Genomic DNA, 70,783 nt, shown 5'->3' on the forward strand with positions numbered 1-70,783 from the left:
ATTTCTATATAGTTATAAGACAATCATGTTCACATCTCTCTCATATTGATCAGCACAATTGTAGTCTGCTTATTAAAGCATGATTTTGGTATAGTAAATCGTACCGTAACTGTTTGGGTTAATATTTGAACATTGGGCTGCAAGTGTGTGAAAGCCTAGAGGTGCCAATTAAGAGAAGACTTGCCCGAAGTCCAGCATCAAGCCCAGAGACAAATTGGCACCTTCCCATTAATGCATAGGCCATGTGCCTATGATTTAAATGTCAAGTGATCGGGACTACCTCACAATCAGCCAAAAAATATTTTTCAGTGGCAATACAAGTAAAAACCTAATGACTCACTACCCTCTAAGCGTTTTCGGGTAAGAGCAAAATTACTACAGTTGGGCTAATCTGGCTATAAAAGGAGGAAGAGGCCCCAGAGACAAGGACACTCAACCAATCAAACAAACATACAAACTCTGCCCTCAAGCCAAATTTGCATCTAAAAGCTGTAATCAGCCCAAATCTCAGTTATTTTCAGGTATCTCCCTTACAAAAGCTATCTTTTGTCTTGTTTAGAAGCTCTGCTATCACCCCTAGTGGCATAGTATCGATTCCCTCGATTAAACTAGTTTACCATCCATCCCTTTTTAACATAGAAACCTCTGTAAACTCAAAGAGATTTGATTGCAAGAAGTTCAACCTTGCCCGACAAAGTGAAATCTTGCTTAAAGTTCTTTGTGTGTTTTCTAAGATAATAGATCTACTGCTTAATGTATTCTCCAGCATGTATTCAAGTCATTTCCGCATGTTTTCCTACTTTAAAAGTCTTATTTGTATCTGGATCTGGTCAGCTTAACGGGCATGCTTTCATTTAAAACCAATCAAGAACCAAACAAATGACTTAAGGGATCTGGACTCCCCTCATTCGAATGTACAAGACTATGAATTGAAAGTCCTTGGTCACAAGGCAAGAAAAAGAACTTAATGTGGATTTAACCCATCCACGACAATCCTTTGATAACAAGAAGTCTGAGTAACTTGAGACACAAGTAATCGACTAAACACAATCGTGTTCTACATCTGCTATACTGAGATAGCAGTGGCACGCCTATCACTTAGTTAATTTTGATCGCGAGCCTCAAGGCCTACACCTAAGGCCCCACAAAGACACCTTTCAAAACTAGCTTTGTCCTCTTCTTGCAGCACATCAGCAGGCAAGAGCCCGACTACACATCCAAAGTGCCAATCCCTTGAGAAGCTGTGCTGAGAGCCGATGAGCCCTCTCCGAAGAAATCTTTGCCCGAACAGTAACCAATATCGTACATAGAAGTAGCCTACTTGCTTATTACATATCAATTATTGTGTGACAAGCTGGAAATTGATACATCTATCTATTGCATAATTTGATAATAATGTTCTAAAAATGTGAACCGTAGAGCATGGTTTCTGTTGTCCTATGATGTTTGACATCCTCACTTTACCGATCTATGCACTAAATTTCAAACTTAATATCAATCTTAACGCGTAAGCAACAAAGTTTCGTGCCAATCCGCAGGATATTCGGAAATATATATGCACCCTCACAACCCGTGAGATAATTGTGTCAAAGACCTTCACGCAAACTCCACCATTGGCTTCTCCTACTGCAATCTGGCGCTCATATCTCAACTTTGAGCCCAATTATTTCGATCGATTGCGGCAATCAATTAATTAGGAAAATATGAAATTAATATATAAGAAATATGAGAAACCTTTTATGTGTATTGGGAACATTGTCATGTCAAGATTTTAGAATCGGTTTATGATCATTCTTAATTACACTGATATTATCTCAACCTAAACACTTATATTTTAAAGAGTTATATATCTAACAATATTAGGTTTTATCATAAAGGCATGGGTACAATTAAAAGTGGAATCATTCGATATAATTTGTAATATATTCTATGAAGTTTTCAATGTGGAAATCTATTCTCCAACACTCGCCTATCGTCTAAGTCAGGATTTCATATTCGACCTAGTGACCAACTACTAATCATCTTGTTGGATTTTTTTTCACAAAATATCTTTGTGCAATTAGAAGTTGAATCATTCAATTAAGTTGTAATTTGTTTTGTGAATTTTGATATGTGAGACTCTGTATATTCTTAATACTTGACTATTTCAAGTATTATAATATGAGTTGACTTGATATATGTTTCACTTTTAAGATTACTAATATAAATAAATATACGTGTAATAATTTGTGTGAAACAGTGTTTCAAATAAACCCAAATATTACGAGGGAAATAAAGGACATAAATTAAGCATACGTCACTTTATATTAATAATGAGTATTATTCAAAGCCAAGCGCAGATAGATGTAGCTTTCCAGCCCACAATTACTTTACATCGCTGAGAACCACCAGAGTCCCCACGCATGGAACTGCCATTTAATAATTAATTAAGAGACAATTAACCAAAAAACATAATATAACAAGATCAGATCACATCTTGGCGTGATAAAGCGTCTGCTGCTGCTACACATCAAACGGCGCTCGATTGATCGTAGTTTTTTTCTTTCCGAGAAGTACGACATACGACTTTGCCAGCATCACACTGCAGATGAGGTTTCATTAGGTTGAAGCTCGACGGAAGCATTTTCCACATGACGATGATCATCCGTTTGTTCATGCTCCTTTGCGTCTCTAATGGCGGCGTTATTATTAACGTCGGTGTCATTGTTGCGATTGTTCGGTTGATCATCCACCGGATGAACCTCGGAAGTTGCTAATGTGGCTATGATCACAATGTTTTTCACGTTCTCATGTGTAGCAGCCGGTAGCTTTTTCTCATGATCGTCTATTATCACCTGTTCTCGGTTTCGGTATATCCCATACAGCAGAATCTGAAGCAGTCCCAACACAAAACCCAGAACGTTTGGAATCTACATGTGACAAATTAATTGTGGTTAATACTGTTATTATATAGGGATGATTGATTTGAAAAAGGATTTAATTTAGTGTAAGTATACTTACTACAACGCATATGTCCTTGATGAGCAATCCATATGCAAACCACATAACGGCACTCAATGTGAGGAAAAATGACAAGCCAAATGGCATAAATTCCACACTTCTTGTTCGGATAACCTGTGCCTGCAATACAAATAATAAATTGAATGAATACGTAGTTATAGATATGCGCTAGGGATGCAAGTAAAATTAATTAAAAACTGTTACGGTTCATATTGCACCTAAATTTAGTATTTTATTATCTTAATACACTTAAAAAATAATAAAAAATGAAAAACTGAGAATGTGAAGAAAAAGAACACTAACAAATAATAGGGTCATGTGTATGATTGATTCACTTACCACAATGCTTAAGGGCGCAACAAAAACACTGGTAGAAATGGCAACATTAATCCATCCAAGAATTGGGATCCGGTATGCACTCCCCACTAGAAAGTGAGAAACGACAAGGATCATGGTGAAAAGTCCCACGTTCATAATACCAAATAGTTTCACTGTCAACTTCTGCACTCAGTAAGTTTATGGAATTAGAACATAAATATATATATATATATATATATGTATGTATATAGAGAGAGAAAAATAAATATTAAACATGAAATATACTAACCCTAGCTTCCTTTGGTGCATAAACAACGAACATGACGATGTAGATGATCTCTACAAAACTTCCGAATGAGTTAATGGTGATGAGCATCATAGCATTCGTTTTTATCAACGCATAGTAGAACCAAAGCATGGAACTGAACAATGCTACCAGATATGGCACCGAGTGGAATCCTTCCGTTGATTTTTTCCTGTAAATTCGATAAAATGTCGGCCTGCATTTAATAATTAACAAGTTGGTTATATGTCTCTCTATACACACACACAACATATATATTCCTTTTATAAAAATTAAAAAATAAATATATGTATCACTTACACTGAGGATAAGTAAACCATGGCTGATATTAGATTTCCTGGCATCATCAAAAGAAATAATATTAGTAGTGGTCATTCAGATGGAATTTTCTTAACTATCAAAAACTTTTAATTAAAATAAATAACACTTTCATTCTCTATATATTTATTAGTGGGTAACATAATATATAGTGGTGAGGAAGGTTGATCATCAAAGATCACACTGATTTACAATGTTACTTAACATAAGAACTTACCTACAAATTAACAAGTAAAAATTGGACAACTAATCTTTGAATAGTGTACATACAAAGAAAATTTATTGTCGCATGGTTTGTAAATATATGTATTTAGCTAGGCTTTTCTGTAAAGAAAAAGTGGTCATTTCAGACAATTCACAAACGGATCCGAAAAAGAATATGGCCAAGATGATGACCCAGATTAGGTAACAAATGCGGGCCAACTAGGTTTCAAAGGTGTCATAACTGAGAGAAGAATATGACAATAACAAATAAGATCACGTATGTGGCACTCAAACAAATACATATGATCGAACACCAAAAATGACACTACACGTATGTGGCACTATATCGTGTTTGTTCTACTCTTTCATTTGGTACACCCAGCTAGCTAGTTCCCATCACAATAACTCACCTGCTTCAAATAAAAAATTTCATGGAAACAACTAGTATTTAACAAGCCACTCGCAGTTAATTTAGTGGTAAGGATGAATAGGGTGATCGGTAGATGTATGTTAAGTACAGAGTTTGAAACTCTCTAATGTAACAAAAATTAAAAAAAAAAAGAAAAAGAAAAATCTCAATGAGTAATGTACACCTACTTATGCATCTTTTGTTTACCTAGAATTCCAAATGTAAATGCCAAAGGATGGTGACTGTCTGCTACTGTAGCCATAATCTCTCTAGATCTGTAAACCCTAACTAAGAAAACTCAAACTGATAATCTCTCTTTCTCTCTCTCTCTCTCTCTCTCTCTCTCTCTCTCAACGGAAATTAAGAGGGTGATATTTATGTAGAAGAAGCTAAGGAGGAGGACTCAGTTGGTGATGAGAAACCCTAGAGCTCTCTCTATCTTTTCCTCTCAACTTATCATGCAGAGAAAATTAAAGGACTACTAGCCGAGGATGGTCGATGGGTTTACGCAGCGTGTTAATTTATATACACAAAGTGTGAGAAACAGAATTAGGGTGTGCGTATTGAACTCATTCATGTTGCATGACAGATGGAGGATTAGTAGGTGGTGTACCATAAACTCATTCACTGAACCACAAATTTTTAGTCCCACGTGCCCCACCATCGCGTGCCCGTTACCTCCATCCAACGGCAATAAAAAAAAAAGCTAGAGCATTCACCATACTTCTTGACACTACTTTGGATAAGAATTAGGATCCAAATCATCACCATAATTAATCAAATAATTAATCTCACCATAAAATGAATTAGAAAGAGTTATAGCTTAGTTATGGTTAATCGGCAGTAATTTACTAAATGTTTTAGGAGTTTTCTAATAAAACATGGATTCCACGCTCCTTAAAAAAACTAGTGGCTTCTTCCTACTAAAATATGAGTATGATTTTTTACGTTACTCTTTCTCGCAACGCAAAGCCGTCCTGATGATAGTAGAGCCCGATTCACGTGATTTCTCTATCTCTAATTCCAAGCACTAGTGCATGCTTTATGGCCATTGGCGCTTCGAGCCGTTTCTCTCCATCTTCAAAAGCCCTAAATGAAACACGCCTTGCCGCGTCAGCCCTAGTTGTAACTTGTAAATTCTCACAAGTCACACAGATCAGAAATTAATTTGCATATGTACGCTGAACACTTGCCACAAAGTGTAACATTTGACGTGTTACATAAGAGTATATGACAATATTGATATGATTAAATCTAAAAAATAAATACACATGTTACAATTTTAATAGAATAATAATATGACATGCGGTATTATACGTACAACGAATAAAATCTTCAAGCCTAACACACAAGTATTCACATTCACAAAGCTTATGTTCCATGCCGTTGAATATTTGTTTGGTAGTGCTTAACTGTTCATGCAATATTTACAGGCTCTCGTGTGCATCGGGGGATCATCTCACTGACTTTTTTCTTCTTCAAGTAATCAAATTCCACAATCCAAGCAGGCTGGCCAGCTTTTTTTCATATTTTTTGCGGTTATGAGATGGGAAGAGGGAGGGAGCTATTAAGTTCGGACAAAAGAATTTAATTAAATATGAGCCACAAGACAATCATGATGTTGTTGCTTGTTCTTGTCTCTATTATTGGTTGGGATTCAAGAATGCTAGGTGGATACAATGGGAGCCTTTGGACAGATTGCCATGTACATCGCCATTTCCAAGTTCCAACGACGTTCATTATATGTGATTTGATTGCCATCCTTTCTTTTTTGGAGTTCACATCCTTTATAAGCTATGTTATTTTAAAAATATTAATCATTCATCAGTGAAAACGCGTTGTACGTGCAATAAAATTGGAACAAGTTTTATAATTGCAACTCGTCATTGATGAATGAGAAAATAAAAAGAAATGCCTCCTTGAGACAATTTCTAATTTTAGAAAGAAAAATACAACTAAACTAAAAGCTAGTTAGTATGTGCGTTAAGTTTTCGAACTTTTAATTTGAGCCGTATATTCAAACAAAATTGTGTTTGATTAGTAATCTAGCTAGATATTGATATTTTGCCAAATTCGAGAAAGAAAAGTTTCTTTTGGAGTGTGTTATCCACACATCATTTTTTACTTCTCACACATATTTTGTTAATTTTTTTATTTTGATCTTCTTTAATTCAGTCGATTCAACGGTCGCAAATTAAGAGCATGTGTATGAAGGGGTGTGTGGATGACACACCCCTTTCTTTTTAAGGAAAACTAATGAAAATGGCTTAAAAACTTTGAGTTTTAATGATAAAGACAAAATAAAAGAAAAAATGAATAGTATCAAGATTGACTTTTTAATATAAAAATATGATTTTTCGTTAAAATAAATAGTATCAGAAACTTTTCGTTAAATTCTCTTCTTTTTATCACCCAAAAGCCAAGTATATAGGAGAATGTTTTGACTTTATGACGTAATAGTCCCTTGCTCTCCTGAAATGATTTGGGCTTTTTATTTCATGATCATTGAAAGGAAAGTAGGATTCTCTCCTATCTTTTGTTTCCTCTTCTTTCTTTCCTTCCTATTTGAACGGTGACGGTTAAGTCACGTCAATATTTTATATTAATTTTTTATAATAAGAGAAAGACAAAATAAAAGAATATGAAAGAAGGGAATGAAAACAAAAGAGGAGAGAATCCTAGTTCCATTGAGAGACCAATAATGCAGTGATATCTACTAGCTAGCTACCTCTCACTCCTTTTAGGATATATATAAAGGGATGTCAATTTAATCTTGAACTCGCATAAACATAATTGGCATTTATCTCATGTCCGGCGGCCAGCTAAGCGAACACCCAACCCTGAAGTTGCCCTGTCATTCATGTATCTCCAAAAGAACCACAAACAAAAAGAAGAAAACGAAGAAAATATTGAGGAATACCACACACTATATGAATGATTCATCATTCATTTATGATTGCTATTTGTTGTCGACGTCATCGAAACTAAAACTGCCATTGTTATCAACAGGAGTAGGCTTACATACGTATATTGACAAACATGAATATTGCCATGATTTTCATTCTCATGTACTGTGCTTGGAATGAAGTCACACACTACGTTCTATCGACAAAAAATTAAAAAGGTTTAAGTAACTAAAATCTTTAATTTTTTAATGTCATTTTAAATTGGTCTTAACCTTTTTAAATATTTTAAATAAGTAGCCAATTTATGGAAAATGTAACATACATTAAGCCTCAATTAATTTTTTTATTAGATTAACTCAAGCTTACTTTGTCTCTAAAATCAATAAAAGGTCATGGAAACATGACCTCCACCAACTAACGGTCACCACCACCCCCATCAGACCATCAGTCCAAACGCAACGCACAGCCACCAACTCCACCCTACAACTCAAGCTACCAACATTGACAAGAAGGTCATGAGGGTTGCTGAAATGGTATGAACTGCCATGATGCGGCCCATAAAAAAGAACTAGAAGCTTTACGAGCCAATGATTGACAAATGAGTGAAATCGTATCGGAATTCTTAACCCTCTTCTTTGTTAGAAGATTACCCTCCTGTTGTAATTTCAATTTGGGTCCATTTTCGATTCGATTCAATTCAATACTCGTTTGATCATGGGGTCTCATATTATATAATCTATGTTTTAAATTTTGATTTTGAGGCAACTAATTAATGTTGACCATGATACCTAGTTGGTGGGTTTTGAATATAAAGGTTGGGATGGGGTTTCGATGGTCATAGGTTGAGATTGGAAGTGGCTGGGACTTGATATTTCCCAATTTTCATTTTAGTTTTTCATTTTATTTGTGAATTTGTTACTTATTTTTATATCTCCATGTCTTTTTTAAAAGTTTCTTTTTTATTATTTTAGTGTCCACGTAAGCTAAAAAGTGAAACCTATTGTTGTCACACGTACATCCAACGGAAAAAATTAACTGAGCCTTAATGGATATGACATTTTCAATAGGTTGGATACTTGTTCAGTTGTTTGGAATGTTTAAAAATGTTTATACCAATTTAGAATGACATTAAAAAGTTAAGAGAGTTTTAGCTAGGTACAAGAATTAATGTAGAACTAAAAATATGATTACTTACCACCCCCCAAACCCTAGCTAAAAATCTATGCTTAAACAAGGATTTGACTTTTGTTGAAATTAAGGTGGCTAGCTTAGGTACGTACGTATACCCTTAAATGATTGGAATTGGAATAAGAGAGCTTGATATATACGTGGACGGATTTAAAAAGTTTCTTTAGCGAGGGTGACTTTAACCTTTAATTATACTTAAAAAAAAAAAAAAAAGGGAACTGTTCTCCAAAAATCCTAAATACTCGAAAGTATCTTAATATAAAATTGAACCAAATTGCTAAATTAACTATTGTCTAAAAAAGTCACCCATGATGGCAAAAACCATGAGCTTACCAAAAAGAAAACTAAACCTAATTGCCAATGCCAAGCAGAAAACTAATGCTAATTACCGATGCCATTTTCAACACAAACTTCCACCGATGATGCAAATGCAAAATTCATATGCCAATGCTGAATTTCTTAAAAAATAAAACAAATTGATGATTCCAATTTTAAAACAACAAACTAAATGTGCTAATTAAAGGTGACACGGATCGACATCCATTTTAGACGAAACATATTACATACTATACAGTATAACCTCTATGCAAGCATAATACTGGGACCAAATTAATTTTATAACTATAATAGAGGTGCAATTGAAAAAAATTATTTCTGACTTAGCTATCTTCAATGAGTACAAGAAACTATATTACTAATGGAGCATGCCAATTTTCAACATTAGAAAATGAAAGATATCTATTATCTCTTAAATGCTATATGGAGGTTATTCCGGTACAAAGCATCATTACAGATGTAATACTGCATAAAAGAAAGCTAGATACCTCCTATAATCGATAGGGGTGATACTATTGACACACCTATTTTTACTTCCTACACATCACTTGTAAATTTTTGTCTATGATCTTATTCAATTCATTTGATTCGAGGGCTGATAATTGAGAGGGGGGTGTGGATAGTAAAGCCCTAATCGATATATAGTTGGATACCCTTATATTCCATACAAGGAAAGCACATTTGGGTTGATTAGTTTCATTTAATGAGCGAATAAATCATTGATTATATGGTCACGATTACTAGTTAATATGGTGATGATAATGCACTATCATCATGGATGTTTACGACATTTCATTTCTGATGCTCAGTGAGAGATATCTCAAGATTATTGGTGATGGCTTTGGCGTTGGGCTACTTTGCCTTCTAGTATTGGTGGGAGTCAGATCACCATGTCAATTAACGAAGCCAAGAGATAAGGCAAAAGGTACAGGATGACGAACAACACTATCTTCAGCAACAGGAAGCTCTCCGATTTACAGCTTCATCTTTTGATCATGTTGGGGTCAAATTCAACGCAATAACAAAATTGGAATCAAATCACAAAATTTTGTCTTGCATCGTCATCATCTAATACGAAAAGACTTAATTCAACAAATCATTTGATTACGTGCGGTGCAGGCAGGAGCTTGTTAGTTGTGCCCTAATTCATGTTAAATTATGATTCCTTAATCCAGGGCATTACGTGCATGAGAACATATTACTCTCTTTGGAAATTTCATCCTAGCTGGAAACCCTAGCTGGAAAAGTAGCAACATTAATATATATATTATATTATATAATACGATACACAAAGCTAAACTGGGAAGGAAACCATTTGATTTAACATGAAGCACTTGTTCTATGTCCATTGGTCCCTTACCTCTTTAAAACAAGCAATTATGATCCTTTTGGTCAACTCCGTTAGAACTTTCGTCAAAATGAGTCACGTGCCACACACTTGAGGCTGAATCAAGGGGCAAATATGAAAAATGAAATGAAAAAAATTGTAGCAATGGTCCCTCAACTTTAACCCAATTGGAGCAATGATCCCTCAACTTTAACTCAATTGTAGCAGTGCTCATTCCAACATGACTCATTTTGACGGAATTTTGACTGAGTTGACGAAAAGGCTGCACGTTTTGATGAGTTAAATGACCAATGATCATGAATTTTTAGTTGAGGAATCATTGCTCTAACTGTGTTAAAGTTGATGGACTATTTCTACAATTTTCTCTCAATAATTAATACTACAATATTCGAACAACTCTTCTATGGAATTATATGGTTAAATAAAATAAAAAGACAAACATTTAACAAGAAGGTTCTATGGTGTAGTGGTTAGCACTCTGGACTTTGAATCCAGCGACCTGGGTTCGACTCCCGGTAGGACCTCTTTTTATTTGTTACATTTTTTGTTTTTTGGTTTTTTTTTAATCTTAATACGTTGTCGTTCTGAGGTTGGAGTGATTTGGTAAATCTGTTCACATCCTTCCCTTGCTTTCATTTCCCTTCTTTTCTCGCAATCTTCAGCCAGTGACAGACAAAACTGGCGACCTACAAATCCGTGTGAAAATCGATCAGAAAAACCCTAAATCTTCCGTCTTCTACCTCCAGCTCAACCGCCCGAGCCACCGCAACGCTCTCTCGCGCGACTTCTTCACCTTCCCCGAAGCCCTCTCTTCCCTCGACCAAGACCCTAACGTAAACGTCATCGTCCTCACCGGCGCCGGCGACCACTTCTGAATCGACCTAAAAACCCTCACATCGATCTCCGACAAGTTCGCCTCCGGAGACCGATGCCGAGTTGGAGAGCATCTCCGTCGGGAGATCAAATGGTTGCAGGACGCGATCACGGCGATCGAGCGGTGCCGGAAGCCGGTGATTGCGTCCATCCACGGGGTGTGTATCGGCGGTGGTATCGATATCGTGACCGCCTGCGACATAAGGTATTGCAGCAAAGAGGTCGACCTGGCGATCACGGCGGACCTCGGGACGCTTCAGAGGCTGCCGGTAATTGTCGGATACGGTAACGCGATTGAATTGGCGCTTAGGGGTCGGAGCTTTTCGGGTACGGAGGCTAAGCAGCTGGGCCTGGTTTCTAGAGTATTCGACTCCAAGGAAGAGTTGGACAATGGTGTACTCCTAATCGCGGAGGGTAATTTAGTCATTTCAAAAAATAAATCATTTGTGATCAATCAGGTAACTTGGGATTGTTCTTACACGTATGCTCACAAGGGTGTGGACATTTGGAGCTAGAAGCGCTTTTAGATGGCGGAAAACGCTTTTAACTTTTTTAGATGTAATCAAACACCCGTAGTAGTAACAGTTCGTTTAGAGGATGCTAATTTATTAATTTTTGGGAAATGACATTCAGGAATCGGGTTGAAATCTCCACTGGCAGTGACGGGGACGAAAGCGGTATTGCAAATGTGTAGGGAGCTGAATGTGGAGCAAGGATTGGATTATGTTGCAACATGGAATTCGGCAAGCTGTTATCTGATGATTTAACTGAGGCTGTCACGGCATTCGCCCAGAAAAGAAAGCCTGTTTTTGCAATTGCATCTTCCATCTACTCTGTTTGTTGTTATGTACTCTCGCAGTGAAAAGCACTTGTAATAAAAGCACTGTTACAAAATTTTGCCCCCCTGTACCATATTGTTGCACTCGATTATGATTGCGCTTATGATTGCACTCGACGTTAACAGTTGATAGAGGAGAGATTTTCCTGTAATTGAATTCTCGAAGTGTCTCCATGATCAATCACTGGACTGCACTGATTAGGTAAACAATTATTTGGGCTCCTATCAGAAGGAACTGAGTACACGCCACGTTGTTACACAACCATCAAGAATTAAATTCATTCATACCACCAAAGCTTCATTCTCTTGGTCCACATTATTTATTTTTCTTAAATATTATGCCCTCACTTTGAAAATTACAGATATCCATACGTTATCATTCAAAAATAGTAGGTAGAAGATACATTAGTTACAGCGGAAGATGATTCAGTAGCGAATCGTCTCTTTTAATCTCTAGAAAAAGTAGTCTTATCTTCACAAAAATAGTAAGACTACGAGGGATGGGGTTTTCTTTTACGACCAGAACTAACTCATCTTCCATACTTTTTACCTAGAGGGAAAGAAGAAAAAAAACTTAATTGAGTGAATTATCAATTTCTAAACAAATTCTTATATGATAGTTAATATGCATGGCCTACTTTAAACTATGTAGTATCATTATGATTGTTATTACTCTTTTAGTTTTACATAATGAAACAATATAATTTTCGACCTATTGGTTGGAGAAGAGTCATACCTAATGTCAAACTGCCACCACTCTTACTCTAATCCTCTCACCTACCCACTCTAACCTTAGATTTGGCGGCGCGACTCCTTAATTCGGCAGCCTTCTCTACTCTTTGTCTTGTCTCCTCATCATTCCCCCCTCTCCTCCAATTTCACCCCGCTCCCATACTGTTCTTGTGTCTTTCCTTCTCTTCCCTTGACTAACGACCCCTTTCACAACTTCTTTTTCACTGGTCCTTGGGATGCTCAACACCCTTCATTTTTCCCACCGTTTTTGCTAACAACCCTCCAACTTTTGTTGGAGTTTCTTCCTAAGATATGCCCTTTGATTTTGGGCATTATTTGTGATAAGTGCTAGGATTTACGGTTGTGATAGTCAGGTCCATCTCCTAGGCTCATTTTCCACGGTAGATGTGCGCTACTCTCTCGACTATGACTAAGCCGCCTTACCTGATCTGATCTATAGCGATTCTTCCTCATATAGATGCTATAAATCTCTCTAGAAGCGGTTTTGTCCTCACTATGAGGACTTGCTGGTTGATGGTTCTATTCTTGGATTAGGTAGTTTTTCATTTTGTGTTGTTTTGTTATGCTTAGCAGACCGCGTTGTATCGCTTTAGTGAGTCATTTGTGACCTCGTTCTTACGATTGCTTTTGTGGCTCTAGTGTTAGGTCTGTTACGTCTGTCGTCTTTGTAGCAGATCTACACTAGTGCCTACTAGGTTTGTTACATCTACCGTCTTTATGGCGGATCTACACCAATAGCTTATGGTTCTTGTTGTGTTGTGGTAGCTGGGTAGGGGCTTTCTTTATTTGCTAATTTATGCGGATTTATCTCCATATCAGAATATTTGGTCATTGGATTATTATACCCATTTGGTACCTCGATGTAACGTTGGTTCTATATGTTTGTTCTAATCAATAAAATTATCTATCGCTTTTGTGAAGAAAAAAATATCAAACTGCCACGTCAGCTTTCAAAAGTAATTTGACATTTCTTTTCTTTAAAAAAATGGACTAGCTGATGGCTTCGTCACGACAATTCACCTTTCCATAGCCCGGGAAGACTCACATAGGCATTTCAGCCTTCCCTTAGCCACCATCATGCGGTTCACTAGCGTCAGGAATCAAACCCTGAACGTACCATGTGAAATACGGGCCTAAAATTCATCATCAACTAATGGGCCACATCGTGGTGGTTAAAGTAATTTAACATTTAGAATTTGACAATTTCGTTGAACATGCTCTTAGAGTTTAATTTTGAAAATAATGATACACCAAATCAGGATAACTTCCATCGTAAAAAGTCCCCATTTGTTTGCTGTATGGTTGTTTGTGTGTTAGCAGTTCTAAAGGGTTTTTGAACATTAGCCTTTGCAAAAGATTAGAATTTAAAAAAAAAAACCTATTGCTAGATTATATATTCAATTTAATCTCTTAAAGTGTACTTTTATTAAAATTTATATTCTCTTTGGTTATTATTATATATATTTTTTTTTTTTGAGTATATTCTCTTTGGTTCACATTAAATTTTTAATTTTGTTAATATGCACATATTAGTTCTTTCAATTATAAATGAACATAAATGAGAAAATACTAAAAGAAATTAGTGACACACAAATATGTAAATACCCAACAAGATCCTCTCCAGAACCTTTTAACGAGGATTTTAGGGATCCGTGAATTGTGTATGTTCATCGTACATTGTGCGGTCATTTTTTGTTAGGTACTGTTTGTGTTTAATTTTAAATAAAAATATTTAAAATAATTTCTGATCGCATGATGTACGATGAACAAACAAGATTGATGGATCTCCGGGATCTTCACAAAGAGGATCTGGCGAGGATCCCGATTCCAATGCATAAGTGTACATAATTGACTATACCGAAATGTTTATACCAACATATATCATAATGAACCTAAATGTATTTACCGAAATGTATTATATCGAATTAATGGACCTAAATGTCAATACCGAAATGTATCAAACTGAATTAATGTACCGAAATTTACCTACCGAAATGTATTATATTTGAATTAATGCACTTATATATTTGTATCGATAGATATACCGAAATATATTAAATTTATTGTACCAAACTGAAAGATTATACAAATTGTATCGGAATATGTTATATAAAAAAATTAGTTTACCTAAATGTAGACATCAAGATATATTATGTTGAATGAAATGAAAATTAAATGTAATAACTACATTAAAATAGGAAGAAAAAAAAAAGAAATAAAACATCAAAATATAATTAATAAATGAAATAATTAAAAGGAAAACAAATGAAAAGGGTTTGAAAACTTTGAGTTTTAATGATAAGGACAAAATAAAGGGTAAAGTGAATAGTACCATGATTGACTTTTTAGTGTAAAAATGTGATTTTTCGTTAAAGTGAACAGTACCGTGAACTTTTCGTTAAAACTCTTATAATTAAATTTATCAGAGACTAAAATTAGATTTTAATTTTATATAAAAGTATAGTCTAAAACTTATTTTTTAAGAATTAAAATGGAGTTTTATATTCTAACTTCCAACACATTAATTGGGTCAAAGACCATAACATGACCGTACGCCTCCATATTTTGTTCACCCATATCTAGAAATGAAAAAAGTGAGTTTTTTTTTTTTAATCATTTTATGAAAAATTTGATTCATTAAAATGCTTTCATATTTTTTGTATTGATTTCGGGTTGTAAATTCTTGGTGAGCCCTCAATAGACGTATTGATTTTTCAAATGATAATGTTACGGAGATAAAAATTTTAAATCAAATTTGTAAACAAATAATATATCACTAATAAAAAATATACACGTTAATTGATAATTAATTAATAATTCAACTATCTATGATCACATCATTTGATTTGTATGGTCTCTCTAACATTATTCTGGTCGAAAATGTTTTACATGAAATTGGTGCAAGTAATGATTTCGAAAATAATTGGCGAACGAAAAAGGAAACAGACAGATCATGTTGAAAAAAGTTGGATGAAGCATCGTGGTCTCTCAGTATTAGTGCTCCACTCACCCGAAAACTTGGTTGCTTGATGATGCGCGGCTAGCGGTGACGTCTTACTTTTAATTGTGACCACTAAATGTAAGATTCAGAAATTTCTACACGAGTCTATCATGGAATCAGCAAAAGAGAAATAAAGAGGTCAACATCTTACTAAGATTTGATGATTGCATTACAGTGAGATGCCCAAAGGCTTCCGTACCATCTTTCTTGGTTGTACCAACCAGTTTTCCACATGTTTGTTAAACTTATTTGAGATTGTTTTGGCCCTCTTCGAGCGGGTTGTGTCCATTTCACAAAGGCTTTGTCACGCTTGCCGACAACCTATCTAGGTTGCGGTACGTTCGATCGTTGTTAACTTCTCGTGCCGTTACCACCCCAAGCTTGAAAGCCATAATTGCATTGGATTTATTTTGATTTCCACACTAATAAGAGTCCCTTTTTCGAGGGTTGTGAAACCCCCTCGACCCTACTAAAAGAAATCATTTTCTCGAGATAGAGATATGACATTGCCACTAGAGTTTGTCCTGTTAGATAGGGAAAAAAAAAAAATTAAAATTAAGCCCTTCTTTACCACTTTAGGGGGTGGGGGATTCGATCCAGCCAAAGGTCTAACCAAAAAGTAGGGAAAGGGAACTCAAAACTAGCTACTGGGATGGAACGGACAGACATAAAATCGTGAATGAAAAAGCATGACAAGAATTCTCAACTTGAGGTGTTAGAAGGTATGAAGAGAGAAAGTACCTGTAGAACGCACTACTCCCACTTTTTCCGCAATTTAAAAAAGAAAAAAGAAAGTTATGCTACTTAGTACTACAGTCTAGTGATATTTCTCTTCACTTATAAGTGAGAGGTCTTAGATTTGATTTTCATAAAAGACAAATTTAAACCACATTATTGCTAACTCATTGTGAGGCTAAGCCCATCCCCTCCCTTTATTATAGATACTATCCTTTGTTCCCAAAAAAAAAAAAAAAAAAAAAAAGGAAGAAGGATCTACCCCTCCTTTTACTTTGTTGTTAAAAGACGTCCAGACACCCTTAGTGTGAAGGAGATCGAAATAGGCTAGCTTTCATTTAGCGTATCAATTAATTTTAGTTATGATGATGCAAATTTTTTGAAATGAATTTTTTTTTTTGTATGAAAATGCAAATACTTAAATATACATAATTTTTTTACATCTGTAATAGGTGAGCTCCACTATTTAAAAAGAGAAAAATAAATGAAATTCAAAATTTACATATGTTCTATTGAAGTGAAAATCATATATACATCTTCCAAAAATATAAAATATAGAAACATGGAAAATGTTTGGGTATAGTATGTATGACTACTTGTTGGTCCTAAAAACAAAGCCTACGTGGCGTGCAGGCCGACTAACTAATAAGCTAACTACGTCATTCAGTTGAATGCGGGGCGTGCCAACTCATCGGCTGAGCTTGGCCGAGGAGTAAAATTTGTTGATGTTGCGTTGAGCGCGTTGCTGACTTCTTTATCTTGCGACTGCGGCCGAGGGAGGAACAAATCTCGGCCTTCGGATTCTCGAGCCTGAAGACAAGGCTGCTAGTTCTGCGAAGTTCACAAATCGTCGGCGCCGGATTCAGTCACAGTGATTATATTTGTGAGAGTATAAGCACGTCGAATCGACACCAGACTGTACGGACACAAGTATTCAAAGGTGATATATGTCTTGATGGTAAATGTGGTTCTGCCCTCAGAATGCCGAATTCTGAAACTCACGTAGGAGTATCCAATCATAAAATCATTCGGCATTTAATGCACCGAATGTCGTAACGCGTAATACCTCACTTCGCCAAGAAGGCTAATGAGATGACCTCTGCCAATAAGGATTCGAAAATCTTTCTCGACCGAGACTTGGATAGATAACCAGTCGGCCTCGACGCAGTGCTGTTTATCCAAATTGAAGGTGCTCCTCGGTCGGCTGATTCTACGGCAACAGTGTTGTTTATCCAAACTGAAGGTGTTCGCCGGTTGCCTTCACAGTGTTGTTTATCCAAACTGAAGGTGTGTCGGCGGGAAAAAGAAAATAAAAAAATCTCAAGATGTTTGAGAGGTTTTGCGCAGGGCAATTGTGTGTTGAATTGGAGCTCCTCTTTCCATTATTTGTAGCCTTATATTTATTGGGACGAGTATGCGCTGATTGATAAGCTGGTAAACACTACCATGTTATTAGAACTCTTCCACTGATTTGAGCCTCGGATAAGCCTTACTCCCCCCAAGACTCTGAACTTAGCCAAAAATACAACCAAATCTGATCCTTGTGTTTAGTCTTATCAGTTACCACATCGAATCTCCAAATAATCCGCACGCTTTAAAGATGAACAAATTAATAGCCACCAATTAATATATATATATATATATATATATATATATATATATTAATAATTAGCCCAGTCCACACGGCATGCAAACTATATGGCCTAATCCCATCACCAATTCTTATGGCTTTGTACTCAATCTGACAACACCATCACCATGCATTAAAAACCTAGCCTACCTAGGTTTCTCATCTCACCATTATCCAAGCCTTGCAAATCCCATGTTATGCTACATGTTCATAATCCAAGCCGAGTTGCTCTAATCCACACGATACACTGCTAACAAATCCAAATTAAATCTGACTATTCCACTTGCTTCGGGATATAATTCGCACCCTATTTATCTGGTTGAAAAAGATGCTAGAATAATTCATATTAAAAGATAATTATTATGATAAAAACCATAATATTATCCTTTAATAATGATAAAAAATTATCTCCACTTTTCCATCTGACGATTGAGAGCTATGCTCACTCAACGACCTTGATTGCATGGGCCGATGGTGTAAATTTGGATCCAAACATTGCCCCCCAATTTCCTTGAACTTCAGCTCGTAAGCCGAATGTCTAAGGAAATTAACCGTTCGTTGCCAACAACATTTCGTCGTATTGCTGAAACAAATTATGTTCCTTGGCATTAAAGCCACCTCTGTTCTGCCAATGTCGTAAAGCAGGGCCGAGGCCGAGAGTAATTGGAGTCGAGGTCAATAAAAACCGTTCCTGAGCTCAACCTGCCTATATATATATATACCTGATGTGACACTGTTGTACATTCAGTTGGCATATATATATTGTGCATTTGAATGGCCTCCACCGAGCTTGTCCTTCAGTTCACATGCGCTGACTTCGACCATTGCTAACAAAACCTTTGCATGCCATGATGTATCCTTTTTGCATGCTACTTTTTTTTTGGCCGAGATTCCAATTTGCCCGCCATATAGTGCGCAGGCCTTCATGAAGTCCCACATGGGGAAATGAAGCAGAATTGGCATCATGTGGTGTGCCAAAAATTACGACACGGCCTTTATCTTCTTATACGCAGCATGTGGCGAATAATCTTTCTTGGCGAGCAGCCACCGATTATACCAGATAGACTTATAATTCGGCCAAAAGAAAACGGATAGATACTCATTGGCCCCTTATTTTCTTCTTCTTTTTCGACCTATTCTCGACCTCGGCCATAATGTTTGTCTCAGCCCCCCATCTTGGAAATCGCCAATGTTTCCCCCTTATTTTCTCGTGCATTGGCCTGAAAGGCCACTTTTTTTTTTTTGGTGTACAAGGGCTCAATGCTCGTTGCCGAACCATAAAGTGGAGGAGGTCAATGATGTTTTATTCCGAGCTGAGATCTTTTTACATCAAAATTCTCAAATTGATTTCGCTCTAGGCCGAGAAAAGACTTTTCTCCAAAATTTTTTGACTTGGTGAAATATTTTTTACCATCGGCCGCCGAATGTGTTGGACAATTATTATGCCCCCAGGCATAATAATTTCGCCAATTTCGGCTTTCAACTCGAACAACTTAGCCAAACGGGATTTCTCCATATCGGCTTTATCACCAATAATCATATCGATTGGCGTAGTTTCGGTGTCTAAAACCATGTCTCCAATTACCATATCAACTAATGTGGTTTTATGGTCCGAAGTCGTGTATCGGTCTTGTTCATCATTGGAACACTCATCTGACGAATCATTTTCTGAGTCAATTTTTGGCTCAGAAACTTGAACATTTTCTTCTAGGCCTACCACACTTTCAGTCTCGACCGAAAAAATAGGTGGCCTTTGTTCCTCGACCAAATTAACAATTTTCTTAGGCTGATGTCTGATTACGGCCAGAGCGGAAAATTGCCCCCCCCCCTCGGTCTTTTCAACCAACCATTCCTCAAATGGAATCGATTTGTAGTCGAAAACGTAAGGAAAATATTTTCCATCTAGCCAGGTATTAAATCGAGCCCTGTCTTCATTTACCCATTGCTCTTGCAGGGTAATAGGAGCTTTTATTCTCAACATGTAAGCGAATGACTTTTGCATCTCTATATGGCCACGAAGAATTTTTTCCACTTCCAAAGATCTTTTTCGGTCCTCATTGTGTTTTTTCAATTCCTCTAGGAGCTCATATGAACTTTGTAGTTTTAGCATTGGCTCCCACTGGGCGTGCCAAAATGTTGATCCTAAAAATTACAAAGCCTACGTGGCACCTAGGCCGAGTAACTAATAAGCTAACTACGTCATTCAGTTGAATGAGGGGCGTGCCAACTCATCGGCCGAGCTCGGCCAAGGAGTAAAATTTGTTGATGTTACGTTGAGCGCGTTGCTGACTTCTTTATCTTGCGACTGCGACCGAGGAAGGAACAAATCTCGACCTTCGGATTCTCGAGCCTGAAGACAAAGCTGCTAGTTCTGCGAAGTTCACAAATTGTCGGTGCCAGATTCGGCCACAGTGATTATATTCGTGAGAGTATAAGCACGTCGAATCAACACCAGACTGTACGGACACAAGTATTCAAAGGTGATGTATGTCTTGATGGTAAATGTGGTTCTGCCCTCAGAATGTCGAACTCTGAAACTCACTTGGAAGTATCCAATCATAAAACCACTCGGCGTTTAATGCGCCGAATGTCGTAACGCGTAACACCTCACTTCGCCAAGAAGGCTAATGAGATGACCTCTGCCAATAAGGATTCGAAAATCCTTCTCGACCGAGACTTGGATAGATAATCAGTTGGCCTCGACGCAGTGCTGTTTATCCAAACTGAATGTGCTCCTCGGTCGACTGATTATACGGCAACAGTGCTGTTTATCCAAATTGAAGGTGTTCGCCGGTTACCTTCACAGTGCTGTTTATCCAAACTGAAGGTGTTTCGGGGGGAAAAAGAAAATAAAAAAAATCTCAAGATGTTTGAAAGGTTTTGCGAATGGCAATTGTGTGTTGAATTGGAGCTCCTCTTTTCGTTGTTTGTAGCCTTGTATTTATAGGGACGAGTATGCGCTGATTGATAAGCTGGTAAACACTACCATGTTATTAGAACTCTTCCACTGATTTGAGTCTCGGATAAGCCTTACTCCCCCCAAGACTCTGAACATAGCCAAAAATACAACCAAATTCGATCCTTGTTTTTAGTCTTATCACTTACCACATCGAAACTCCAAATAATCTGCACGCTTTGAAGATGAACAAATAAATAGCCACCAATTAATATATATATATATATATATATATATATATATATATATATATATATTAATAATTAGCCCAATCCACACGGCATGCAGACTATATGGCCTAATCCCATCACCAATTCTTATGGCCTTGTACTCAATCTGACATCACCATCACCATGCATTAAAAACCTAGCCTACCTAGGTTTCTCATCTCACCATTATCCAAGCCTTGCAAATCCCATGCTATGCTACGTGTTCATAATCCAAGCCGAGTTGCTCTAATCCACATGGTACACTGCTAACAAATCCAAATTAAATCTGACTAGTCCACTTGCTTCAAGATATAATTCTCACCCTATTTATCTGGTTGAAAAAGATGCTAGGATAACTCATATTAAAAGATAATTATTATGACAAAAACCATAATATTATCCTTTAATAATGATAAAAAAATTTCTCCCTTTTTCCATCTGACGATTGAGAGTTATGCTCACTCAACGGCCTTGATTGCACGGACCGATGGTGTAAATTTGGATCCAAACACTATTACACTTCAATATTCCAAGGATAAACATTTGTTGGGGAATCAAGGATAAACGGTATGTCCTTATTTTGTTATATTGGAAATCAGTATTCAAATTGATGCACTATGGATAAACGTTATTAATCTTTATAGTTTTGGTTGTTTTATTGGCACCCCATATTTTGTTAATTACACTCCACAGACTAAAAACACCTCACATCTACTTTTTAAATTAAAAAAATATTTTAATACATCCCACATTCTTTCCCAAGCTACCCTCACACCCTAAACTCTTCACATACACCCCACATCAAACCCGCGTATTTGTCTTCACAAACTTGTTTCCTCCAATTTTCTTTTCAATTTTCATATTAGTAACCTATATAATTCTTCAATCCTTCTTTTAGTCGAAATGGGTTTTCATTAAAGCAAAGACAAAATGACACAAGCATCACCCAAACTAACTCGAGGGCAAAAGGGTTTAAGTCTTGCAGTTGTATGTGTATATATTGAAGTTTCACATTGACTTTTCAAACTTTTACGGAAAACCTGTTCATTCTTTTCTGGAAAAATAGTCATATTGCTTATGTGAGAGCGTAGAAGTAAATTTTAGGCATGACTCAAAGAAAGAACTTGGGGTGTATTTAGAATCTTCTTTTTAATTTTTAGAACATTTTATGGTTTAAATAGTCGTTTTATGAGCAATTTAATATTTAATTATTATGTGGGGTGTAGTCAACAAAATATGGGATGTTAATAAAAAAAAAAAAACCCTATAGTTTTATAGTGGCGGATTCATGAATTATACCTCAAGGGGTTTTAATGGAAGGGTTCAAAACATCTGTAAGACAGAAATAGCATGCATGGGGCACAAATTTTTTACGAGTTCGGTTGATTTGTGTCAAGTTTCTTTAGCGTGGCACTTCTTCGAGCACTTGTTGGATTATCGACTTTTGACAAGTAGTGTTGCCGAGGTCTGTCAACATTCGTCGAGCCCTACCGACGTTTGCCAAGCAGGCATTTTATCGCACACTTGTTGGTCACTATTGAGTCACGTATCTATTATAGCTCGGGTCCTAGAGAACTTTCCAAGGCATTTTTAGTCATCCTTAAGGTTCCCAGATTCAACCAGTCCCTTACTGAATTTGCCCTTGGTTATTCACTCATTTTTGTTTGCATTTTAATACATACGTTGAATGCATAAATAAACATTCTTAGACCATCTTTAACTCTTGGGTTAAAATTTAAAATTTTTAGCCCTTAAAATTTAAAATTTTTAGCCCATAAAATTTAGGTTTTAACCTATAAACAGCTTTTCTGCTCCAATATTTACGGATTAAAATTTTAGTCCCAGATTATTAAAGAATGAGTTTAGGTTAATTTTTTTTAAAGTAACTTTTTTAAAAGAAAAAAAATTATGCAGACTATCCTAATTTAATTTTATGAAAATTTTCACCTAAAAATATATAGATTCCGACAAATATTGAAAAATTACTAGCCGACACCATGAAACTTATGAAATACTATGAAAGAATATGAAACATAAAAGAATTTTTTTTTTTTAATCACTTCAACCATTGGATTCAAATTTTGACCGATATATCTTTTTTTTACTATTGAATTTTGATCATATTAGATCTAGCCGTTGGATTCAATGAATTTATAAATATAAAAAGAAAAAATTACACATATATGGTGGGTCAGCCCCACTAACCCAGGAGGAATCCTAAGCTAAATTTGCCCCATAAATGAGTTTTGGGTTAAAACTCATATTTGCCCCAAAGGTTGGAGCAAGTTGGGATAAATTTAGAATTTAAAATTTGAGTTTTATTCCAAGAGTTGAAACATGTGTTAATGTATATTTAGAACTACAAGTCTCTTACATTTTACGTACGACTTAACCACAATGAGGATCATTGCTTGAGATCTGGACGAGTCACGACTCACGAACAATCAAACCTTGAACCCTAAACATAGACAAGATCAAAGAATATGATCAGCATTGCCTCGTCAGCAGATAAATGCTAATTAAATTTGCCAGTTTGGCAATATTTTGGATATGCATGGCCAATGTAGACTTGGGGCAAAAACGCGCAATTCCTAATTAGGCCCAAATAGAAAATACTAAATGAAGTTAAGTTAATTTGTTGTTTGAAAAGTTCAAATTGACCTCACAAATAAAGATATCTCATAAACACGTAAAACGGACCTGACAAACGAGATATGAATTAGCATATTCTTTTAGAACAAAAATAATTTAGAAATCCCCGCAAATTTCTCGTTCTTTCAATGAACATAATGAAATATCTCAAAACAAAATTAGCATGTTTGGAATGGAAGATTCTATCTCTAGTTTCTAGCGATTCAATCACACTATTTTGAACCTTCTTAAATACCGCTATAACCGTCCAAACATTTCCCAAGCTTCTGTGTTCTTCAAAACCGAGTGCCAATTTTTCTTAGTGTCCTCATTTCTCTTGAATTCCCAAAGCTTGCATTTTTGCAAGTCTGCAAATTTGCAAGATAAAAATCAATGGCTCTGAAGGCCGTTCATGTCTCTAATGTTCCAAACCTCGATCAAGTCACAGAAAATACTGCCGCATTGGCTGTATATTCGCCGTGGTTGGCTCAAGGTCACGGCATTTGCCATCAAATTAATTACTTGGAATTCAAGAAACAAAAAAGAAAGGAATCTGATTTTTGGAATTGGGGTTTTTTGTTTTTCACTTTTTTTGTGTGAATAGGTGTGAAAGATGAGGGTGAAGAAATGAAATGGGGATACAAATGGCCAAAGTTCGTGGTGATGGGACACAGAGGCAGCGGGATGAACATGTTGCAGTCTTCTGACGCAAAACTCAAATCCATCAAAGAGAACTCCATTCTCTCCTTCAATGCCGCCGCTCAGTTCCCGATCGATTTCGTCGAGTTCGACGTTCAGGTGAGCATCATCTTTGTGCTTCTTTGGGTACCCAAAAAAAAACATTTGATCAAAGTCACAAACTTAGTTAAGAGAAGCAGACTTTGATTTGAGGGTACTAATTGTTCTGCTTCTTTTTTCTTTCTTTTCGTTTCAATTTCTTGGTTTTACAATTAGGGAAAATTATAAACAAAAGCTATTTTGTAGGTGACCAAGGATGACTACCCGGTCATTTTTCATGACAACTTTATTGGCGCCAAGGACAAGGTTAGTTTGGAATTATTATCAAACAGACCCTTGAATTCCTTGATTTTTATTTTCCTGCTGACTATTGATGTTATATGTAATTTTGTTTCAGGGTGTTTTCAAGGAGGAAAGGGTTACAGACATTACTCTGCTAGAATTTCTCTCCTACGGACCCCAGAAAGAGGCCGGAAAGGTAACACAAATGGTTATTTTTTCCAATTCCAAATCGATAAAATGTATGTGGATGTTCTGTTAATAAGTCTATTTTTTCATTCATTCAAATGCAGGTGGGGAGGCCCTTGGTCAGAAAAATAAAAGATGGGAGGATTTTTGACTGGAAGGTAGAACAGGATGACTCGCTATGCACATTGCAAGAGGTGTTCGAGAAAGTTGAGCATTCCAAGGGTTTTAACATTGAATTGAAGTTCGATGATCAGATTGTCTACAAAGAAGAAAAACTCGAACATGTTCTTCAAGTAATTTTGCAGGTAAGGATGCCTAATTGCTCAGCGTGTTCTATAGGACATAATATGTACTAAGATTTCTTTAAACAGGTGGTGACTAAGTACGCGAAAGATAGACCGATCCTGTTTTCGAGCTTTCAGCCTGATGCTGCATTGCTGATGAGAAAATTGCAGACCACATACCCTGTAAGATCACATTCTAAACTTTATGTTGAAGCGTATTGAAAATGGTCTACTTTTCTGAACCAGCATTGGATGCAATCCAGGTTTACTTCCTCACTAACGGAGGGTCTGAAATTTACACGGATGTTCGAAGGAATTCGCTGGAAGAGGCCATGAAGGTGTGTTTGGGAGGTGGTTTGCAAGGAATTGTATCAGAAGTAAAAGCTATCATGAGAAATCCAGGGGCAGTGACTAAGATTAAACAGGCCAAACTTTGCATTATAACCTATGGACAATTAAAGTAAGCCATCACTTTGGTAAAAGCACTTTTCAGATCAGAAGTACTTATCCATCTAATGATATGATCATATCCTTTGTGAACTTGCAGCAATGTGCCAGATGCTGTATACATGCAACTTCTAATGGGGGTTGAGGGAGTGATTGTTGACCTTGTCCGAGAGATCACAGAGGCGGTTTCCGACTAGAACTGAACCCGAATTCATGTCACAGAAGGACAGACTTGGAACTTTTGCAGGAAAGGTTATGCCATAGTAGATACAACGTTGAGGGCCAATTAACGTGGCCAGAACCAGATGAAAAATTGTGTATAGAGCAACATTTTACTGACCATACCTTAGTTTTTGTTTTTTGGTTGTATCCAAATGGTTTCCCGAATGGAAGATGAGTTTGGAGTTCAAATTTTAATCGACAATGAATTTTGGAATATATTGTGTGCTCAAACGACATAATTAAGCAGATTAGGCCTGCAGGAAAAAAAATACCAGGCCTTGTTAGCAAATCTGACGGGCACGTCTAACTTGATGGGGTTGGGCTAAATTGGACACAAGTTTACCAACTCTAGTCCAATTTTGAAATCGAGACTTTTGGTGCAAGCTTAATCAACTAAGCTACAATCGATATACAATTTTCTTTGAACATGCGTAACACATAAATACTACTTGCGAAACTTAACTGCTGATCTGAATAATTTTATTTGTATCCCCTCTCAACCTCCGTTATAATAAATATTAAAGGAAATATTCTTGGCACTTCTTTTGCACTCGATTCTAATAACAATTCTCATACTACATTAAAAGTTGTAGATTCTAGGTTCAGTGCCTCTTGTTCTTTCAAATATTACAATATAAGAATAATTCCATTTACACACACAAAACCAACCCTCGTTAATTGAGGTGAGCTAGATCATTATATGTTAACAAATGTACTGATTTTGTATGTCTAGACCCTAAATAATCGTACTCTACGGTTAAAAAAAATATCCTATAACCCCTATAAAATGGAACAAAGTTAAAAGTGACCAAGTACTTTGCTTCTAAAACAAGAATACAAATACCCTCTTAATTTCTTGGAATGAGGTCTAAAAAAGACGCAACTTTACAATGGAGAGATATTTATGTGCCCCCAGAACACGAGGCGGTACGCCACATGTTAGTATACAATTGGTGAAAAAAAAAAATTCAAATGACATTCCAATTGTATAATTACATGTGGTGTCCTACTTGTGTTTCGAATACATTGAAAATCTTTCTTTACAATGAGGGTGATACACACATCATCAAGTGGGCCAGTTTGTTCACACGCCCAAAGACGCCCATCTTTTTGTTAGCATTTGATGGGCCTTTTCAGGAGCAGAGGAAGTTTCTCTCTAGCGTGCACTGCAAAGCATTTGATTCCAAAGTTGGCAGTTCAGGAAAGTACTTATTCAAAGAAAGAAAAGTACGGTTCGTGTACGTTGTTTGATACGTATAACTATTAAAATAATAATAATAATAATAATAAATTTAAAGAATTTAAAATTAAAAAAAAAAAAAGTAGAAAAGTCAGTACAACAACATTATATAGGATTAGTACCATCATTGTACCATCATCACCTCATAAACTTTGTTCGACGTTTATATAATTGTATCGTAATCATTTGTAAATTAACAAGCTAGCAAAAAATCAGCCCAACAAAGCAAAATACAACTTTTACTTCGAAAATCCATGCACAAGGCTTCTAATTGTCAAATTTCAACCTCGTCACGAGAACAGTAAATTCTTCCACCTTTGTTTTTTTAAGCGTGTGATAATTCTAATCACACGCAAAATCTAACTTAGATTCGAGCTTACCCTATTGAGCTATATTCATGTGTTCAAGACATCAATTCGATGACTACTTGTATACGAAGAATGTCTGTTGTTGGTTAGACCAAAACTTAATCCTGGGCTAAATGATATTTTTTAGGTTTTATTCATCCCCCCAAACCCAACCAACACATGCTAAATGTCTGGACTAAAAGCTAAAAGCCAAATTCCCACCAAGATTTAACTCAAAAAATGGTGTGAGCACCACCAACGGGACCCCACCCACAAGGCCTTTCTCCCAGGATTTATTGAATCCAACGGCTAAGATCGAGTATAATCAAATCTAACGGTAAAAAAAAGATCTAACGGTCCAAATTTAAATTCAACGGTTAAAATAATTTTAAAAAATATTTATCTCAAAATTCACCCAAATTTAATGATTTTTCAATATTTATCGAAATTTAAATATTTGTAGGTTAAGATGTTCATAAATTTTTTTAATTACTTTAAAAGAAAAAATTAACCTAAATTTAATCTTTAATAATTTCAGGCTAAAAAATTTAGATCATAAGGGTTGGAGAGCTAAAACTTAAATTTTTTAGGCTAAAAATTTTAGATTTTAGCTTAAGGGTTGAAAATGATCTTATGTCGTGTTTGCCTGTAAGTGAAGAAAGACAGCTATTAATTTTATGATCAGGCAGTGTTTTTTTCCATTAACCTGAGGCTTACATATGTGTCTTTGCAGACATTAATCTGATCGATTGCTTGCTTCGGTTGGTTGACAAATATATTTTAGCTGGAAAATGAAGAAAATGAGGTCAGTCGATCACTGCATGCGCAGTGCATGTGTAACACGTAATGACCACTCGAAGGCAGCTACGTCAACAACATAAACAATAGGTTGGTCAACTTTGAAATCAATGGCAACTTTTGAATATTTTAACCCTTAACCCTTAATTTGTTCTAGAAATTCGACTCCCATTGGATATTTTATTTACTTGTTGATGCATCACATTCACACCTATATTATTTTCACTCAAACATGGTTACAATATTTGGTGTATATATTATATGAATGTATAATGTCAAAATGGTCCATGTGTTTTACTCTATCGATCAATTTAGTCTATGTGTATTCAATTTAGCCAAATTGATCCTTGTGTTTACATTTGTTAGCCAATTCATAACAATCCGTTAAAAGACAGTTACAATTTACATGTCCTAAATCGCATATTACTCAAGTGAATTGAATGAAGCGACAATTTTTAAAGGTAGGCATCGTATATATTTAGTGAGTGTACATGAAATTACAATTTTGTCCTCTCACATGTTTGGCACATGTCAATTTTAATGGTCCTTTAACGGATTGTCTTGAATCGGCTAAGGATGTAAACACAGGGACCAATTTGACCAAATTGAAAACATATGGACTAAATTGACCAATAAAGTAAAATACAGGGACCATTTTGACATTGAAGCCTTATATAAAACATGGCCGTATAGAGTAATTTATAATTACTAAATATACAGGAGTATTCAAGCAATAATCATTTAATTATATATAGTAATATATGACACGAAGATAATTAATCATTTGTACTTGATTCACAGAGTAAACTCATGACTAGAATCGTTTATTTTTTAGGTACTCATTCATAAATCTTTCTTGTAAAAATTCATTCAAAACGAAATCGTCTAGCTCTTTAATTATTATTGTAAATGTACCATTGTTTATAAACAACACTGTGTTGTGTTCCTCTGTTTATTAGGTCACAAGTAGATAACTAGACTTCTTCTCATTTCAATGAAATGTTATAAAGATGATCTTTAAGTAAAAGCCTAAAGCCATGGTTGGTTTAGATTATGAAAACTAATTAATGTGGAGCAAGCCTAACAAACGGTTAATACATATTAAATTACTAATTAATCAGTGCTAGACTATATACACAAAATATATTTGTGTGTCAGTTGTCTATGTTACAAGCGATTGTTTGGAAGTATTTTAAATAGCATGATATGACATCACTCATCCATTTTCTTCTGGGACAAAACTATATGTTAATTATCAAGTTCATTGAACTCCACAAAACCCTAAAATGTATATTATAAACTTGTGACAAATATGAAAGTTAAGTCTGTCGTTGTAAAGAGACGCACTTAGAAAATGGGAAATGATGCCCTACGAAGAAGAAGAGCACAAATAATACTAAAATCATTGACGTAAAAGGGGAGTGAGCACTATTTTCTTCTTACCCGTCAAACTGCACTTCTACTTGGTGGTGAGCGGTGATCTCTCTTTCCAGCTAATAATTAAACCCTAATATAATATGTTGCTTATACTGTTAATTGTCAATTATTCTTTAATTATACTATTAGGCCTTTAAAAAGCTACTTTGCCACTAGTTTATTACCAAGATAAACACTTCATTAGCAACACTTCTTTTTAGAACAAGAGGCATGCATCACCTTGGGTCCAATTAGACCAGTCAATGGCATTGTCCCATAAGTACCCATACCAATTCATTCATATTATAACGTGCACCTTGGGTAAAATTAGATCAGCCAATGCCATCTTCCTATAGGTATTCATACCAATTCATCCATATTATAACGTGTACCTTGGGTACAATTAGACCCGTCAATGCCACCGTCCTATAAGTACTCTTACCAATTCATTCATATTATAACATGCATGTATTCATTAGTACTTAAACTTGGTCTATAACATATTTTAACATTACCGTCTATATATATAATAACGTGAACCTAGAATAATGAATATCATGTGACAAAAAAATCGAGAGTAGGGCTCTGCCCCCTCCCTCTAGTCCCCTCCTATTTGAACTGTCACGATTAAACGATGTCACGATCTTGTGTTGACTTCTCTATAAAACAAAAGAGATGTGAGAATTTAGATTTGAGAGATCCATACTCTATAAAATCGTGCAAACATTCTCTAAATTCACATGTCATAGGGGCTGTTTTTCTTTCCAAGTAACCCTATTTATTGACTTCTCCAACTCAAATTTCAAAAGATGGTTTATGCCTAACTCATTATTCATGGCATGGTGTGCATATATGTAGTGTATGTTGGCCATTAGGATGCTTGTAATGGGGGGCAACCCCGAGAAGATAAATTTCCCATTAAAAGTAAAAGGAGTGAGGCAAAGAGGAAGAAAAACCAAGCCAAGTAGCCAACCCCCAAGACCCAAATTAAAAAATTAAAAAGAATTAAATTGAAAGATTATTAGAGTAATGGAAAATATGATTGGGTCGAAGAAGGAGGAAGGAAGCAGAGAAAGGCATTTTCCACTGAACAACATATTTTACTCAAAAAAAACAATAATTGCAGCCTTTGACGTTTCTCTTTTTTTCTCATCAAAACTCTCTTCGACACCCACACGCAACCTCCTTTGACCCTCACTCTACACAAAAACAAAACCTAATATTAATTAATTTAATAATTTTAAAAAATAGATAACAAATAAAAAATCACAGCCGCATTTCGGCTTACGAAATCCAGCTCCAACTATTCCTTCCATATTTTTTTTTATAATTTATTTTTACAGGTTGGCTGAGAAGAACTTTTTTTTTTTCATTTTCTTGTGATATTCCCTTTTTTATTTAATACTTTCTTTTTACAAAAGGCTCGCTTTTTATTTTATAATTCGGTCGACAAAATTGTTTAATTTTTGTGATAAAAGGGTTGCCCTTCTCCCTACGCCTACGGACTCAGGCTTTTCTTTCATTTGTCAATGTTTGATGCTCCGGTTAACTACTATCTAAACCGGCCCACGTTATCCCCACTCCAGTTTTATAATTCCAAAACTACCCCTGAAGAATCCGGTTTACTACAGAATAATATGATGCTCTTGTTTGGCAAATTGAATGACTAGTTAGATATTATTTTGAACATTTGCATGGTGAGAGTAGTTTTATTCTTATACGAAGTATTACTATAGCGAGATTTTACTGTAATAAGTGCAAAATACTGATTTACTTTTGTTTTAGAGTGTCGATATGTTTACCCCTGTATCTTATGTCCTCACCGGCTTCTTATTCAAAATTGTATTTACAAGTTCACCCCTTAACAAAATGCCATATAAAGACAAAGAAGCAATCCAAAGTGCAAGCTACGGAGAATTGTGATAATTTTCAATATTGATTTAAAAACTGAGAAACTGTGAAATCGAACAGAATCGGATGAAAAAAAAAACCGTAAGAAACCAGGTTGACCAAAACCGTTTAAACTTGGATCAGAACCGAACTGAACCAAACCAAACCGGTTTAAAACAGTTCCAGTTTCGGCTTCTAATTCTCAAGAACCATAAGAACTGCACCAGACCGTCTATATTAATTTTTAAAAAAAATCTAATTCTATAGCCCTTATTTTATATGCTCAAACTAAAAATCTATATAAAAATTTCTCAAGCCCAAAAGCCAAAACCTTGGTAATTATCTCACCTCATCCATTCAACTATGGCCGTGGGTTCACATTCTTATTTCCATCCCACTCTCTCCTCTCTTCGTTTCCTCATTTATCTTTATGCATTATGTACACTTTAATTTCATTTTAGGATGTACACTTTGGTCTTGATCTGAGACTTTTTATCTTTTGATTTATATATATGTAAATTTTCTATCTTCCGGTCACAAATGTTATAGATCTAGTAGTGGGACTCAAATTTGTTTGAATTTGTGGTTGAAATATGTGTTTGGAATTGAAAGTAGAAGATTCAAAACAAATATATAAATTATATATTTATAATTTTGGTTAGAACCGTAAACCGGTATAAACCGAACCATATGATTTTAGTAATAAATTTAAGCAGAACCAAATCGAACCGTTAATATTTTCCGATTCTGATTTGAAGGTGAAACAAGGCCGAACTAGACCTTGCCCACCCTTAAGCGCAGTCCTATATATATAGAAGAAAAAAAAAAAAAAAAAAAAACCCTTTAAACAGGCAAGCAACTGTCCTATAGAGAGACCCATGAGTGCTTCAATCCAGGTTTTGCAAAGGCAGAGGCAATACTGAAAGAGTGGGGGCAAATAGAAGACGGCAACGAGAGGCAGAACCAGATCGTGTGCTGGAATGTGAAGGTCATTTTGGGAACAACAATAGTGGGAAAATAATGTTTTCGTTTTTTATTTTTAGTAGTGAGTAAGATAATAAGGTGAGTGAAAAAAAAAATGTGAGTGGATCTAGCTCTTTTGTTTTATATCAAAAGAAGTTTATTATTGTAGTAGAAGAAGAAAGAAAACCATAGGACTAGAATCTGTGGGTGGAAGGAGAGGAGTGTCTTTTCAAGAAAATAGATTGTTTAGATGATTTCTCCTAAAATTTCCAACTGATCGAAAATAGCGAGACAAGAAGATTGAGGAAATCTTGAAATGGGGCATTGCTTGAAGGTGGCACTTTTGTCAGTTTCCCTAAATCCGACGTGGGTGCCCTTCGTCTTGGAGGCAAGTAGGTCCCTGAACTTTATTCCCTCACCCACCCACCCCCCACCACGAGCCATAACATCATCATAATTACTATAACACCCTTGTCATACTCAACCAAAATTATCCTTTTTCCCTAATCACAAAAAGATGAAACGTACAGATATAAGACTTTATTAGAATTGTTTTTAAAATGGTTAAAGTGCTTTTAAAAAATATTTTTAGATTTCAAAAACATTCGAAATGTTATCTGTAATAAGCATTGTAATAGTTATGTATTTTTTGCAGAAATCATTTTTAGTACCTTTTCAAGATTTACATGTATATTTATCAAAAATTAATTTCAAAAATGCTTTCAAGATTTTAAAAGTACTGTCAAACCACCTCTTATTTGTATGAAATATTCAAATTAGCTTAACACGCATCCCTATGCGTGCAGCCTACAATCCCATAAAAAACAAATATTGGTCCCCATTTAATATTGACTAAAATTTTGTAAAGGGGAATAAAAAGAAATGAATATTTTGGAAATTAATTGATTTGCTGCCAAATATTCCTTGCATGATATGATTCTTTTTTTTTTTTAATATATATAATTTTTTTATAATTCAATTATTTATGGTTTGATCTATTTTGGCAAGTAACTTAGGTGGCTGAAGATATTATGCCATACTTATATTCTTCATTTTAATTGTCCAACCAAATACTTACAACTTTCTTTTAATCCACCTATTTTAAGTTAAGATGTCATAAGATTATGAGCCTTGATGTTAGTATCCCAAATTTTGTGGTCGAATACCTAAAGATGCTCTGGGTAGAAAATACGATTATGAGATAGAGGTTACAGGCAAAAATGATAGAGGAAGACTCATGAAAACTTATAAGAAACTCTAAAGAAGACATGAAGTACTTGAAGATAACAGAAGATTTGGCGCAAAACTGACGCACTGGCGTTCTAGGATTCATAATGCCAACTCGCTTAGTAGGATAAGACTTTGTTGTTATTGTTTCGATATAACTGGATCCATGCTTAATGAAAATTAACAATTATAAACAACCTAATAAGATCTTTGATAGAAACTTGAAAGAAAAAAATGAAGCCAAAATCTTATGATGGATTTTATATGGAATAACATCAACGGTATTTGGTTATTACGTAACCAAAGAGATTGTTAAAAGAGTTACACTTCTAACTTTTAAGTACTCATTGAAGCATTGGCTAACCTTTCTAGTCGGGAGTACTTGGCTAACCTCAAATAAATAGACTACTATCATTTAATATTAGGAAACTGTTATTAGTACTCCATAAATTTCATTCTACACTATTCACAAGTGTTTTTTTCTTTCTAATTATATAAAGTTTAGAGTGCAAAATGAGATTTTTGGAGTGCCAATAACAATTTCCTAATATTATAATTTAATGATAATTTTTTATTTATAATTTAGAAATTTTATATTCGATTGAACAACGAGTTCTAATTCAATTTATTGTGAATATTTCATTGGCTTAACCCAAATCGCAGACGATTTAGTGAAGCTATATTGTTGTATAAAAGATAAAAATTTAATATAATTATCTTTTATTTTTTGCCATGATACTAAACATTTGAAATGGCTAATAATATATATATATATATATATTTTTTTTAACAAACAATATTATCTACTGTGAGATCCCACATCGTCCAGAAGAGTGGATCATGTAAGTCTTATATGTATATTCTCATCTCTACCTAACACGAGGCCTTTTGGGAGCTCATTGGCTTCGGGTTCCGTAAGAACTCCGAAGTTAAGCGAGTTCGCGCAAGAGCAATCCCAGGACGGGTGACCTATTGGGAAGTTCTCGTGTGAGTTCCCATAAACAAAACCGTGAGGGCGTGGTGGGGGCCCAAAGCGAACATTATCGTGCTACAGTGGAGTCGAGCCGGGAATGTGGTAGGGGCCTGGGCCGAGATATGACAATTTGGTATCATAGCCAATCCCTGGCCGGATGTGTGTAAACGAGGATGTCGGGCCCCTAAGGGGGTGGATTGTGAGATCCCACATCCCCCAGGGGAGTGGATCCTGTAAGCCTTATATGTATTTTCCCATCTCTACCTAACACGAGGTCTTTTGAGAGCTTATTGGCTTCGGGTCCCAAGATGGGTGACCCACTAGGAAGTTCTCGTGTGAGTCCCCTCGTGTGAGTTCCCAGAAACAAAACCGTGAGATTGTGAGTTCCCAGAAACAAAACCGTGAGATTGAGTCGAGCCCGGGATGTGGTGGGGCCCAGGCCGGGATGTGACATCTACACTACCTTGGGGGGGGGGGGGAGGGGGGTGAGTTTATCCTCACAATATGTTAGCAATAATATGATTCAAATTCATCTGTAGCGAGAATTAAACCTAAAACCTCTTTACAAGTGAAGAGGAATAAGTGGACTAATAATATTAAATTTGATATAAAAAGATATTTTTAATTGTGTAAGACACAACTAAGAAAGAATATTAAATTGTAAATAAAACGAAACTGCGTAGAAATAAGTACATGAAAGCCTATTATTCTCACTCCCCCTTGTGTACTTGGTAAGAGCCCCCCTCACGTCGGATCGAGCATATATTTTTAGCTTATGAAGCATCCGATAAATAAGAAGGATATCTGAACGTTCTTCAAATAATTCCATTTTATGAGGATTAAAAAAAGAAATTGGTAAAATTTTTCTTGTTTTCGACACCATAGATATCGAAAAGTTAAGAAGTCAAATGTTTTCTCGTCGGAAAAAAATTGTTAAGAAGCAGGTAAGAAAGGCTCCCTCTCTCCCGCTATGCGGTCTTGTATAAAGCCCTTCTGCCCATTATTGATCTCCATATAAGCAAGTAGATTGAAAGTTGTGGAGGTGATAGCAAAAGTAAGTAGGGAAGCAGAAGCAAGAGGTCTTCAAATAACTTTTGTGTAATAAAATTTCTAGGTCGCATTTCATTAGTCTCTAAGGCAAAGTCTCGCTTAATCATTCATAGACCATTTCTTCTTTCTTCAACCGGTCATATCTGATCTGGCTGGTAGCGACATGATAAAAGGGTCCAAAATAGTTAATTTTTTTTTTCTAAGTTGTAAATTTAAGGGGGCGGATGAATCAAGTACGGCCTCTAAAAACATACAATAATCAGCTTTTTATTAACATTTGTCTTTCCCGTCGGTGTCGTCAATGGTTTACTTTCTTGAATGAAAGATAAAAATAAAAAACTACAAAAATAAAAGCCTAATATTCTCATTTCTCAACAAATTTAGGCAGTTTTGTTTTTGTTGGTTCTTTAATATTCCAAAAAGAAGAAGAAGAAAAAACTGCAGACATAAATATTCCGTAGTCCGACCTTTTGTTTACCTGGCAAATGGCACCATAACTATTTGTTGATGACAGAGGCTACAACCGTAATTTCACCCAATGACTTTTAAGGCTTTTGGTCAAGTACGGCTGTCAGCATGACATAACGTGACTTCATCCTTACCAGGCCGCAACCCTTTGCTGCCTGCAACTAATAATTTGAAGTACGATTTTCTCCCCTTGTATTCTTATCTCTTTTCCTCCTCTTATTTCATATATTATTTTTGATCTTATTGTCTTTATAAAAAATTAATATAAAATATTGACGTGGCTAAACCATAATCATTCAAATAAAAAGAAAGAAAATAGAAGAGATATTAGGAGGGGAGAGAATCCTCCTCCAATACCTTCTACTCTTACTGGTGCTTGGCCTTTGCTCATCAGTCTTCGGTACAAAGACCATAATACCCTTCAAGCATTTCCTCTCTCAATTATACGGAAAAATCTACCTACGACGACGGTGTTATTCTAGCAGTATTCTAAATTAATAATGCACTGATATCAAATTTTATATATGACAATGTGTTACTGGTTTGAAATACTGCTATTGTTACAATAGCATATAAGAAAAACTACTTGCATATGTGTCCATAAACATTTCCTTTTCTGAGTTTAATAAGTTAACTTAATAATTGTGTTAAAATGTGGATTTGAGATAAGGTATGCTACTTCTAAGACTCGCTTCTACGTTTATATATGTCTGATGGTGATTTGGAGATAATATATGTTACTTTTAAGCCTCATTTAAACTTTCGGGCATGCGAAATAAATGAATTAAGACATGATTTTCGGGTAGTCATAGAATGAGTTTACTTGTTTCTAGACAAAGCCTAATCAAGTAATCACAACCGAGAGTGAAATATCTCGTCCATCTGTTGTTGAACGGTAGGGTAGATGTTGCAATGTCAGGAAGTAGAGAGTAGCTTTCCTGCATCTCATTGCAAGTAAGGAGCCATGCATTGCTTATTCCCTAAATTCTATAAAAGAAACCTACTTAAAATAGCGTTGCTAATGTTGCAGTGTCCCAAACCGATCAGGCATTGGCTTGTATGTAAGATTTCTTACGTAGTAATATGTGATTGCTTTGGAGTAAAATTACAATGACATCTTCATAAAATTACTCGCATGTCAATCACAAAATTGACATATATGCAAAAACAGTTTTTTTTGGTGATTCTAAGAAGTTATTAAAATAACCTATTACAACTAAGAAGCCAATCAACGTACACAATATAATTGTTTTGTGAGATGACCAAAATGCACCTCCCCACCGTCAAAAAAATATACAAGTTTGCAACATGAAGGGTAAGGATTAAAATGGCAATTTAGGTAAACGATAAAACAAAACCATACTCTTATCAAAATTTGAGATTTGGAAGGCAGGGAAGAAACCCAAAAGGGCTTTAACAGCTTCGGTTATTTCCACACACACACAAAGGTCGAACACCAAAAGAAGAAAGTCTTCCTCTCTCTCTCAAAGGATTTTGGGTTTCGTTTAGTTGGCAAAAACTTTCACCTTTTCGCAGAGCCCTCGACGTTTTGTTAAAATTGTGTCCAAGGAAAAGGAGATTGAGTCTTGTTTACGCCAAATGGGCGTCCTCTTCTCTCTCTCTCTCTCTCCTCGCATTGTCTCTAACACCCATTACTATAAAAGAAGCCACACTTTCTCACCTTGAAACTCACCACCATTAATCTCTCCAAACTTTTATTTCCGTTAGGACTCTTCGTTCCTTCTTGTTCTTGTTCCCTCTTGTTCTTGTCCAATCACCTCGTTTGTTTATATTATCCAATCCTCCAACGGACTATAAGACCCTGTCATGACTGTGTTTGCTCAGGATTAGATTTCTGAGTTGGGATTGGACTAAAAGGCTTTAGCCTTTTCAGTTCATTGGACTTTCTCGGACTAAAAGGCTTTAGCTTTTTCAGTTCATTGGGATTTTCTCGGACATGGAGAGGATTAATTTTGTGAAGAATGGTGTGCTGAGATTGCCTCCCGGTTTTCGATTCCACCCGACGGACGAGGAGCTTGTTCTGCAGTACTTGCGGCGCAAGGTTTACTCCTGCCCCTTGCCTGCCTCCATCATCCCGGAGGTTGATGTCTGTAAGGCCGACCCTTGGGATTTGCCAGGTTGGTTTTTCACTTTTCCGTGCAATTCACTTCTTCCGTTTGAAGCGATTTTTTTTTTCTTTAATTTTGATTTGGTTTGACCAAACTACAATGCCAAATGCCTACCAATCAAAACCCAAATCGTGTTTTAGACGGAAATGGTATCGAATCTCCCATTTTTCGGCTTCTGCACTCGTTCTGTGAGTGCGGAAATCGTCAAGTATTCAGTTTGGAGCGCAGAGAGCTTGAAATGGAGCTCAAAAATCGCTACTAAAAAGAAATTAGATGGAGAATTGAAAGACTCGGTTTGTTTTGTTTTGGTTTAGGTGATTGTGCGCAAGAGAGGTACTTCTTCAGCACTAGGGAGGCCAAGTACCCCAATGGGAACCGATCGAACAGAGCGACGGGCTCTGGTTACTGGAAGGCGACCGGATTGGACAAGCAGATTGTGACTTGCAGGGGCGGCCAAGTCGTGGGAATTAAGAAAACTCTGGTTTTTTATAGAGGAAAGCCTCCCCATGGCACTAGGACCGATTGGATTATGCACGAATACCGCCTTGTTTTGCCCGAAAATCCGGCCTCCATTGCCCCACCAGAAAAGAATGCAACCCAAGTGAGCTTCTTGTTCTATTTAGTGTTATTTCAATGAGATTAGCAGTTTATTTTGTCATAAGATCCCAGCGGAGGCTTTAAAGTCATCCTTGGTCACATGTTTTATGATTGGAGCCAGAACGGTATCTGATTATCTTCGAGTCCCCAACTTAAACTCCCAATTTTGAAGAACCCCATTTGAGATATTTCTTCAATTCTGCTCTCCAAACCACAAAGAACACATTTTTATTTTACTATTTTGTTGTTGCAGAGCCCTGTGGTGCCAATGGACAACTGGGTTCTTTGCCGCATATTTTTGAAGAAAAGGGGAGGCAAAAATGAGGAGCAGCAAGTTCAACAGCCCTCCTGCGATGTTCGAAAACCAAAGAACTCGAGGCCTGTTTTCTACGATTTCATGACGAAAGACAGGGCAAATTTGAGCCTTGCACCTTGTTCTTCCTCCTCAGGGTCGAGTGGAATCACAGATGTGGTTTCTAGTGAGCAAGTAGACAATGATCACGAAGAAAGCAGTAGTTGCAATAGTTTAGGTTTCATTAGAAGAAAACAGTAGCAGTTTAAATTAATTAATTTATAATCGGCTTAAATTAGTTCGTTTATGTTCCAGTAATTGGGCTCTTCTGGTTGCTTTATCAGAATAAACATCTGGGAAAAATCCAAGTTTAGGAAGAAAATCGGCAAGTAACTTGTAGTCCGTAATTTGGAGAGTGATGGATGGTTTTTATAATTTATGTAATCAAATCCCACGTTTTCTAATATCTGATGTATTTACATTCTATTTCCATTTGTTTGGACCCGATTTCAGCACTAACAGTGGCACTCTCGCGTATTAACAATTCTCCATTCTCACTATTTGTTTGAGTGGTTGGAACGATTTCGGGTAATTATATAATCCAAAAATTCCATAATGCTCGGTAGTATGCGATACTCTTCAGATATTGAAAAAAAATCCTTGTAATCTGAACATGCTCTTCTGCATTTCACGCAGCAGAATTTATTTATAGAAAGATATGATATTTTCAAGGAATAAGTGTTGAAAAGTGATCCAAAGAGGAGTAAAAAGCAAAGTGAAAGTGTAAAAAATGTAACCTGAAATTTTCTAAAGGGAGTCTTTAGATTTGGGGAGGAGCAAAAGAATTTAGAATAATTTTTATCTCTGCAAAGATCGTCACCTTCGCACGAGGTTCCATTTCTCCCTTTGTGGAAAGTTCAAATTCACACTCAAAAGGAACCCAATTCCGAAACATTGTTTTCAGATGGTTCGAAATCAAATCTCCAAGAATCAAATTCCAAGCCGGCTCTCTCTCTCTCTCTCTCTCTCTCTCTCTCTCGCAAATCTTCATATGCACTCCAATCTGCATCATGGAAGATTAAACCCCGGAATCTTATTCCCAAGAAACAGACATTCTGACCTAGTTTTTCCACAAACATTTGTTGCAATTTTGTACTATTTTTAGTGTCTTACAAAAAAATAGGGGTCTTATAGGGCAAGAACTTATGTAGAGCAACCGGGGATCATTATAGGGTTCCACTCGGCTCCACTAATCTCGTCTAGGGTGAGAGCTGTCATGGTGACAAATCCTACCAATATTTATCTTTATTTGTAAGGTATATCTCGAAACACACAAGACCTATTGTATTTTGGTTTCAAAACTTTACGCTAATTTCATTCAATATGAACACTAATCTAATCAGATAGTCTTACAAAAGTTTTTCTCGTACGAATGCAGGTTGGTGATGTAGGGAAACAGGGCTAACTAAATTTTGAATCTAAAAGACCAGTTGGTGAAAGTAGAGAAGCGACTAAAAATACAGTGGAATGTTTGCTTAGCAGGGACCAGCACTGCAAATTGAAAAGAAAAATGGGATTTGGCCAGTTGGGAGAGGGTCCCAAGTTTTGAAAACGGATCCGTCCCATCAATCAGACACCTTAAATTTCTTAAAAGCACATGATTTCTTGCGCATTTATTCCTGCTAGTTTACGTAAACGATACCTCTTATTCTTAATCCAAACAGAGTTATAACTCTGATAGACAACAAATTAGCCCAGATTAGGGGAAAGATTGTCCCACTAGAGTAAGCATCCTCGTCGGATTTTCTTTGTAAAGATCTTGAAGATCCTTTAATTACATTCGTTCATCATACATCATGCGACTAATTTTTATCAGATACCGTTTATATTCAATTTTAAATAAAAAAATTTACAATTATTTATGACCGTACGATATAGCATGAATATATGTGATTAAAGAATCTCCAGAATCCTCCTGAGTCCCACTAGCATCTACTCGCTGCTTCTACTTGGGATACGTTTCGGCAATCCAAGCCTACAATTGGTTGGTCTAAGCTTGTTTGGTATAATCAAAATATTTCGAAGATGAGCTTCATTCTTTGGTTGGCTATTAAATGCAAGCTTTCTACCATGGATAGAATTTTAACTTTTGCTTCTTGTCACTTGTGTACTCTGCTCTAGTGCTACGAAGTCCCATTGCCACCTCTTCTTTGAGTGTCCTTTTACCGATGGTATTTGGTCTTCGGTGCTATTCAAGTGCGGTGTCCCTTGGCTAAGGCTCCCTTGGCCTCTTTTTGTCATGTGGGCTAATAGCCGTTGCAAGGGAAAATCTCTATCTTTGATAGTTTTGAAGTTAAGTCTTGCTGTTACAATGTATTATGTTTGAAGGGAGCGGAACAACCGTAGATTCAAGAACTCATGTCAATCCGTTGTGGTGGTTCTCAACTCACTTAAGTCCACCATTAGACTTTGATTGAGTTCTTTGAAAATCACCCATTCCGCTGCTAATGACTCTACTTTACGGGAATGGAATATAACTTCGAATAGTTAGTGTTTTTTTGCTGCTTTGATGCAGCGTTGTTAACTTTGCTGTCTATTTTTCTTTTAGCTGCAGCTTTTTGTTGCGTGTTTGTTTTTTCAGCTACTCTTTGCTACTTGCATTCTTTTTTTTCTCATCAATATATTTTATTTACCAAAAAAAAAAAACATTGACTTGCATTAATTTTTGATAATTTTATCATTAATTAGTTCCTAATTATTACTTTAATACAAATTATATTTACTGCATGTTTTGCACACCTGTCGCGCATGCAAGAGCCACGAGCCTGACGTAGTTGATTCCATCACCAGAAAATATTATTGGCCCAAAAAAATCATCAGTAAAATATTATGGATGCCATGGACACAAAGTACACACACAACTCATCATAGAATCCCTCCTCATAATATGTAATGATAACCAAATTGAGGTAGCGGATAATCGTAATTTCTCATCAATTTGTTTTTTAAGTAAAAAATAAAAAATTTAGGTAATAGATCTGTGACATTATTTTTTTATACAATTTTCAATACTAAGAATCAACTAACATAACAGATGGAGCGTATAGTCTTAATTGTTGAAAAAAGAAATTTGTGCTTGAATATTTTTTTATAATATACCTCATACATGGGTATAGCCTTGAATGTTCGAAAAATGTTGTGAGGTGTTCGAAAATGGTTGAAGTAGTTGAATAGGAGGATCATTATGACTATATAGCTCCTAGTAAATTTACCAAAGATGAATGATTGATATTATGGATGATTGGTTACGGAGGGACCACTTCGTTTTTGTAGGTTGGTCTGGGCTCGTACTATTTTCTTGTGCCTATTTCATTTTATGGGATTGGTTTATAGGTACAACTTTTATAACTTCATGGTATACTCATAGATTAGCAAGTTCCTATTTGAAAGGTTGTAACTTCTTAACCCTGACAGTTTCCACTATAGCTAATAATTACAACATCTTCATGAAAGAGTCATGTCACTTTCAAAACTCTTTGATACTGTTATGTTATACTAAGTACCAGCTTGGCACATCTGAAATTATAAAAAAACAAATATGAAAAAAAGTTGGGATGTAAAATGTGTTTGGTAATTGTAAAAATAAGTGCTTCTTTTCAAAGTTTCAGCCAAAATAAGCAAAAAAATGGAAGCAGCATTTTGCTGCTTCTCAAAACCAGCCTTTTTTTCAAAGTAGGTAGATGAACAGTAAAGTTTAATGAAACTTTCTTAAACCCAATTATAACTTCTTTCTCTTTCTCGCGATCTCCATCTGGCGCATCAATGCCATGTCGTGGAAGAACGTCATAAGCTCCTTGGAAGTGGTTTCAAGCGTGTGCGATAGTGGCTCATAGTTGTGGGAGGTGAAGGGGAGGGACGTCTTGATCATGAGGGTGGTGGAGTTATGGCGGCGGATGAGATGGGACATCAGAGAGATGAGGTGAGGGATAAGGCAGAGGTGAAGGGACTCAGGAGATTGGAGTCGGATGAGGAGGAACTGGGTTTCCCGGCGATTCCAAATACCCCAGAATCATCGCCGTGTAGCTCTCTAGCAAATCGTCGAGACCGGGTTTCGATGGCAAAGATCCGACTGCAACTGGGTTTTTCGATTTGAAGATAGATCCTCAAAGACGAGGTTGCCCACATCAAAATCCCATAAATTTCACAATTCATTTTCGGTTTTTGTTTAGCAATTGCTTGGGATGGAGGAAGAAAAGGCGGTGGTGGGGTGGTGATGAAAAGTTGAGGGGGACATGTGTTTGGGGGGGGGGGGGGGGAGGACACGGCAAATCCTAGAAATCCCATTTAAAAAATTATACCCTTTAGTCATTTAACATACTCACAACAGTTTTATATAAAGTTTATCAAACACTTGAACATTTTTTTTTTGTTAAAAGCACTTTTACAATAAAATGTTTACCAAATATATAACTACTTTATTTTACAGCTACTTATTTTTACAGCACAACATATGCAGTTTTTTTTTTAAAACACAGAAATACCAAACTAGCCCTAAGAGAAAGAAAAGGAGTGTAAATACAATATCTGACCAAAGTTATTCAAAATTCTTTATTTAGGAATCATCTAGAAGTATAAACCCCTTACGCATCTAATTTTCTATTTGAAAATACAAGGAGCGATCTAAAACGAGCTTTTAACTCATTGAATTTAGCTTCTTTCATTGAAGTTGAAAGGTAAATTTATAAACATGATCAATTCTAAGAACAAGAGAAAAAAATTGTAAAAAAATGATGGAACAAAACCTACAAGATTGGTTGTTGTCCTATACAAACATGAGGCATGGATGATGATGATATCGTAGGTTGGATAGGTTTGAGGAGGATGGGCCACAACCCCATCATCCAGTGCCAAGTGGACATCAAGTGGGCAAAGGACGGCATAATAATATGATTAAACCTTTGATTATCACTCCCCATAAATATTACGGAAACTTTTTTAAAAGTAGAATTTTTTTTAGAATTATTTGTCGTTTTACAGTTTAATATTAATTTTCTAACTAATATTATAAAATATATTAAGTAAAAAAATAAGATGATAAAGAATTTATGGAAAGTCTAATTTTGAGGGAGCTCCGTTATCATTTCTCCCCTGATTAATGCATAATTGAGAGGGCAATTTGCCAATTTGCCAATTTGCCGTGCCATGAACAGAGGGGAAGAACCTACAAAATTAAATATATTTTAGGAAAATAAATAAATAAAAATATGTGCCGGCCAATGTTTCTTTGACACTGGTTTAGAATCACCTATTTTCCTTTTGGAGTTCTTCACGTCACTTTTTCTATATATTTCTTTTCATTTTCATCACACAAAAAATAATTAAATAATAAAAAAAATTGTGTGTATGTGAGAGAGAGGGGAGAGAGAGAGGATTGGATTGGATTGTGGATTGCTGACTTGGGTTCTCAAATTGTCGATCACGTGGGCGGGCCGTCGTGGTAGACCACACACTACAGCTACAAACTGATTAGGTCAATCACATAAAGAAATACACTTGCCCCCGTCGCATAAGGACGTCTATGACGGGGACTTATCACAGTAGTGTTTCATGTCAATAATACATTTTAAAAAGAGATTCTTTTATATTGTTTCATTAGAATAATACGTTTTTTGGCAAATTTTTTTATATAATTTTATATTATTGATACAAAGTAATACAACGACAGTATGTCGTGTCATGAAAGTTGATTTTCTGCCCTCGAAACGCATAGGAATTGAGGGGGTGAGGGGGTAGTTTGTGGTCTCTATCATCTCTCAAAGGAAGGGCAATTCTGATATTTTCAAAAACATTACCAAGCAGACAGGGAATGTATTTTATCCATTTGTGTATGTTGATCAGTTCCACAACCAACCACTTTTATATATTATTTCCTCTTTTTTTTTTTTTTGAAAAAATTAAGTTTTAAGAGGGGTTGCTTAGGATCTATGCAACAGAGACATCTCCAATTTTTAAACCAGTTCTAATGGCACGGTCAAATCAAACACTAATCAAAATAATAATCTCCAACATTAAAATTAATGAGGGTGGACCTCCCATTGCTAATGAAGGTTCTCTCTAGAACTCCATGCCAAACGAGCAAGATGGTTATGCACAGTGAATCTTAATTATTGTAAACCTCAATTTAACTTACATGAATAGGATGACGGGAAGCGTAAGGCTCATGCTCGTTTTATAACGAACGACAGGATAATTCACCCGCAACAAAACTATACAAGTGTAATAAATTAAAGGGTTCAAAAGAAAGATGGAGTAAACTACAGAGACAGTTTGTCAATTAGGCAAAGGACTAGGACAAATATGTCCCTACCCAAATTGTGACAAAGGGAAGTAGAGATGGAACTAAAACTGCACAGCTAAAAGGAATCCAATGTTTGAGAATCTCAAGAGGGAGGGTTGGATAATTTTTTTGTTGGTATATTTAAATGAGGCATTCAGTAGGTGGGTAGGTTCCCTATGGCAGAAGGAAATACCTCCCCACACGGCAGCTATTTGCCACAGCTTAACCCCTCAAACAGATTTTAAAAGCTAATACCAACTGTTGCACAAAGATGTAAATTATGTGGCCTAATTGAATTAAATGGGGGTCGATGATATTTGTGTTTCCTCTAAGAAATTTTTTAGTGTGTCAAAAACACGAATCGGCATATTCATTGTCATAAGATAAGTAGTTAGAATTTTGTTTTAAAGCATTCAATCATCAGTATTATGACACTTGGTGTACCAAGCTGTGTTTCTAACCCATTAAAAAATCTCTCCTACTCAAGAGGGTAAAAAACTCGAGTGGGTCTCAAAAAAGGTTGGGTTTTTTTTGTCCCAATCAACTCTGTGCTAATCCACCTTAAAAGAGCAACCCTACTGAAGTTTATCTCTGAGCTTATTTCAGGAGAAGTAACTTCTCCACATGCCTCCATTGCACACTTGCGTTAAAAGCAAAAATAAACATAAGTGTGCAGAAGAAAAACCCGAACGAGCGGAAATTATTTCTTTCCTAAAGATTAAAGGATTTAGAGGTGATGAGCTCCTTGACAGGAAACAAGGGACGGCAACAACCTCCCCGATGACCAATTAGTTTCTCACCTTTTCTTCCCTGCACTAAAAGATGATCAATTTTCCATCTTTTTGGCAAGCAGAAAGTGAGACATTTCAACATCCAAAGATGCACTAACTTGTCAAATATCTTTAGATTTCCCTGCTGCAGAAATCTTGTATAAATAAAAGACAAAGACGCACATATGATATTGAACACACATATGGAGGAGCATTAAGCTCATGTAATGGAATCATATATGGTTGCGTGTAAAAACCATAAACTCATCACCAATGAATGGCCTCAAGCATCTCTCTTCAAATTCTATGAGTTGATAGCGACATATGCAGACAACGAAAAATGAACTAATTTAATTAAGTTTTCCGATGTTGAACGGTACTAGATACTACAGAAGGGGTTGGGAACGTGAAGGATTTTTCAACCCGTTTTTCGGCCTTTTTTGTGTCCACATTTCATCAGTAGGTATATCAGTTATCTTATATACACAAAAACATGGACCACACAACATCCTATGACAAAGCTCGGTATTATCCTATGGTTGGGAGTGCAAAGATTCCCTCCCTAAAAGATAACCTAATTCCATCAGCCCTACAAACCAAGGGCGGACTTTTCATTAGCAATGATAACTTGCTGATGCAATTTCACTAAACGATCCCTTTCGACAATAAAATTCCTAATTCTTCAAACAATTTGGACGTAAACATTACAGTAGGCCTAGAGATATTTCCTCCATAAAGAATAGTCATTTCATGAGTTTTAAAAGTAAAGTAACTTAAGATGTCCTGAAATCCGACAGCCAATCTCAGTTTACGGCCAGCTTAGTTTTGGCATTGACTACTGAATGACATGCTTAGAGACACATTCCTACCGGGCAATACAGCTACCATAAACCAATAAGCTTCATATTGGAGATACACATTGACAGCAAGCAATACAGAATAGTCTTATTGATCATCGGAGTTATCCACGTTATACAAGACCACAATCGTTTTCAGTCCAGGACTTAAACACTCAACTCTAGAAATAGAAAGATCAAAATGGAAGTTCACGATAGCATTCAGTCGAAGATTATAACAAATAGTTGACATTTATAGCATTGCTATTCCTGAACCAATGCATCCAGGTTTGCCTAGCTTCCTTACTCACATTATTGGCTACCTGTGTTTTTTTTCTCAGACACTCCAACAGTAGCAGCACCCGATGACTGTGAAGGTGTTTCTGCACATGCCCTCAGGACAGCTTCATTCTGCAAGGAAAGTGGCATTTCCAGAAGTTCAATATCAGTCTAGTCTAACAGAAGATCACCCAATTTTGTGACACAACATTAATCCCAACACAGAATTTTGAGTGTACAAGTATCAGACACACTCCATAAGTACATTGCAATATCAATATTCTAGCGGTGCTTTCATCTAGATGTATATATACGAAGTAGCTCTTCATGGAACAACCCACAACCTGACGTTCTTGTAAACAGAAGCAGATACTAGAGGGAGATGGTAAAGGCATAAGCACATGGATTAGACCGACTATGATTGAAATGGGCAGGATTCTATAAGAGGTGAAAAGACCCGTATAGTACAGAATAGACTCCACAGGCAGCCAAAACCTGCACTTGACATTTTTCATTGAATAAATATTATATAACCCGCAAAAACTACAATGGTGTGTCTGGATGAGGAATTTCCAAGTGCCATGGAATTTAAGCTACGTTAGTAAGAAATGCACAACAAATTATTAAATAGAGGGTTTGAAATGCACTACATGATCATTTCAAAGCCGCTAAACAAAGAACTTTCAAATGACTCCTTTCAAGTAATCATAAATAAATCCTGCATCTAGTCATTTCAAATCCCTCCATATAATGTTTTGTAACGCATGTCTTACTAATGTAGCATAAATCCTCGGTACCTCCAAAAACACCACAATGGAATTAGACTGAATCAATGACTGATAATTAGGATCCAAAAGATGATTGAAGAAAATAGAATTCCAAGGAAAAACAATCAGTCTGGTATTAGCGGGATCACATTAGATGATAATCATGTTTAAGCTCAATGACTACGAACAAACAAGCTTTTGCATATACATCACACAGTTTCCTTCGTAGGGAATTTCATCTATTACACCCGGTTAATCTACCAGAAATTACGATTACATGAATAATATGAAAGGATACCACTACTCCATTGAATCCAATACTATGGTCATTTATCGAGACCAAAGTCGCCAAACTCAATCACTTCCGCTTATTTTTATGTTGAAACTAATGATTTAGAAAACCCAACTGGAAATTTCTCAGTTTTCACATGTCTAAAATCAACAGCCCTTCACCAAATGCTGAGGTTTATGCACTACTATTTACACGCCACATAACTTTTCACATCAAATAATCCGATTTCAAGCAATTAATAGCTCCAAAATTTCAAGTATTCAGTAAAACCCTAAACCCTAAAACCCTAATCAGAGGCTGACAGATCAGCAATGATATGGAACAGTAAGAAAGGAGAAGAGAACCTGCCAAACGCGGAGGAGGCGCTTCTTGGCGTTGGCTTTACGGGTGGTGGTCAGCTTTATTCTCTTCCAAACAAGACCGCCGGAGTCGTGCTTCTTCACTATCTCCAGCACTCGCGTCCCCCAAAACGCACCCGCCATCTCTCTCTCCTCCCTCTCCCTCCTCCCCTGCTTTTTGCTCTCCGTTTTGGATCTCCTCTTGCATTCGTTGGGTTTTTCGTTGATCCATTACACTTTGGAAACAATATTTGGGCTTACTTACTCTTTCGGATATTGGGCTCCATATAGTTCAATCTGGCCCATTTAGGTTGGACCCCAACTAGGGCTCTGATCTTTTCAAATACTGAGAAATATGATTTACATACATCTCTTTTCTCTTTCTGCACAATCATATTTATTTATATATTATGATTATTTCTTATTTCTTGTATCAAAATGCTAGAATTAAATAAGAGTAAAAAAAAAACAAAAATGATGTGCGAAAATTATTTTTCCCCAAAAATATGAAATTATGATTCATGTGATATGTAGCGGTTATGACAGTATCACCAACAAAATATCACATTAGCCCATTTAATTAGAAAAATCTTTGTTCATGTCAAAGAAAAATAAAGAAAGAAATTTGTTTTGCATCGTTTAACTACAAATTGTTCTTTCTTAATTAAATGCAACGAGGTTTGTGAGCGTCATTTTTTACTGAAAGGTAATTTGAACTTAAAATGTCCGTATTTTCTTTAGCTGAGAGTGATTGTTTGCGGTTAGCTTAAATGGTGATAAAAAATAGAGTGGTGAGTTAGAATCAGCATAAGTCTATGGTTATACAAAAAATAATAAAAAACATTTTGACGGCTGTGGGATTTGAACCCACGCCCTTTCGGACCAGAGCCTAAATCTGGCGCCTTAGACCACTCGGCCAAACCGTCGCATGGAAATGTTTTCCCTAATTACTAGATAAGTAATTGTTTGAAGATTGTTAACAGCTGGGCTCTTGGGTCCTGTGACTTCATTTCATAAATGTTATGGGCTCTGACTTGAGTTTGATTTTACTCGTCAATCGCACATATGAAACCACGGAGATTACGCTTTCTAAGTTTAATTCAATATTCCGTTGATAAAAATTTCGTTTTTATTCACATATATTTATTTTTTATTGTTTGATGCTTCATATAGACGGAAAATAAATGACAGAAGTTTTAAGTAAAGAATGATGAAATTAAAGGGCATGGCGGGAGTGATGAGGGAGAAATAAAGGAGAATACATGAAAACAATTAATTGAAAGTTAAAAGAGTTTCGGGTTTTAATTTTATTTTGTGTGTCATTCCATTAACATTCATTTCACATTTCTTCCACCATATATCCTTCAAACTTCTTCCAATTATATCACATACTTTTGTTCCATATCATTATAATAAGATTAAAGCAAAAAATGAAATATTTATCAAATAAGTCCGTATATATGTGATTTTCCCTTCCTCAAAGAAACTCTCATGTAAAATATTTGCAATCGCAATCAACAGCGGAGCTAGGAATGCCTATAAGGGTTGGCTACAATGACTCCAACCATAGTGTGGCTTCGCCCTTTGAGAGCCATTCTTGTGGCGGGGATCAATTGATGCAAAAAGATATTGTGTTGGTTCCCAAACCTAAATTCATTTATGTTTTGTTTTAATCTTGGGATCTAGTGTGTCTCATGTACCAAAATGAAAAACATTTTTCTTCCAAATTCGGAGTTTGGAATTCATATCTTCAAGAGTTCTTGTCCTTGCGGTGTAGGTCGACCAATTTACGCGAAGAAATTTTTAGACCCAAATGTGTCTTCATTTAAATTTTTTTTTACTAGGATCTAGCATGCCTCATATACATCTAGCCAACAAGTATTGTTATATAAATACCATTGGCTGTGAATTTTAAAGGGACCACAATTTTATCAACATACCTTCCTCATATGTCAAACTTGGACTTCTGATCCATCGTTTATTTAGAGCCAAACAAACCGCAGTTAGGTGAAGTTAGGGTTAGAAGACAAATATTCGCTCCACTTTGGATGGCCACAAAACAACTCTTTGATTCCTTTTTTTTTTTTGACATTTTCGCTAAAATGGTCTCTGAAAATGACATAGTTTATCACTTTGGTTTATGAAATTTGAAATAAAAGCGGTTCCTAAGTTTGTTCATCATCAATCATTTTTGCTATTCCGTAAAAAAAATTTATTTAATAAAGACTAAAATGACAAAAATACTCTCAATTTAATAAACAATAGAACAAAATCGTTTGACAAAATTTGAGGACATTTTTGTCATTTTGGTCCTTATTTAACAGAGATTTTCACTTAATGACCAAAATGATTTACGGTTGACAAATTTAGGGACCACTTCAATCAATTTAAATCTTAACAACTAAAATGAGAAATTATACTAACTCCATATATCAGTTTGGCTAAATTTTTCTTATTTATTTACAATTATTATTAATAAAACAGTTGCTTCCCTTGGTAGTTGAATCCACGTTGTCACCACCCTACAGTCCCTACCGACCTTGCTTCATTTTCCTTTAGCAGAAGAACTCAGCCTACCCCATGCCCCTATTATTGCAAATATTAATCTATTCTATTCTATTCTATTAAGAGAAGATGCATCGTCAACTTTTTATCCATTTTTCCTATTTTGTTCTCATTTTTTATACATAATGTTGACATGCAGAGGGTAAAATAGTAATTTTGTATCTTTTGAACTTTTTCTTTTTTTTCCTATTTTGCCCTTATTTTTGATACACAATATTTACATAAGGATGGCAAAATAGTAATTTTGTTTCAAAATATTTACATAAAATAAAACATACGTACTTATTAAGAGAAATTGTCTCACTATCATTTTTCCATATATGTAAATGAAACCATGATGTTTTTTGAATAGTTTGAATGAACTGAAATGGTTGCGCTTGAGGAGAAAGTGAGAGGAGGTGGGCAGTTGAAAAGGCTTTAATTTTGTACCGTTTGACAAAATGACATTCATATCCCTATTTTTCCTATTTTACCCTCATTTTGTGAGAAAATAACAATCATATACCTATTTTTCTATGACAAAACAATAATTATGCAATATTAAGAAAAAATATGCACTTATTAAGAAAAATTGTTCACACACACAAAGTATGTGATCTCTGCTAGTAAAACTAATAAAAAGAGCTTGAAAACTTTGAGTTTTAACGATAAGAACAAAATAGAGGGTAAAGTGAATAGTATCATAATTGACTTTTTAGTGTAAAAATATGGTTTTTCGTTAAAGTGAACAGTACCGAAAGCTTTTCGTTAAAGTTCCGTTCTTTTTTTAGGAAACAGTGTACAGTTTTCAATCAACATTGTACGGTCAACAAGAGATTTCCTTCGAGTAGAAATTTAGGTCACTTAGACCATCTCCAATGATGACCTAAAACCTAAAAATATTTAGCCCAGAAAATTTAGGTTTTAGCCCAGAAACAGCTTTTCTACTCCAACCCTTCTGGCTTAAAATTTTAGCCCCAGATTATCAAATAATGAATTAAGGCTATTTTTTTTAAAATTAACTTTAAAAAAAAAAAAATTTATGTAGACTATCCTAAATTAATTTTATGAACATTTTAACCTAAAAATATTTAAATTCCGATAAATTTTGAAAAATCACTAAATCAATACATGAAAATCAAGATAAACCACATAAACTTAATACCAACGACATTTAATAAACCACATAAATTTAAAAAATAAAAAAGACAATTAATAAACCACATAAACTTAAAAAAAAAAAAAATTAATAAACTACATAAACTTAATACAATCGAAAACTCATAGACTACATAAACTTAATAATGATATTCACCATTTTGACTTGGTGATGGACTTAGGTTATAGTCTTGAGATGAATCATCATCTTGAAATATACTCCTTGTGGCATTCCTTCGTAAAATTTCCTTTTGCTTACCACGTAAGTATCTCTTCCTCTCTGGAGTGTATTTGTCGAGGTCCTCCATTATCAAATTAGTTTCGTACCTTTCTTGCTCCCTATCCCCTTCTTCCTTCATGGCCAAAAGCATTTGGGCCGATTCTTCTTGCCGACGGGACTAGATTTCGTTCATTATTGTCATTTCGTTAGCAAATTGTGCACGTGTCGGATCTTGGAACTTCCCTTTTCTCTTTGCTTCCTTTTGCTTATCTCTACCCGGGGGCCTTGCAAAAGAAGAAGTTGGGGTCATTTGTTCGACACATTCATTGTCGGCAAAATTCACACCTTCACATCATTTGGGGGTGGGGCTTCATTATGAAATAATCTTCCACATTGTTGGTTCGCATCGGTTCCCCACCTCGGACAATCCTTGAGGATGTTCCAAGCATGATGCAATTTCAAAGCTTGATTTTTTGGTGTAGTTCTTGTCTTGTAAATTGCCATTGCTTTGTCACCCTATGCAACAAATATATAAAAACAATTAATTGCAAAATACTATTATGAGCATGACAAATAAAATATCAACAGATAAACTCACAATTTCTGAGGTGCCCCTTCCACTAGCCATGTCAACCATGGCTCTCTCCAAGCTTCCTTTCCACAAAGTGCACGCTTTGTTGATAATCTTCCATCGATCATAAACACCACCAACTTCCCTTCGACCGGCGTTGGAGTTTTCATGGAACTTATCAACGATTTTACCCCATTAAACCTTTCTATTTTGATTGGTGCCGACGGCACCATCTTCGCTAATCGAAATCCATGCCAAACATAAAGCAATATCTTCGTCAAAGGTCCAATTACGACCTCTAACATGCTCTTTTGCCATCTTGAAAATTCTGGAAATGAGAATAAATGGTATAAAGAAAAATTGGAAGAATTGTAGGAGAAAAGTGAGTTTTGTGTGGATGTTTGAACAAATACATAGGTATTTGTAGAGTTTTTGGTTGAATTTTAAGTTAAATAATTTTTTAAAATTATTCTAGCCGTTGGATTTAAATTTGGACCGTTAGATCTTTTTTTTTACCGTTATATTTAATTATATTTGATCTAAGCCGTTGGATTCAATAAATACATAAATATAAAACTAAAAAAAAAAAAAATTTGAACCTGGACCGTTGGATTAACCAACGGCCCATTTAACATCACCATTGGATTACAAAAAGTAGCCGTTAGGCTGCTTTTACCTTTGAAACCTGAGGGAACAACCCCACGTGGGGTTGTTGTTTGGCAGATTGTCATCGCGCGTGCAGCGCGTGCGCGCGTCCGGAAGTGGAAACTGGGCTTCACAGCCCCAGTTTCAATCTCAGTTGGTGGGGCCCATTTTGGTTTGTGGCTTAAATCTGGGCTGGTATTTGACCCTCAAATGAGTTTTAGGTTTTAGGTTAATTTTAGGTCATGGGTTGGAGTATATTTTTTGGGGGGGGGGGGGAGGGGAAATTTTAGGTTTTAGGTCATTGTTGGAGATGATTAGGATTATAGTCTAGTTGTATTCATTTTCGCTTATAAGTAAAATGTTTATGCTCGATTATTGACAAAGACAAATTTGAACACATTAGTGATAACCCATTGTGAAGCTAAAACCACCTCATCCACTTAGTTTATATAATATCGTTTGTTAAGAAAAAGGAGAAATTCAAACTAAATGAATATGTACATTATATTTATTTGAACGTTGCTACTTGAACTGCGTTTATTAATCGTATTGTTAATGACCTATTTAATACAAGTAAGTCTCATATATTTAACTAGTCACAACTCATTCTCCATCAAGATATTTTTAGCTCCGGGGTAAGCTCACAAAGTTTTGGTCTTCGGTCTTATATCCAAAATGCGTCTTGCTAGAAGAGATATGATGTACACATATAAAATGCGTTACCTTCCCTCAACCAAGCGACAAGATATTGATGTCCACGCAGTGTCATTACCCAGACAAGATATTGATGTCCACGCAGTGTCATTACCCAAGTGACGTCCAATCTATTAGGGAGGTGTCCGAAGTTGTTAATCTATACTACCTTTTAACAAAAATATGTTTTTGTTAATTAAAAGAGCATGAATATACCAAATTAATCTTGTCACTAAAACTAAAGAAAAATAATCAATATAAAAGTTATGAACACTATAATAAATTAAAACACGGAATATATATATATATATATATATATATATTTTGCAAAGCCTTCCATCCAAGTTATCCATCGCCCAACTTTCTCTTCTAAGTTTTTCTTCTATATAAAATAAACTTTTACCGACGAAATAGTTACTTAGAAATAAGAGTAAATTGTAGTAATGATCCCTTAACTTTAACTCAATTGGAGCAATGATCTCTTGACTAAAAATCCATTACCATTAGTCCCTCAACTCATCAAAACGTGCAGCTGTGGTCCCTCAACTAAAAATCCATTACCATTGGTCTCTCAACTTTAATCTAACTAGAGAAATGATCCCTTAACTTTAACCCAATTGGAGTAACGGTCTCTCAAGCTTTAACCCAATTGTAGCAACGGTCTCTCGAGCTTTAACCCAATTGTAGCAATGATCTCTCAAGTTTTAACCCAACTGTAGCAATGATCATTCCAACATAACTCATTTTAACAAAATTCTAACAAAGTTGAAGAAAAAGGTCTTAGCTACACGTTTTGATGAGTTGAGAGATCCAATTGTAGCAATGGTCATTCCAACATAACTTATTTTGACAAAATTTCGACCAAGTTGATAAAAATGATCATAGCTACACATTTTGATGAGTTGATGGACTAAAGATAATGAATTTTTAGTTGAGGGACCATAACTCCAATTTGATAAAAGTTAAAGGACAATTGTTACAATTTACTCTAAAAATAATGGCTAAAGATATGAACTAGCAACGAAAATTGAAAGGTCATGGAACTAGGATTCTCTCCCTTCATCTTTCCATTCTCTTCCATCCCCTCCTCTCACATTCTCTATTTTGTTTTTCTCTTTTTATAGAAAATTAATATAAGATATTGACGTAGCTTAACCATGACCGTTCAAATATGAAAAAAGGAAAGGAAATAAAAAGAAAGAGATTCCTATTTCAAGATCGCGTCACCAACAATTTTAACAACCATTTTATATTAATTTTTGAGAATTTTGAATTGTGCACTTGCACGGCATGTGTACAGATGTACAACATGCATGTGTACGAATTCGAGACAATTTTAACAACCATTTTATATTAATTTTTGAGAAATTTGAATTGTGCACTTGCACGGCATGTGTACAGATGTACAACATGCATGTGTACAGATGTACAACATGCATGTGTACAAATTCGAATCTTTGTCAGATTCTTTTTATGGAAATCTTAGAAATTCATAAATTATGTTTTTTTATCTTATATTGTATAGTTAAAAAATATTTTAAATATTTTTATTTAAAATTAAATATAAATAATATTAGATAAAAAATAACTGTATAATATACGATAAATATATACAAATTCACAAATTCTCAAAATTCTCACAAAAAGAATCCGAAAAAGATCTTGTTGGCATGTGTACTACTGCTAGCTGACATTAACAATCAATTTGAAAGCACTCCCTATGCTTTTCACGGCTGTTTGCGCCTCCACGTGTCCGGTTTCAAACCGCCAACCAAGATTGTCGTTCATTTATAACCCTATATTCCTACACAATTACGCCTTTACCTTTTGTAATTAATTTTGATGCCAGCAAGGAAAATCAAGATAAATTGTGTTAATTAATTTTAAACGTTTTAACGAAAAGTTCACAGCACTGTTCATTTTAACGAAAAATTATATTTTTAAATTAAAAAATCAAACCTGATACTATTTACTTTATCTTTTATTTTGTCCTTATCGTTATAACTCAAAATTTTCAAATTCTTTTCATTAGTTTTTTTTTTAATTTTTTAATTTGTGGCTGGTTGGCCCTGTCATAATAATTTTTTTTTTTTACCAAACCTGCGGTACTTGGAGAAATTTTTCCAAGTGCCGGGAACACCATGACACATGGTGTTCCCTCACCCATTAGGATTTGATATCTTGGATATCCTTCAATTTTATATTTCAATAAATAAATAAAACTAAATGCTAATGTGTGAGGGAACACCATGTGTCATGGTGTTGCCGGCACTTGGAAAAATTTCTCCAGTACTTGGCGGAATTTCCGAATAAAAAAAACAAAAATCAGTGAAATAAAAAGTCGAAAATATTGAATACTATGAAGCAATTGAAAGGAAGTTTTGACTGCTGCTGCGCTCCCTCAACGCTCATTTTTTACACATCGCAACTTCGATCCGATCCCCGCTCCAATCCGCCAAACAGGTTCGCCTTCCTCCCAAATCCCTAATATTTATTTCTGTCCGAATTTTGATCTGATTTTTTATTTCCATAATTCCAGTAAATCATTTGTTATTCCTCCTCATCTCTCTCAATGCTTTCACTGAAATGTTCAGTTCTTAAATCTTGTTTTTTCCTGATTTTTTTTTTTTTTTTTTTTTTTTTAGGCGTTCAGTGTACTTTTGTGTGAAAGAATCAAAGATGTTGGGAATTTTAAGGCAAAAAGTGGGAGCTGGAAGCCCGTCAGCTATGGTACACCCTGTACTTCTGCAATTTATGAACTTTAATTATATAAAACACTTGTTTAATTTATTATTATGTGATTTACTGCCTAATCTTCGTGATGGTTCAGATTTTGGGGCAGAGGATCTGCCCTGCCACGTCGGCAATGAGGGGTTTCGCATCTTCGGCGAAAGAGGTAATGTTAGTTCTTGATTTTCACTTGTTCTTATTGTTCATATACTTGAGAAAAACCTGTATTATTAAACTCCCAGTTTTTGGAGGATTGGTTTTCTGCCCATGTTTGCTGCAATCATGCTAAAGTCTCAAGTTTCACTATTTTTTTCCCTAATTATATGTTGCTGTAAAGAAGCTTATATTTTCGTAGGCATTTAATATATTTTTTTAAATGAAAATTATGCACACAGATGACAGTGAGGGATGCTCTAAACTCTGCGCTCGATGAGGAAATGTCCGCGGACCCAAAAGTGTTTTTGATGGGTGAAGAGGTGAGGATGGATGGATAGGGTTTAAGGTTTAGGTTGTATTTTTTGTGATTTGAGAAACCAACAGAATTTATTTTTGATAACCTTGATGGTTGCTCTTTCTGTTATGCAGGTTGGGGAATATCAAGGTGCTTACAAGGTTAGAATTGTTTACTGAAGAAATGCATTTATTTATTTGTTGTGTTATCTTCATAAGAACTCATGTGTGCATACATGTGTCTAACAGTTTCCTTTTGTCCTCCATTGCATGTAGATAACCAAAGGACTTCTGGACAAGTATGGCCCTGACAGGGTTCGTGATACCCCAATCACCGAGGTTAGTCATATTACTTATAGTGCTGTGCTAATTCTCTTTTATTACTTCTGTGCTTGAGTAAAATCATGAATGTTCTTCCCTTTTATCTACATGGCTTCTAAGGTTGAGGGCCTTGAGGCTTTGTTGGGCTGGTTCGTTTGTGTACATTAGTGTTAGTAGTTGATAGTAGTTGCTAATCTCATTTCTTTTTTTACCTTTTGCAGGCTGGGTTTACAGGGATTGGAGTTGGTGCTGCTTACTATGGTTTGAGACCTGTTATAGAGTTTATGACCTTTAACTTCTCAATGCAGGTTTGAGATTTTTTTTGGTTATAATCTTTGGAAAATTTTTATACTCTAGTTTTAATGTTATAGTCAGTGTTTGATGTCTTGGCACTGAAGATTCTTTGGGATTCTCTGAAAGTTCCATCCAAATGCTAACCAAAGATTCTTATCATCTGTCTAGACCAGTTGGTCGAATTTATTTTTCTTTAAAAGGACTCTGTTCTGGTGTTTATGGCAGGCAATTGACCACATCATCAATTCTGCTGCAAAATCAAATTATATGTCTGCTGGCCAAATAAATGTGCCCATTGTTTTCAGAGGACCAAACGGTGCTGCTGCTGGTGTTGGTGCCCAGCATTCTCAAGTATTGTTCCTCACGCCCTTTCTTTAGAGTCTATTTAATACTTTGTTACATTGCCATCTTTCATATGTTATCTTTTGTTTGTTACTGATCTATCATTTACCCACATCCACAGCGTATTTAGCCTTCATTTCTAAGTGAATAGCGAATGAATTTTGACAATTCTATGATATGCTTGTCGGTCTAGTGTTATGCAGCATGGTATGCAACCTGCCCTGGGTTGAAAGTTTTGACTCCTTATTCGTCTGAAGATGCTCGTGGACTCTTAAAAGCTGCCATCAGGGACCCTGATCCTGTTGTTTTCCTTGAAAATGAGATATTGTAAGTAATCCACCACAAGGATATTGTGATGTTTGTGTTTGTTATCAAGTGAAACGTTAAGGTCTTGATTCAATTTTCTGTTTCAGATATGGTGAGTCATTTCCCATTTCAGCTGAAGTTCTTGATTCGAGTTTTTGCCTCCCAATTGGAAAAGCTAAGGTGATTATCAGCTAATGGAATGCTATCAGAAAATGATTGTTGATTCCACTCAGATTTCCAACCTTTTATGTTCTCTACCATAGATGATTGCCTTCTCATTATTATATAATTAAACGCAGATTGAGAGAGAAGGAAAGGATGTCACTATTACAGCTTTCTCAAAAATGGTTGGCTATTCTCTACAGGTTTGTTTACTATAACTCCCTCTTTGCCAGGATGTTGTATGCAATAGGACGTAATTTGATATTAAGTTAGAGCTGGATTGACATATGCATGCTCATTGGTACTTGATAAAATGACAGAAAATTTGAAATGGAAGTTGCCTGGAAAATTGAACGTAGCTTTGACAATAAAGACCTTTCTGCTGTTGTGAATATGTGATGGGGAACAGACTAGGGGTGGGTGATCAGGGTTTTCGTATAGTGGGCTGATAATGATAGAAATTTGAAGAAATAGGATATTTAGAGAACAAAGCAGGTTAGGGTTGCTGTAATCTTTAGAGAAACAGGGAAGAGGAGAAGAATTTGGAAGAAGATAGAGGAGATAACAAGGTACCAAGATACACTCAAATTTTCATTCAATCCGGACCGATTTATGGGCTACAGCAGGTAGGTTTATTTCTAGGCTTCAATCATAACACTTAATAACTTCTAGAAATATGAAAAGACTCTTCAAAATCCTAGACGACTCTAATAATAGGAAGACTCCTAGAAAATTTTGAAGGCATTGCATTTGCCTAAGACCCAATTAACTAGACACTTGATAATACTTGACCAAACTAATAAACCTTGATTTTGACTCTCAGCAACTACCCACACCTTCAACCTTGATCCAAAAGGCTTTAGCTTTAGAGTTGGCTGAATGATCTTAGGCTTGGGCCTCTGTAGATGATACTTGTTTCCTAACCAAAGCTGTAGCTACTCTATCCATACGCAGTTGTACTGGGTCACTTGATTATTTAAGTTAATTGTGGTTGTTGAAATCTTTGTTTTTGTGTTGTTCAAGTTGCTGGGTTTGTTGCTTAGATTTGTTCATCGTTGCTTAGTCTTTTGACTGCCTATTTCTCATCTCTTTAAAAAAATGGTCATTAATTCATGAATAATGGGGAGCGTCTGTAATCCCTCACTTTCCTTTTATTTTACAGACCAAAAACAAAAGGCCTTAGAGGGATGTTATAAGTGTGTTGTTTCTAGCCACTTTTACAAAATTCTTATTTATAGTCATTGGATTTCGGTCAGAGTGTCTATCCCTCCCTTACAATAATGGATTAATTCTGTTGTTTGGTATTCAGGCTGCTGAGATACTCGCTAAGGAAGGAATCAGTGCTGAGGTAAATTTGTGCAACAGCACAATTTTGATGGTACTTTAGTAATAGAGACGGTATTGACCGTTTGTGTTATTGTAGGTCATAAATTTGCGGTCAATTCGTCCTCTCGACAGGAAAACTATCAATGATTCAGTCAGGAAAACCAACAGACTGGTGACAGTTGAAGAAGGGTTTCCTCAGCATGGTGTTGGTGCTGAAATCTGGTCCGTCCATTTACTATTAAATGTTACCCTGCTGAGCGATTTTTATACACCGTGTATGCTAACACTGTTTACTTCTTAACAGTGCATCTGTTGTTGAGGATAGCTTTGGTTATCTTGATGCACCGGTTGAGAGAATTGCTGGGGCTGATGTTCCCATGCCTTATGCAGCCAATTTGGAGCGACTGGCTGTTCCTCAGGTTAGTTTCCCTTTCAGATTGTTATGGTTTGTATCCATTATAAGTGTATGGCGTATTCATGTAGTTCTCCAATGAAATAGGGTACTGCGTTGTAGTTGGTCAGTAGGTGCAACAGTCATTCAGTTGCTGGTTTCTTCCCATTGACTTGGTTATAGGCTGTGCCACTTACTTCTTGGTTATCTGTTTTTACAGGTCGAAGATATTGTTCGTGCAGCAAAGAGAGCATGCTACAGAGCTTCCTCATTGGCTGCAAGTGCTTAATTTTACTGCTTCAATGCAGAAATTTCTCCAGATCGAGGTTAGTTACAAGTTATTTTATGGTTCATAGAATCATTTGGTGCTACATGTCTACCGCCGTTCTTCACTTTAAGTTTTAGGTTATGCTGGGATTCATAGAATTTTTTGGCTTTTTGAGTTTATGCCAGTTTCTTATGTGTGATTTTTTTTGTTTATGCTTTCTTTCAGGAAGTTTAGAGACTGTACATTATTTCTCTCTTCATCCTCTGTGGGGAGGAACTGCTTGTCAAATAACCAGTAGAAGAGCATCCCGTGCGGGGAAGAACTGCTTGTCAAATAACTTGGGAGAACATTGACAAGGGCGAGAATATTTTTTTGACTGTTTTGTTTATATGTGTGGCTATCCACATTAAACCGATTGTGTTTTGGAAGCCATTTTCTGGCTTTCATGTACTTGAATTTCTGAACCACACCATTTTGTTCCGGCAAACGTCAATGTCCGCTGCTTCAGTGTTTCCCTTCCAGTGGCTTTTGTCCCAGTTGGTGTATTTCAGTTAATTATGCCTGATCGACGTACACTGCAGAGGTTTATGATTTTGGAACCGAAACGAATCATGAATATAAAATGTTAGGAAGGAGAAGGAAATATTTGAATTTTGAAATTAATGGTGCAGTTGGTACGATTTAGTTTTGCCCACCAAGCTTTGTGCCTTCTCTTTGTTTTTGTTGAGCAGATAAAAAATGTTAAGAAACACGATGCCAATGGCTATAGAAGTAGCAGCAACTATGTGCACGGCATTCCCCTTCCCCCTTTTTTAATTGAAGGACGCGCATCTCACCAATATTTTAGCTTTTTATGATGCATCGAATCACATTTGAAAACAAAGATGTCGGTATTGTTGCAAATCACGTAACTGTCCTTTTGTTTGTACTGAATTTGATTGTTAGATCGGTTTCGTAATTTGACCAATTTGTGAATGCTCCGTATTGTTGCAAATCTCTCTCAATTCCCAAATTCAAAACAATTTCATTTGTTTATTTATATATGTTGATATTGGTGGGTGTTATGGTACTGGTACCGTGGTGGGTCCAAATTAAATTACAGTACAATAATATCCCACTGAATTAAATAGAAATGTATGTGTTTAATTAAAGAGGGTGGTGATGTAACCCACTCCTATTTATAGTTTATATATTGAAATGCTTTTAACAGGCATTTTGACACTAATTTTGTAATATATTTCAACGATCTGAACTGTTTATATTTGAGTACATTATTCGTAGATCATCCTTGAAAAAAATTAAACAAATCCAAAACCATTAAGACATTCATTGGTAGTGAAGAAAATAGACGAATATGGTTCTAAAAAAAAAAACACTAAATTTAATCAAACGATCATATTTGGCTTCAGATTGATTGATTTTTGTTGGACATACTCTTTGAGGTAACATATAAAGATATATGCTTTAGATTGTTGAAATACACAACAAAATGAACCCCACAAAAAACATGTGTCAAACTGTGTGTCTCCAAATCCTAACCTTATATGTGTGTGAGACTCAAAAAAGCGCGTGTATTCCCAAAATCTAACTATGTTTTTGAGGTCTTGGGATGGTGGAACAGCTGACGGCGGCGGCGGTGGACTGGCTGGATGACCAACTCCTCCTCCACATATATAAACCTGCATGCACGTAACATGATAGTTACATGCCGCAATAAGTTCCAATCAACTCTTTATTAATCAAATATTATCATATAATATATGTTTATTTACTTATATACGTTGTTTATACCAATACTGTACTTTTATACGTCGTTAAATTAATACGAATGTGATTAAATATATTCGAATGTGAATTTTCGACGATGACTTTCTGAACCTAATAGCATCATTTCCAGCTGATTTGCAAGACTGCATCGAGCAAATGAATTTCGTTAAGGGTAGTTATCGTTTGTCGATAAAGCGTGTGATGATAATTTGTAAATTGGACCCAGAATTACATTCAAAACAGTGTGGAAAACGATCAATCATAGTGGTATGTAGATGATTTTCGTCGAAGGGGAGATGTAGCCTAGTAAGCACACACCAACTAGTGAATTTTGATAGAATGACAACGATGTGAGGATTTGAGCTGTAACTAAAAGTAGATAAGAACTTGTTATTCATGATAGTCGGACTTGAGACCTGCCATTTATAAATGAAGAAAAAAATTATGATTTTCGCATGTATGTAGTTATGAACTTATATGCAGTGGGGGATGTGCAATGGGACAAAGGTGGTCACATGACCACTCAGGATTCGGAAAATATATATGTGAAGGTCTTCCGAGAACCCTTCTAATGTTTGGTATAGGTTCTTTTTGTGCTCACCATCTAGACATATCTCGACATCACTCGGCAGGTTGCATCGAGAACACTCCTCAAATTGCTTCGGTATATGTCGATATCTGTTGACATGTGCGCAAAATAGTTCGGTTGATGGAAACAAGCCCATCAAGTGTTCAACGAAATGTCTTAGTGAATAAACTAAAATTTTTTTACGCACTTTGCGCTCTGTTTCTTTTAAAAAACTGAGATCTTTAACATTGAGATCCCTGATATTCAAATCTTGGATTCGCCACTGGCTATATGTAGGTGATTTATCTCCCTGACACTACATAACCAAAAGCAAAACACAAAATGATTAATTTTGTTGTTTATTATGAAGGTGCATGGCATCCACAATACCACAGCACGTTGTCAAAAGCATGCATGGAATGATGAGATAATAGAGAGACTTGAGACTTGCCCCTTAAGAAACGCGCATATATATTTGACCCAAAAAAGGTCTTTGCATTTCCCAAATTCCACCACCGATTCCTTTCTCTTTGGCTTTTGGTACTCAACTCGCTCACGGGCTCACCCTCACCACCTTTGACGCCGCTATTTTTTTCAACGCGCACGCAATTTTACCCTCAACAGGTGTTCCACGCAAAAGATAGTACAAATAAATTTGATGTTCTTCTTGGCAACTCCCAATATATATATATATATATATATATATATATATATATATATATCCTTGGTTTCAAATCGAGAAGGTTTTATTCCCATGTCGTCTAACATTTGTATTTATGTATTAAATAATAATATTTTTAGTACAACGATAATCTATGTTATGGGTTGATGCTTTTAAGTTTAAGTCACATAATTAGTCAGTAATAATAATTAGTTATCGAATTTGCCATCAATGTGGGTCAAATATGAAATTTCTCACCTATAAATGGAGATAGATACTACTAGCTAAGAAAATGATAAAAATACATCATTTTTCTATTCAACACACTCCTTTAATATGTTTGTTGTTTTCATTTGATTCATTTTATATGATGACCATAAATAAAGAATAGTTTTATTTTGAGCTATACATTGTTGATTGAATATTTTCGCCACTTTAGGACACCCTTGGGCTATACACCTTATTTTGCTTCGTCCCTAATTTTGTTTATGCGGATTGAATAAGAATCAATTACAATCAAGTGAAATAAAATTTAAAAGTTAATTTTGTTGGAATTGGGGCTAAATTGGTTATGTGAAAATCAGATCTCATACTACTATACTATAATACTAATAACATAATAATATTATTACTTAGACCAGGTTGCTTGAGGTGAGTGATTCCTATTTTCTAAAAAATGGAGACTTTGTCGGGTCCACTTGAATTTCAACGATATGAACCTTTTATTTTTAAGTCTTTCCTAAATAATCATCTTTGCAAAAAATCACCCAAGTAAAAAACAATATCAATGTTCGATTAAATGGTTGTCATTTTAGTGTTTCTTAAAAGCACTGTAATCATTTATTTTCTTCACTATAATTTTAAATGTCTTAATAGTTTTAAAATGATTTTGTTTCCAAATTTTTTCTATTAATTGAATAATTTATCCAAAAAAAAGCCCAAAACTCATGGGTTGAATTAGACTTATCAAAATTGAAATTGAGACTGTTTTAGTAGGCATGTTAGAGGTAAATAGGTGTGTAAAAAGTGAAATATCCAAAACACCCTTGAATTTGAGGTTTCTTAAATGGAATGGGATGAAGTAAGACCAAGTCAGTTAAAAAATGATAGTTATAACAAATAAAATGACACAAAACGAAAATTTGAAAAGATAAATTGAGACTAAATGACAGTTTCACGGTTAGTCCAATTCATAAGTTAAGTTCGTATAATATCATGCATTAATAATTGAACGTTGGCGTGACAATTGAAATACATATAGGTATTTGATGATGATCGTAGAATGGTATAGTAGTCCCAAAAGTGCAAATCATCTTTCAACGAAAAAAAGAAGAAGCAACAAACGAAAAAGGAAGAAGCAACAACGAAGAAAGCGAAAGCGAAAGCGAACGCAAATGCTGACGCACGGACTCGGTAGGATTCGTACCGGTTTAATTATTCTTCCGTAGAAGAAGACGAGTCAACGGAAAGCCGGTCAACCTCGCATAATTTTCGGATTAGCAGTTAATTTATCGCCACCCCAAGAGAAATAGACCAACTTCTCTTCTTCTTCTTCATCTTTCCGTTGGTCCTAATTTCCTTAATTGACCAACAAATTATTCTAATTTTCACATTAATTAATTAATCATAACCCAATTACAATCGTGATGATGATGTAATAAAGCACTTAATAAACATTTCCCAATTTACTATTAATTTGCCAGATTAACATTTTAGCCTTCATTCGTATTAAACTCCTTCTTCTTCTTCTTCTTCTTCTTCCCATCGGCTGTTGAATTGAATTCGCGCATTTGCAGGAAAATCTCAGAGCTTTGGGAAGACTTGTGGGGTAATTTCAATTCCGTGAATTCAAGAGGAAGGGCAAATGAAAACCTCTCTCAGAAAGCTGCGAGGTTTCGCACTTCACAAGCACGATGCCAAGGACCGAAGTGATCTCCGGCCGCTGCCGCACTTGGACGAGCTCGCCCAGGCTTCCAAGGTACGCTGCCGTCCCCCTCCTCGTTCCTTACTCGGATATTTTACGACAACCCAAAACCAAAGCTTCCGACTTTACGACGCTCGATGCGTAAACCCCCAAATTTCATCAAATTTGGAATTGTACGGTTTGGAAGCAGGGCGGAGTTGGTTAGTTAGGTTTGAGAATTGGTGGTGGATCTGAGGGTTGACCTAATCTAAAAATTGGGTTTTTGATTGCAGGATATGTTCGATATGAGGGACTGCTATGATAGCTTACTTGCTGCAGCTGCCGCCACAGCTAATAGCGCTTATGGTATTTCCATTTCTGTTTTTTTCTTTGGTTTGTTTTTTGTTGGTATAAAATTATCATTTTTCTTAACTTATTTGTATGACTTGTACACTTTTATAATTCACATCAACTGTATTCTATATGAAACAACATTTATTAATTTTAGCTGATAATAATTGTTTCTGCATTCCTCCAATTGGGTTTCTAAATTTGATCATTAGAATGCTGATTTGATGAATAGTATTCTTATACATTTCCAATTTGTTTATAGAGTTTTCGGAGTCGCTGCGAGAAATGGGTTCTTTTCTTCTTCAGAAAACTGCACTAAATGATGATGAAGAAAGTGGTAAGATCAAAAGTTCCTTATGCGGATATTTCTGAGTTATCTTCAAGTAGTAAGCAAACCGTTGGACTTTGTTTCTCCCCTCTGGCATCCTGGTCACCTATAATGTTTGTCTGGTCTATCAAATTTGAGGAAAAGTAACAAACCCATTTTTACTTGTCAATTCTCTTGCAGGTTCAGTTCTACTGAAGCTAGGGAAACTGCAATATGAACTCCATAAACTTGTTGATAGCTATGTGAGGCTTTGTCGTTTTATGTATAAAAAAAATAAAAAAAAAAAAATTTAAGAAACCTTTCATTGAGTTTGCTTTACTAAAATTTTCATTGTTGTGCATACTGCAGCGCTCTCATATATTCCAGACAATTGCAGTTCCATCAGAATCTCTTCTGAATGAACTTCAAACAGTTGAGGTGTGTTTTCTTGGGCTCAATCATTTAATAAGCTCATACAAAGTGTTGTATATGCATTTCTATGCACAAATTCTGTACAAGTGTATCCAATCTATGATGTAATTAACAATTTTACACGGGTTATTGCTTCTGGGTGCACATATTATTCACATAATGTTAAGATGATGTTTGTTCCTTGATGTTGATGCAGGAGATGAAACTACAATGTGATGAAAAAAGGTATTCCAAACAATATTTGCAAATCTGTTTTTAGTTGAATGTGTTCTCATATGGCTTATGATCTACAGAGATGTATATGATTTTATGATAAAGAGATACAAAGAAAAAGGGAGGTCAAGAGGTGGTGGGAAAGGAGAAAGCTTTTCTATGCAGCAAATACAATTGGCTCGCGATGAATATGATGAGGAGGCAACATTATTTGTTTTCCGGTTGAAATCTCTGAAGCAAGGACAATCTCATAGTCTTCTCACGCAGGCAGCTCGCCATCATGCTGCTCAGGTTTTTATTTTTTGTTTCCTCCCATTTTTGTTGTTGTTCATCTTAGTTAAAGTGCTCTTACTCCTTTAGTTTTCCTCTTGAAACAGTTGTCCTTTTTCAAGAAAGCACTTAGGTCTGTTGAGTCAGTAGAGCCACATGTGAAATTGGTAACTGAGAAGAAGCATATTGATTACGAGTTCCATGGGCTAGATGATGAAGGGGATGGTGACAACGATGATGATGAGAGTGATGACAATGATAGCTTTGGTGTGAATGATGATGGAGAATTGAGCTTTGACCTTGAAAAACATGACCAAGATCAAGATGTTTCTACTTCAAGAAACTCAATGGAGGTATTACTCCAGTGGAATTTACTTATGCTAAACTGCATTTGTTCCCTTGAAAGGCATTTAAAATGGAATAAAAAATAGAGCTGGTAAATCCAGCTGCACATGCATACAACTCATAAGCAAGACATGGACATATGTTGTGCAAATAATGGTGTATTAACCAGATGAATATTGAAGGAAAGAGTATAAAGAATAACCAGAGTTTGATTTTTCTATTTGGTCTTTTGTCATGGCGAATGCTTCTATTGGTGTAAGCTAGAAAAATCTTATTCCGAACCACTTTGGTAGTTATTGTTGTGGACGTGGTGACCTTGTTGTCATGTTTTACTTTCAAGTTGCTGAAACATTTTGTCATGATTATTATGTTATTTTGACATAAAACGTATCTGTAATGCAGTTGGATCAGGCGGACATTACCTTTCCCAAAGTAGGACATGTAGAAGCTCTAAAGGTAAACATCTGCTCTGTTATCAATTCATCTATTCGCAAATATTTCAGGTTTGTGTCATCCACTTTGTAATGCACTTAAAATGCATGGTTGGATTGGGTTGGTCCCATAAAAAATAAGACTATAATTGGAATTAATCTATCATATCCTTTTGATTGATTGCATGAAGGTAAATTCCTGCAGTGGTATCTCTGTGCGGATAACTAGTTTTAGAAGTTCATGTATTTTTATCTAATCAACAGTGTCTTGGTTATATAACTTAAGGCTGTACTGTAATCCCCTACGGTTGTTGACTGGTTTGGTTCTTGCATGTTTTCAGCTCTGCCCATCAGATGCTAAATACACAACAGTCAAACTTCTGTTATGCAGTTGTAGAAACTGTTTAACTTTTTACTATGCTAAATTCCGATGTGGATGACTTTTTGTTTATTTATTTATCTTGAAAACGCTTCACATTTCTAATTTGTTGTAGCTTACATGTCTTGTATCGTTTTGCCTACTTCCAGGACAGACTCTGCAGGAATTCATTTTCATGTAAGCGTAGGGGAGTCAGCCAATCAGCTCCGCTCTTTGCTGAAACTAATTTAGATCGAGCTGAAAAAATGAGACACAGGCAGCCATCATTCTCACAGAAGTTCCACTCATATGTACTACCAACACCAATTGATAAGAAACCAATTTCTACTGGATCAGGTATGCCAGTGCCCCACACTGTACAGACAACTTTAAGTGAGCGAACACACAATTTGTGGCATTCGTCACCCTTGAAACCAGGGAATGAAAAGACGGGAGAGAAGAAAGTTGCTGGAACCAATTTTATAAATGTGCCGTCGGTACTCAAAGAGAGCAACAATAATATTGCACCTTATCGATTACCCCCTCCTCTCCCAGGTCAGGTTGTGTTTTCGGGGCAGGATCCACTGGTTGCTTCTGACTTAAAAAAAATGAAAAGGCAAGCATTCTCAGGTCCATTGACAAGTGAGCCATGGGCTTCCAAACCTACCCCCTCGTTCCAGCACCAAATGTTTTCTGGACCTATTTTGCCCAATCCAGGGTCTCAACCTCTGTCAACTTCACCTAAAGTGTCTCCAAATACTTCGCCTACTTTTATGTCCTCTCCTAAAATAAGTGAACTTCATGAGCTTCCTAGGCCACCGGTTGCCTCCAAGGCTTCAAGACGTGTGGGTTTAGTTGGTTATTCAGCTCCCTTGGTGCCCAGACGACAAATGCAATCAACAACAAATAAACCAGTGGTGTCACCAAAAGCAGCTCCTCTGCCAAAACCTCCTCGGCTCCTTCCTCGTAGTTACTCTATACCTACAAGGGATCATACAGCAGGGGAGTTCCATGTAACTGAACCACAGGAAGCTTCCCCTACCCCCGTTCCTGAAATGCCAGACAATTCACCTCCTTTGACTCCAATAACCTTACCTAACACAGCTAACCCACTGTCACCCAGCTCTGAGATTGTCACGCGGGCTGTTCAATTCAGAGGTAATTTGAACATTCTTACACCCTTTCTTTTTTATGCCGCCAAATATGAACGTTGAGGTGGTGTTCTATTAGACTAACGCTATTATGCACTTCATGACTGAAAAGCAACTTCTGGGACTAAATATTTATCAATTTATCATGCACCTTGTTCTTCAATTACTGTTGTTGTGGCACCGAATTACTTGTTTCTAAGTCGAAACATATTCGTTGAATGCAGGCGGAGACTGATTAAATTCACCGGCGGCGACATTTGTTTCTAACTAGGCAACAAACTGTTGTGGGGAGGTTCAAAAGATTGCGTTCTCTTCCACATCTAGAGGTGCACGGATGTAAATATAACTTTATTGATGATATTTGTTGATTTGTCAGTTTTAGTAGCTATTTGCACAGATGTAAATATATCTGAGGAATTTTGTAATTCATCCCCAGCAATCAAGTGTTTACTCATTTTTTTATGTAATCGTAGATTGGGA

At 35.8% G+C, this 70,783-nt stretch overlaps 6 protein-coding genes, 2 non-coding genes and 1 pseudogene across 10 annotated transcripts; 6 read left to right on the plus strand and 3 right to left on the minus strand.

The window, feature by feature from the left end:
• Window positions 1-2,300: 2,300 nt before the first annotated feature.
• On the minus strand, window positions 2,301-5,091 carry LOC137732155 (bidirectional sugar transporter N3). Its single transcript, XM_068471455.2, has 6 exons — window positions 4,761-5,091; window positions 3,923-3,959; window positions 3,608-3,818; window positions 3,340-3,501; window positions 3,001-3,120; window positions 2,301-2,909 (listed from the first exon to the last, which is right to left on the minus strand). Exons 1-6 carry the CDS (start codon window positions 4,813-4,815, stop codon window positions 2,577-2,579), a joined length of 918 nt encoding a protein of 305 aa, XP_068327556.2. The 5' UTR covers window positions 4,816-5,091; the 3' UTR covers window positions 2,301-2,576.
• A 5,692-nt stretch (window positions 5,092-10,783) lies between these two features.
• On the plus strand, window positions 10,784-10,855 carry TRNAQ-UUG (transfer RNA glutamine (anticodon UUG)). The gene has a single exon. It is a non-coding gene; the product is annotated as a tRNA-Gln (tRNA).
• Window positions 10,856-10,930: 75 nt separating this feature from the next.
• LOC137732603 (delta(3,5)-Delta(2,4)-dienoyl-CoA isomerase, peroxisomal pseudogene) lies at window positions 10,931-12,113 on the plus strand (annotated as a pseudogene). Its single transcript, XR_015957858.1, has 2 exons — window positions 10,931-11,618; window positions 11,838-12,113. The product of XR_015957858.1 is annotated as a delta(3,5)-Delta(2,4)-dienoyl-CoA isomerase, peroxisomal pseudogene (transcript).
• Window positions 12,114-23,947: 11,834 nt separating this feature from the next.
• On the plus strand, window positions 23,948-26,332 carry LOC137732697 (glycerophosphodiester phosphodiesterase GDPD2-like). Its single transcript, XM_068471987.2, has 8 exons — window positions 23,948-24,450; window positions 24,562-24,755; window positions 24,942-25,001; window positions 25,093-25,173; window positions 25,268-25,468; window positions 25,535-25,630; window positions 25,711-25,907; window positions 25,995-26,332. The coding sequence occupies exons 1-8, from the start codon at window positions 24,351-24,353 to the stop codon at window positions 26,089-26,091; spliced, it is 1,026 nt and encodes a 341-aa protein (XP_068328088.2). The 5' UTR covers window positions 23,948-24,350; the 3' UTR covers window positions 26,092-26,332.
• An 11,596-nt stretch (window positions 26,333-37,928) lies between these two features.
• Window positions 37,929-39,970, plus strand: LOC137730875 (NAC domain-containing protein 83). The gene is made up of 3 exons (XM_068469866.2): window positions 37,929-38,626; window positions 38,932-39,218; window positions 39,468-39,970. The coding sequence occupies exons 1-3, from the start codon at window positions 38,446-38,448 to the stop codon at window positions 39,765-39,767; spliced, it is 768 nt and encodes a 255-aa protein (XP_068325967.1). The 5' UTR covers window positions 37,929-38,445; the 3' UTR covers window positions 39,768-39,970.
• A 7,562-nt stretch (window positions 39,971-47,532) lies between these two features.
• On the minus strand, window positions 47,533-49,344 carry LOC137732137 (uncharacterized). The gene is made up of 2 exons (XM_088687263.1): window positions 49,132-49,344; window positions 47,533-47,860 (listed from the first exon to the last, which is right to left on the minus strand). The coding sequence occupies exons 1-2, from the start codon at window positions 49,267-49,269 to the stop codon at window positions 47,762-47,764; spliced, it is 237 nt and encodes a 78-aa protein (XP_088543389.1). The 5' UTR covers window positions 49,270-49,344; the 3' UTR covers window positions 47,533-47,761.
• A 627-nt stretch (window positions 49,345-49,971) lies between these two features.
• On the minus strand, window positions 49,972-50,051 carry TRNAL-UAG (transfer RNA leucine (anticodon UAG)). Its single transcript has one exon. It is a non-coding gene; the product is annotated as a tRNA-Leu (tRNA).
• Window positions 50,052-56,867: 6,816 nt separating this feature from the next.
• On the plus strand, window positions 56,868-62,067 carry LOC137731442 (pyruvate dehydrogenase E1 component subunit beta-1, mitochondrial). Of its 2 annotated transcripts, XM_088687233.1 has the most exons (17): window positions 56,868-57,061; window positions 57,247-57,419; window positions 57,610-57,686; window positions 57,787-57,852; window positions 58,082-58,162; window positions 58,272-58,298; window positions 58,413-58,475; window positions 58,679-58,765; window positions 58,977-59,102; window positions 59,287-59,420; window positions 59,507-59,579; window positions 59,699-59,764; window positions 60,871-60,909; window positions 60,985-61,109; window positions 61,192-61,306; window positions 61,499-61,604; window positions 61,772-62,067. In XM_088687233.1, exons 3-16 carry the CDS (start codon window positions 57,636-57,638, stop codon window positions 61,565-61,567), a joined length of 1,122 nt encoding a protein of 373 aa, XP_088543359.1. In that variant the 5' UTR covers window positions 56,868-57,061; window positions 57,247-57,419; window positions 57,610-57,635; the 3' UTR covers window positions 61,568-61,604; window positions 61,772-62,067. The 2 variants fall into 2 exon arrangements, with proteins under 2 accessions (XP_088543359.1, XP_088543358.1); XM_088687232.1 differs by lacking the exon at window positions 56,868-57,061 and having other exon boundaries at window positions 57,185-57,419; window positions 57,602-57,686.
• A 3,957-nt stretch (window positions 62,068-66,024) lies between these two features.
• On the plus strand, window positions 66,025-70,770 carry LOC137732069 (uncharacterized protein At2g33490-like). The gene is made up of 11 exons (XM_068471366.2): window positions 66,025-66,520; window positions 66,739-66,811; window positions 67,059-67,133; window positions 67,305-67,366; window positions 67,473-67,541; window positions 67,732-67,760; window positions 67,829-68,039; window positions 68,126-68,371; window positions 68,766-68,819; window positions 69,323-70,310; window positions 70,528-70,770. The coding sequence occupies exons 1-11, from the start codon at window positions 66,407-66,409 to the stop codon at window positions 70,536-70,538; spliced, it is 1,932 nt and encodes a 643-aa protein (XP_068327467.2). The 5' UTR covers window positions 66,025-66,406; the 3' UTR covers window positions 70,539-70,770.
• Window positions 70,771-70,783: the final 13 nt, after the last annotated feature.

Source organism: Pyrus communis, chromosome 16, assembly GCF_041283825.1.
Source record: "Pyrus communis isolate YQ-2024b chromosome 16, ASM4128382v1, whole genome shotgun sequence".
Lineage (NCBI taxonomy): Eukaryota > Viridiplantae > Streptophyta > Magnoliopsida > Rosales > Rosaceae > Pyrus > Pyrus communis.

Excerpts from the sequence above, each read along its gene's own strand:
- LOC137732155 (XM_068471455.2), bottom strand. The coding sequence starts at position 4,815 with ATGGCTACAGTAGCAGACAGTCACCATCCTTTGGCATTTACATTTGGA. Across the intron at positions 3,819-3,922 it reads ATGGTTTACTTATCCTCAGT|GCCGACATTTTATCGAATTT; the intron begins GTAAGTGATACA and ends TATTAAATGCAG. Across the intron at positions 3,121-3,339 it reads TTGCGCCCTTAAGCATTGTG|GCACAGGTTATCCGAACAAG; the intron begins GTAAGTGAATCA and ends TTTGTATTGCAG.
- LOC137732697 (XM_068471987.2), top strand. The coding sequence starts at position 24,351 with ATGGCTCTGAAGGCCGTTCATGTCTCTAATGTTCCAAACCTCGATCAA. Across the intron at positions 25,002-25,092 it reads TTATTGGCGCCAAGGACAAG|GGTGTTTTCAAGGAGGAAAG; the intron begins GTTAGTTTGGAA and ends ATTTTGTTTCAG. Across the intron at positions 25,631-25,710 it reads AATTGCAGACCACATACCCT|GTTTACTTCCTCACTAACGG; the intron begins GTAAGATCACAT and ends GATGCAATCCAG.
- LOC137730875 (XM_068469866.2), top strand. The coding sequence starts at position 38,446 with ATGGAGAGGATTAATTTTGTGAAGAATGGTGTGCTGAGATTGCCTCCC. Across the intron at positions 38,627-38,931 it reads CGACCCTTGGGATTTGCCAG|GTGATTGTGCGCAAGAGAGG; the intron begins GTTGGTTTTTCA and ends GTTTTGGTTTAG. Across the intron at positions 39,219-39,467 it reads CAGAAAAGAATGCAACCCAA|AGCCCTGTGGTGCCAATGGA; the intron begins GTGAGCTTCTTG and ends TTGTTGTTGCAG.
- LOC137732137 (XM_088687263.1), bottom strand. The coding sequence starts at position 49,269 with ATGGCGGGTGCGTTTTGGGGGACGCGAGTGCTGGAGATAGTGAAGAAG. Across the intron at positions 47,861-49,131 it reads GCCTCCTCCGCGTTTGGCAG|AATGAAGCTGTCCTGAGGGC; the intron begins GTTCTCTTCTCC and ends CTTTCCTTGCAG.
- LOC137731442 (XM_088687232.1), top strand. The coding sequence starts at position 57,316 with ATGAAGCAATTGAAAGGAAGTTTTGACTGCTGCTGCGCTCCCTCAACG. Across the intron at positions 57,420-57,601 it reads CGCTCCAATCCGCCAAACAG|GCGTTCAGTGTACTTTTGTG; the intron begins GTTCGCCTTCCT and ends TTTTTTTTTTAG. Across the intron at positions 61,110-61,191 it reads GGTGTTGGTGCTGAAATCTG|TGCATCTGTTGTTGAGGATA; the intron begins GTCCGTCCATTT and ends ACTTCTTAACAG.
- LOC137732069 (XM_068471366.2), top strand. The coding sequence starts at position 66,407 with ATGAAAACCTCTCTCAGAAAGCTGCGAGGTTTCGCACTTCACAAGCAC. Across the intron at positions 68,040-68,125 it reads CTCGCCATCATGCTGCTCAG|TTGTCCTTTTTCAAGAAAGC; the intron begins GTTTTTATTTTT and ends CTCTTGAAACAG. Across the intron at positions 68,372-68,765 it reads CTTCAAGAAACTCAATGGAG|TTGGATCAGGCGGACATTAC; the intron begins GTATTACTCCAG and ends TCTGTAATGCAG.